We start from the raw sequence: 72,089 nt of genomic DNA, 5'->3' as shown, positions 1-72,089 counted from the left end.
CTGACTATGCATGCCCAAGTCAGCTCCGTAGTATCCTCTTGTTTTCTGTCCCTCCGCCTCATTCGGAAAATCTCTCGGTATTTTTCTGCGGATGCCCTCAAAACCATAGTCATGGCCCTTATCACCTCCCGCCTTGACTATGGGAACAGCTTGTACGTGGGCATACCCGCCTATGAAACCTGCCGTCTTCAGGCCATTCAAAATCAGGCTTCCCGCCTCATTCTTCGCCTTCCCAAATCTTCCCACATCACTCCTGCACTCAAGTCCCTTCATTGGCTTCCTGTGCACCTTAGAACTTTTTTTAAATTGGCTTGTCTGGCCTTTCGCGCTCACACCCACTCAGCTCCCCTCTTTATCGGATCTCTCGTTACTCCTCACGTCCCCAGTCGCACTCTCCGCTCCTCCTCTCTCTCCCTTCTCCACGTCCCCCGCTTCCGTAAATCCAGAATGGGAGGCACCCGATTTTCGGTTCTGGCCCCCCGGTTCTGGAACAGTCTTCCTCTGTCCATCAGCTCCATCCCCATCTATACCCACTTCCGTAAAGCTCTCAAAACTTTTCTGTTCTCCCAGGCCTTCACCTGTTAGTTTTCCCGAGTCCCCTCTGTGAATCTGGTCAAACCCTCAGCGCCAGGAAGCCGCTTGGCCGCAGTGCGCTTAATTAAGTTCTTTTTTTCATTTCATTTCATTTTCATTCATTTCATTTCATGTTCAACGTAATAAAATATTTTCAGTATTCATAAATATTGTTTGTAATTGATTTATCAGCTGATGTTGATGTCTATGTAATATTGTGTTTCCACTGGGACCCCAACCGTAATAAAGTAATGTAAGCAGATCCTAATACTAGTAGGCATAGATATGTCGTAGTAGGCACACTAATGGCTTTAGTTGTAGCATTTGTTATAGTGCTTATAGGGTTATTTTCAGATACAGATAGCTCAGTAGAATCTAAGTCTACTGTTTCCCCTACCACGCCACATTCTCCTGATAGTAACTTGCAGCTGTGGGGGCATGAAGAAATTACACAGAGATGTATCAAGAGGAGATTATACATCAAACTTTTATTTTAGATTGCTTTATGAGTTTATAGAGACAATGAATGCTAGAAGTTGCTATGTTTGTACTCAGTTGGCCGCTTCTGCTTCAGAGGGAATTACCTGACATATGATATTTCTAGTAGTCTCCTTTATGGAGAAGGCCGTTTTTAATATAATTTTTTCAAATTATGATGTAGTTCTTCCACAAGTTCCTCTTATTAAACATCTCAATAAGAATCCTTATTTTAAAGGTGCCAAGATTGCAGGCAAATATGTTGTATCTCTTAACTCACTAGAGACTGCCTATGCACACATACATAATTTGATTTGCTTGATGTCAGATATGGAAAATACATTTTTGGATATGGTGGATGATAGCTGGACAGATCTAAAGTCTCAAACTGAAACCCAAAAATCACAAGTGTAGCAGTGATGAAATTGAACATCAGGAAAAAGGAAATTAACTTGCCCTAGTTTTAGATTGGAAACATAACGGAAAGTTGTGTATGCATATTTATCAGATTTATATAGATCTGGTATTTCCGGGGGGAAAGAGAACATGAACATACTTTTGAAGCAAGAGGGGACAAAGTCTAGTTTCCTGGACCAGGATCCTGTGATTCCTGGAGTCTATTTTATTTGTGGACTAAATGCAGAGTTGAACAGGAACTCCAGTGTGTGGATTGAGCCTGTCTGTCTCCAAGGAGATTCTGACTTGGGGAGCAGCTCCCAGCTCTGTGCCCAGCAGCCTCTGCCTGCTGATTGGCCCTCTAGTTCCCAAGCAACCCTAAACCCTCCTCTCACACCTGCTCAGGTCCCTTAAGGTTTGTGGAGGGAACCCCAAGACAGCCTCCTACCTTTTTGTGAGCCATAGCTTCTCTGTGCCCCAACGTCACAGTGAGCAATAGACCAAAAGGTGGTAAGAAGACAGGCTTTGTACTGTTTCTTCTTGAAGCTTTAAAAGTGCTTTATCCTCTTCCTGTGAGAGCTTACATTTGCCTCTTGGTTTGTGGGCTTTGTACTTTAAAACTGCTGTTTTACCTGCCCGTGACTGCTTAAATTTCTCTCATAGTTTCCACTATATTGTGCTAAGGCCTCTTTGCAGGCAATCTGCCTCCAGCTCCGTTTTGTCTGAGCACGGAATAAGGGCAAAATACACCTCAGAGGCTAAGCAGAATGTGCTTTGGGACTGCTTGAATCTGCTTTTAGGGTTTAAAATGTGTTTGGAAAGTGTATGTATCACTCGTTTTTGGCTAGAAGAGTGAGTTGTTTTTAGTGGCATAGATTTGACCCTTACCTGCAGAGATTTGAACAGGAACTCCAGAGTGTAGATTGAGCCTATCTGTCTCCAAGGAGATTCTGACTTGTGGAGCAGCATCCAGCCCCCGGCACCCAGCCCAGCAGCCTGGGCTTAAGTCACATGCACCTTATATTGTTCCTACTGGTTATTACATCTGTGCTTTGATTGGTTCCCATATCTAGAGTTTCTATTGAACATAGGGCTTAGGATTAGGGTTTGATTGGCTGAAAGGTCTGGGATTTTGATTGGTACTGGGGCTAGGCTTTCCATTGGACTTAGGTTTGGCCTCTGATGGGCTGCTAGGGCTAGGGCTGTGATTGGTTGTAAATGTGTGGTCTCCTATTGGTCCTAGGGCACAGGGCTAGTGTTCTGATTGGTTCGGGCTAGGTTTCCCATTCGCTATTTAAGCCTAGGGCTCAGGTGTTTCAGCCCGGGCATCAAGGCCAAGGGCAGAGAGGACAAGGGCAGTTGCCTGTTTGGGCCTGCTCAGGACAGGTTAGGCCTAGGACAAGAAATGCTGCCCATTTTTCCATTCAACAGCAACAACCGTAACCCATCCACATCGGCAAACAAATTAATACACTCACAGCAAATGCACTCTACTCATTTACTACAAACAAGCCCTAACCACTTTTCATTGTCTCAGCAACAACTAAAAAATCCCACAAACCACACCTATACACCCTTCTACCTCAGCTACCACACAATGGCAACATCACTGTCACACAACACACCACTCAGTCCTATACCAGTAACAAATCCACAGACCACCATCACAATACAAAGCCATACTATAGATAACTTTAATCAAACACTTAACAATAATACACACTCCCTGTTCATACAAAGCACAAGCTCTACCCTCTATTTACTCCTAACAGACCCCTTTCTGTGACCAGCAAATCTATACTCAGCCCTCCATCATTTCATTCACTGCACCCTCCTCCTTTTTTTACCAAAATCCAACAACCAAACAATCCTTACACGCCACTCCACACACAAATTAACTCTTCCAGCTATCAAATCTAACACAAACACTCATAACTCTGGTCCATCCCCTCTCACACACCATGTATACTATTTTCCCAAACACATCACCATTCCCTTTACCATTCAACTTCCACTCACCAACACTACTTTACATACAAATCCTTCTCAGAAAACCAATACACCATTATCTCCTCTCACTTCTCCACAAAAACAAAATATAACACACACACCAGTGCAACAAAATCTAACACACTGGTTCATTATACATTCCATTGCAAACAAAAAACACGCACCGTTCCACCCTCCTTACTACGCAAACAATACACATCTTAAACCATCTTTACTGCCAAGCTTTCTCTCTTCTACCACACCTAACATAAATGCACCAACACAACTCTCATTCAACTGCCTCTCATCCATTGCACAATTTTGAGCCTTACAACATGACCCACATGCTGCCCCACCACCCCTAACTCATACACCTTCCACCCTAAACAGACGCAAACAAAATAAATAACATGCCACTCTTCACAACTTCGCATTTCCATGTCAATTATACAGCAAGGCTACTCTACAAAAACAGCAAAACACACAAGGTGATGGACAGAATGTTGCACATTGGCAAAACATTCACCACCAGTCACAGATCTGGGTTAAATTCATCGTTAATTTGCTCCCCACGCCACCCCAGTTCGGACATGGCCATATGCAAATCAGTCTTGACCCTGTGCCTTATGGGAACAGTCCAGCCCGAACTGCCAAGCCATGTCTTCCCTGGACCCGAATCAAGCATCCTAGGACCGGTTTCTGGCTATCAGCCGTCATCAGCCAGGATAGGTTGACACCAGTGGCATAGTGAACATGAAACCCACGTCTGGGCATACCCTTCACACATAGGGCGAACAGCAAAACACACAAGGTGATGGACAGAATGTTTCACATTGGCAAACATTCATCCCCAGTCACAGATCTGGGTTAAATCCATCGTTATTTTGCTCTCCAAGCCACCCCAGTTCAGACATGGCCATATGAAAATCAGTCTTGACCCTGTGCCTCATGGGAACAGTCCAGCCCGAACTGCCAAGCCATGTCTTCCCTGGACCGGAATCAAGCATCCTAGGACCGGTTTCTGGCTATCAGCCGTCATCAGCCAGGATAGCTTGACTCAAGTGGCGTAGAATGTTGATGGATTAAACCCAGATCAGTTGACTGGTGGTGAGTGTTTGATTTGCTCAAACGCTCTGTCCATCATCATCTTTGTATCGCTTTGTTCGCCCTAAGTTGGCAGAGTATGCCCAGACGTGGGTTCTTTGCTCACTCTGCCACTTGATTCAAGATAACCTGGCTGATGAGGGTTATGAACCTGAAACCAGTCCCAGGATGCTTGTTTCCGGTCCAGGGAAGACATGGCTTGGCAGTTCGGGCTGGACTGTTCCCATGAGGCACAGGGTCAGACTGATTTGCATACGGCCATGTCTGAACTGGGGTGGTGGAGTGAGCTAAAGAATGGTGATAGATCAGTTGACTGGGGGTGAGTGTTTGATTTGCTCAAACGCTCCGTCCATCATCCCCTTTGGTATTGCTTTACTCTACAAAAACAACACAGCTCACCTCCTCGCTCTCAACCACCATCTCCACCACCTACACCCTCAGACCCATCATAATACCTTCTAAGCTTACTGACTGAGAAATACGATATAGAAAAGCAACACTAAATACCAGCACTAATGACTGATTTGTATTGGTCCTTCTTGTGTAAAACATTGTTTAAAAATCATTGATGTCACTACTCTAAACCTTTCCTCTATTTTCCGTATCACATTTTAATACTTTTTCTACACTACTATCCCTTCCTGCACATTCCCTTCTCGGGGGGCAATTTTGCTTACTGTCTAAAGATTTTAACTATTTCTCTATTTGTAAATTATAAGCAATCGTTTGACAATGCAATGAATTAAAATTGCTTGCTAGTCTTTTGTCTGTTGCGGTTTATCTGTCTGTTGTATTGAGTATTGAATGCTATGAGCTGACTTAATACAGTATGCTCTATTTTTTCCTAAATTAATGATTATGGACTGATTTTTCTGTATTTCATTTAAGGTCTAGGACCATTGTTTTTCATATCGAATTACGCCCAGGTCCATGGTCAATTGGGTTACCCCATTATTATAATGGTCAAGTGGACAAATAAGCAAGATAAAGCTTCATTACTAGGAGAATTCTGCAACGCATCTTCCTACACCTGGGATTTCCCCACAAGGTCCATGCTACTATCTCTCTTGTACTGTCTAAACTTGATTACGCCAATGGCCTCTACCACGGATCATCTTTATCAACTATGGAAAGACTACAACGGATTCAGAACTCTGCTACCAGACTACTACTACATGTAAAGCCAGAAACCCACATCTCCCCTGCCTTGAGGTCCCTTAATTGGTTCTCGGTTGCCAGAAGATCCACTTTCAAGCTGCTTTGCATCACCCACAAAGCAGTACATGGAACAGGGCTGCTTTTCAGCAGGAATAAAAAAAACAAATACATTCAACAAAGGAACCCCCACATCTGGGGCTGCATTACAGATGCCATGCATTTCCCTTCATTGCACTGGGCGCACCTTTTAAAAGGTGCACCCAGCGCAATGAAGGGATATGCACCATATTACAATTAATGCTCTGTCCCCAGGCAGCTGTGAACTCACGCTGCCCTGGGGCCAGTGCATTCATTTGAAAACCGGAGCGGCTGCTTGCAGCAACTCTCTGTTTCAACAGTGCAGGTGGCAACCTGCCTGTACCTTTAAAGGGAATAAGAGATCCCGATGCAGGCAGGTGCAGTCAGTGACTGCACTCTCCTGAAGGGAATATCTATACCTTTCCCCTCTCCAGAGGGCTGCTGTCGGGGGTGCAATGACAGTGCCCCACCTTTTAGATGGCACACTCTCAGTGCACCTCTTGAGAACTTCTTTGCCTCTGCATCCATGTCTATAATATGACCTGGACACAGAGGCATAGGGAATTCCCCATTTGCATGGGGCACACCCCCATGCAAATGAGAGAATGCCCCCTGAAGAAAGCGTTGGCGCTTTATGTGTGCCAGTGCTATCGGTATTACAGCAGGGGCTGCACAAGAGACTGCAGCCCCTTCTGTAATACCGGGGCACTTACTGTAATACGGCCCCTGATTGGCACCTCGCCTCAAAATCCTACCATACACAAAAAAATACATAGGCGGCAATCATTCTCTGTTCAAGCAGCAAAACATTGGAATTCATTACCCCCAACCATAAGATCCACAGGTAAGTATTTTATCTTCAGAAGACTTCTTAAGGGTTGGCTCTTCCCTACATAACTCAAACACAAATGCAGAGCATTTCCCTGAGCATATAAGTATATAATTTGAATATATATATATATATATATATATATGTATCTAGATATGTGTATTTTTTTGTATGAATATGCCTAATAATTATGTTTATAAATATATAGCTATTCTTTAGGTCTACATAACAAATGTACATATTATCTATGGTTATATTATTCTATGCTTAACATGTATATAGGTACTGCATAGTTTTCATGTAAGTTATTTGTTTAGATACCTAGGGTTCTCCATTTCTCTGTCACAATATGTAAATTTTATCATAACTATTTACCCACAATTGCTTCACTATTAAATTATTGAAAAGAAACAAAAACACACACATAAATTACCTTACAGAACAGCAACACTTGAAAATGTGAGTTTATTAAATATAACTTAATCTTGATATATTATCTTCTTTACACATGCATACCTTCCATGTACCTATGTATCTATATATTTATTACTTTACCCCAACTGTTACAAAAAAAACTTAAAACACCTTTGTGTCTCTCCAATACACCACCCTATGTTTCACCCTATATCACCCTCACTATATCCTCTACCTCTACTCCCTGACTCATCCTAAACCTCATTCTACTACTATGATCTCCAAAATAACCCTTTGTACAATCTTCCCTCCTCTGTCCCTTCTTGCATCCCCCGAAACCTCATTTTACTACTAGATCTCCAAAACAGCCCTTTCTAAATTCTTCTCTCGTATATCCCTCCTTAGACTCATCTGAGACCTTGTTTTACCACTAGGACCTCCCTAATCCATTTGTAGAGACTCTTCCCCCCTCCAACACTCCTTTACTCATCCCAAACATCCTCTTACTATGATGATCTCACAATAAACACTTTCTAAACTCTTCACTCTTCTTTCACTCCATTATCCTTTTCAATCCAACGAACAGACTCACATAATAACCACTCAAATTAATTCATATTTCCCTATACTAATTCACCAGTAATCCTTTTTGGGTTCTGGAGTAGCGTGCTACCTGCCAAAAAGTGCTTCATCAGGGGTAGTAAGTATATAAATACAATTACAATATTTCAAATTGCCACATTGATGGCATGGTACCTGTTATCTTGGCATAGTTTTCCTGCAGATTTATCAAGTTGAATATTATAATGATCCTGTATGGGAAGAGAAATCCAGAACAAAATGAGGTGTAAGTGCAGCAAAAGTAGTAGGATATATTTTTGGTGGTATAATCCCGTCTGCAGGAGTTATTGTAAATGATTTGAAAATTAGAAAGCTATCTACAATAGTGGACAAATTGGCTACTAGTGCTGCAAATGTCCTGTTACCTGTAAATACTGAGAAGATTATGATAAGGTCTATGGTTATGCAGAACCGACTTGCGTTAGAACTTTTGCTCGCAAAAGAGAGAGGACTCTGCCAGATGTTTAAAGTTCAGCAATGCTGTACTTATATTCTGGATGAAAGTAAGAACCTGTAGAAATATAATAAGAATGTATCTGGGTTGATGAAGGATTCGAAAGAGTTGAAAGTGACAGGTCTTTGAGAAGCTATTGGACATGGGTTAGCTTTCATAGGGAGATGGTTTGGAAGCTTTAGAAGTTGGATTTTGGGCACCATTTCAAAACTCGTACAAAGCTCACTCTATTGAGAGAAAGCACCTCTGTGCACAACAAGAAGGACCCGTAGGTCTAGTTCATTTAAACATCAAAGTGTAGTGAAGATTAAACGAGGAATTGTTCATTAAGTATTTACTGTTTATTCAACAGTTGTTGAAATTGCTGCTTCATAATTCAATCAACGTAAGATATCCAAAATTAAATTTCCATCATCAGATAAGTCATTTTGAAGCAGATTATCACAAATCCCGATGCATTTCGGGCCACGCCCTTCTTCAGGGGATTACTCTACAAAAACAATCCAAAAAGCACAATTAATCATGTATCCGTATGTCATTGCAAGGAAACTAACATAAAAAAGTGCTCACATACAAACAATGCGCTTGAAAGAAGAGTGCAAGAGTAAAGATAAACGCCAATTTGAGGGTGTGCACGGAGGTTGAAAAAATAATAATTGTCAAACGTAGAGAAAGGTTAGAAAGTTGTCACAACGTGTGGAAAAAAGAATCACCGTGTGTTAATAAAAGTGGTAGAAAAGAGTAAAGAGGAGTTAGCAGTAGAAAGATCAGGTCAAAACTAACGGAACCCAAGTGGAAGAATTTAGACGGGGAAGGGAGTAGTCCCAAGGCGGGTACTTACTTCAAGACGAGGTAGAAAAACTATGCGGAGTTCCGCGGAGTCAGTGTTCAGTCAGCGGAGCCGCTGAGCCGAAGTGAAATAAAGACGTCTGGGAGCAAAGAGATGAAAAGAGGACTGTGCATCGAACATAGAAAGAGACGAAACCGCTCACTAGAAGGGTGAATGGAAGAGGCCATGTTGGAAAGGAGGGTGTCATACAGAGGAAGATATCTAATTGTGGAAAACGTAGCTGAAAAGAGTAATACAGAAAAACGAGTCAGAGAGAAGAAAACATTAAAGTATGACAATGCATTACAGGTAGCATAGAAATTCCATGCGATCGTTAAGTCCATGAGGTACCATAGTGGACATAAGGCGGATCCAAAAGTTCTCTCTTTTGAGAAGGGTATTCTTATTGTTCCCAGTGACTTTGACTTGCTCAAGTATTTGAAATTTCAATTGAGCCACACTGTGTCTGTTTTCCAGAAAATGAGAGGCCACACTGGATATCAAGTTTTGTGTGCGAATGTTGCTTTTGTGTTCAAGTATACGCACACGGATTTTTCTCTCAGTGTGTCCAATGTAACATTTGCCACAGGGGCATTTCAACATGTAAATGACGTTGCTACTGTTACAAGTGGCATTCACTCTGAGTTTTATGACGTGTCCTTTCATTGGGTGGGTGGTTTTGTTCCCAGGGATACAGTTACTACAATTGCTGCAGTTGTAACAAGGTTTGAGACCCGTGTAGACAATAGGAATTGCGGTAGATGAGGATTGACTCAATATTTCTTTCACATTGCGACCTCTGGTGAAAGCGAACATCGGGGTTTGGCTGAATAGACCATGAAATTCAGGTTCCATAGTTATTATGGGCCAATGTTTCCGGATGATGTATTGGAACTGTTTGGACATCTTGGAGTATTTAGAAACCACAAACATGCGGTCCGAAGGTTCTTTAGGTTTGGGTTTGAGTAATTCAGGCCTCATGCATTTGTTAGTCCTCTCCATTGCCAGATCCAGAATGGGTGTAGGATACCCATGTGCTCTCAGTCTTTCCAATGTGATTGTGAGTTGTTTCTTGCTTTCTGATTCACTGGAAACAATTCGCTTTACTCTTAACAACTGGGCATAAGGTAAATTGTTCTTCAGATTGGGTCGGTGAAAACTGTTATAATGTAAAGTGGAATTCCTATCCGTAGGTTTCCTGTAGATTGTAGTGAACCACTCATTAGGTTGTCTGTGTATTTCAACATCCAAATAATGGATGCAATTGTCACTGTATTCCCAAGTGAATTGGATACGTTCATTGACTTTGTTCCATGATTCCAAAAAGCTAGTTAGGGTGTCTGTTGAACCTTCCCATAACAAAAAAACGTCATCAATGTACCGCAGGTACAGTCTCCCATGTTGTAGCCAGGTGTTTTGGCATAAGATATGTGACTCTTCAAACACTTTCATGTAGATGTTAGCGTAGCAAGGAGCTGCCGAATTACCCATGGCAGTGCCATTAAGCTGTAGTATCCACTTATCTAACACCGTGAAGTAACTATGATACAGAGTGTACATAGTGAGTTGCATGAGGAAAACTTTCAAGTCAGGATCCAGATCGGATGTGATCAGAGTTTGTTCAATTGCTTCCATTCCGCCATCATGAGGGATGGAGGTATACAGTGAACACACGTCCACTGTACACATGATCAATTCAGTGTTCTTGAGATCATTCATGATAGGTTCCAGTTTAGACAAAAAGTCAGTGGTGTCACATACATGTGACTGGGTCTTGAGCACAAATGGTTGCAAGTACCTATCTAGAAATTTGCCGGTGTTCTCAGGGATGCTTCCTCTTGTGGATACGATCGGCCGAAAGGGGGGTTTAGTGGGATGTTTATGCATCTTAGGAAGCATATACATGACAGGAGGTCTGGGATTGATCGGAGTCAGAAATCTTCTGGTCTTGTCATTGATAGTACCATTTTCAAAGGCCAAGTTGATGATTTGGACCAGATTTTTGGAAAACTCCAAGGTTGGGTCTCCAGGTAATGTGTCATAAGTGTTAGTATCATTGATATGAGCCTCAATCTGTTGTTCATAAAAAGTAGTGTCCATGATCACCAGCGCACCGCCTTTATCCGCATTTTGACAGGCAATGGTGGGATTGTCAGCTAGCTTTTTGAGGATGTTTCTCTCCTTTTTGGACAAATTCCCATATTTCATGGTAGATTGAAACGGTAAACGTAAGATCTCCTGTTTAATCAAATTTTCAAAAGAGTCAATGATCTTGTGCTTTGAGGTGCCAAAAACGTACTGTGAGGGCGAAGTCCTCTGAGCATATCTTCTTCCAACGAGGGTGTGGGACAGATGTTCTGAAAGTAATGTCTCAGACGGATGTTCCGTACTAACTTGAAGGCACTGACTTCAAGCTCCAACGTGTTGGTACGAGTGGTAGGCACAAATGATTGTCCCTTTTGTAGTGTGTTGATTTATTCGGTCGATAAAACCATAGAGGAGATGTTGATAACGAGATTTTCATCCGGGTTTATCGTCTCCGGTTGGGCTTCTTTACTTTTGTTGCTGGTGGAGTTTTTTCGGTTTCCTCGGCGGGTTTTTCCCCCCCGGGTTCTTTTTGTTGGGCTGGGCCCGATTCTAAAAAATGAACCGCAGGATCAGCGGATGTGCTTGGTGTTTCTGCTTCGGTGTTAGGTGTATCGCGGGTTGGTCTTTGTCGATTCTCATCTTCGGAAGATGAAGTCTCATTACCGGAGAAAGGATTATAAGCTTTGTTGGAGCGTCGGTGGGCGTACACCTCTGCCCAGGTGTACACCTCGCCGAGCTTATAATCTATGGTGTCTCTCTTGAATTTGCGTAGTTTCCTTTCCTGTGTCTCCTTGGTGTGTTTGTCAATCTGGATGTTCACATCCTCCAACATTTGGGTAAGTTCTTCAGCTGACATGGCATCGTCCAGCTCTTTTTTTATGCAAGTGATTTCCTGGGATAGTTCTTCCAAAGTCTTGGATAGTTCTTCCACGATCAAAAGGATCAGATCGAGAGAACACTTGTTGAGGATGGAGTACCATCGCTCAACAAATTTTGCATTATTTTTACAAAGTAATGGTTTTAAAGGGACTCGGAGGCCCCGGGGGATCCGTTGAGCCCGATGGTACTGAATCAAGGTACTAGCATGTAGTTTCTGATTGGATTGTTTTTTTAACAAGTAGAGTAATTGTCTGATGTTACTCTCCACGCTGCGAGAATTCCCTGTGGAGGTGATGTCGTCTTGGATGAGGCCGTATATTTTATCAGAATCTTCTACTGTGAAGGCAAATGTACTCGCCTTTTGGTCGGTCATGCCAGAGACCGAATCGAAATTCATTTTCAGAGCGTGCTGAGATCCGGGGACAGAAATCAGAGAGAACTAGAGTGAAGGGGGAGCTCGCACAGCTTAAGTTTTTAAAGGTGATCTGTTTTGTACATGTGTAGTGTGCTACGAGAGGAAACACTGTCTGGCCAAGCAGTGTGAAATCCAGGGAACTCGTACAAAGCTCACTCTATTGAGAGAAAGCACCTCTGTGCACAACAAGAAGGACCCGTAGGTCTAGTTAATTTAAACATCAAAGTGTAATGAAGATTAAACGAGGAATTGTTCATTAAGTATTTACTGTTTATTCAACAGTTGTTGAAATTGCTGCTTCATAATTCAATCAATGTAAGATATCCAAAATTAAATTTCCATCATCAGATAAGTCATTTTGAAGCAGATTATCACAAATCCCGATGCATTTCGGGCCACGGCCTTCTTCAGGGGATTACTCTACAAAAACAATCCAAAAAGCACAATTAATCATGTATCCGTATGTCATTGCAAGGAAACTAACATAAAAAAGTGCTCACATACAAACAATGCGCTTGAAAGAAGAGTGCAAGAGTAAAGATAAACGCCAATTTGAGGGTGTGCACGGAGGTTGAAAAAATAATAATTGTCAAACGTAGAGAAAGGTTAGAAAGTTGTCACACCGTGTGGAAAAAAGAATCACCGTGTGTTAATGCACGTGAAATACAAGTGGTAGAAAAGAGTAAAGAGGAGTTAGCAGTAGAAAGATCAGGTCAAAACTAACGGAACCCAAGTGGAAGAATTTAGACGGGGAAGGGAGTAGTCCCAAGGCGGGTACTTACTTCAAGACGAGGTAGAAAAACTACGCGGAGTTCCGCAGAGTCAGTGTTCAGTCAGCGGAGCCGCTGAGCCGAAGTGAAATAAAGACGTGTGGGAGCAAAGAGATGAAAAGAGGACTGTGCATCGAACATAGAAAGAGACGAAACCGCTCACTAGAAGGGTGAATGGAAGAGGCCATGTTGGAAAGGAGGGTGTCATACAGAGGAAGATATCTAATTGTGGAAAACGTAGCTGAAAAGAGTAATACAGAAAAACGAGTCAGAGAGAAGAAAACATTAAAGTATGACAATGCATTACAGGTAGCATAGAAATTCCATGCGATCGTTAAGTCCATGAGGTACCATAGTGGACATAAGGCGGATCCAAAAGTTCTCTCTTTTGAGAAGGGTATTCTTATTGTTCCCAGTGACTTTGACTTGCTCAAGTATTTGAAATTTCAATTGAGCCACACTGTGTCTGTTTTCCAGAAAATGAGAGGCCACACTGGATTTCAAGTTTTGTGTGCAAATGTTGCTTTTGTGTTCAAGTATACGCACACGGATTTTTCTCTCAGTGTGTCCAATGTAACATTTGCCACAGGGGCATTTCAACATGTAAATGACGTTGCTACTGTTACAAGTGGCATTCACTCTGAGTTTTATGACGTGTCCTTTCATTGGGTGGGTGGTTTTGTTCCCAGGGATACAGTTACTACAATTGCTGCAGTTGTAACAAGGTTTGAGACCCGTGTAGACAATAGGAATTGCGGTAGATGAGGATTGACTCAATATTTCTTTCACATTGCGACCTCTGGTGAAAGCGAACATCGGGGGTTGGCTGAATAGACCATGAAAGTCAGGTTCCATAGTTAGTATGGGCCAATGTTTCCGGATGATGAATTGGAACTGTTTGGACATCTTGGAGTATTTAGAAACCCCATCCATGCGGTCCGAAGGTTCTTTAGGTTTGGGTTTGAGTAATTCAGACCTCATGCATTTGTTAGTCCTCTCCATTGCCAGATCCAGAATGGGTGTAGGATACACACGTGCTCTCAGTCTTTCCAATGTGATTGTGAGTTGTTTCTTGCTTTCTGATTCATTGGAAACAATTCGCTTTACTCTTAACAACTGGGCATAAGGTAAATTGTTCTTCAGATTGGGTCGGTGAAAACTGTTATAATGTAAAGTGGAATTCCTATCCGTAGGTTTCCTGTAGATTGTAGTGAACCACTCATTAGGTTGTCCGTGTATTTCAACATCCAAATAATGGATGCAATTGTCACTGTATTCCCAAGTGAATTGGATACGTTCATTGACTTTGTTCCATGATTCCAAAAAGCTAGTTAGGGTGTCTGTTGAACCTTCCCATAACAAAAAAACGTCATCAATGTACCGCAGGTACAGTCTCCCATGTTGTAGCCAGGTGTTTTGGCATAAGATATGTGACTCTTCAAACACTTTCATGTAGATGTTAGCGTAGCAAGGAGCTGCCGAATTACCCATGGCAGTGCCATTAAGCTGTAGTATCCACTTATCTAACACCGTGAAGTAACTATGTTACAGAGTGTACATAGTGAGTTTCAAAACCCCTTTTAATAATTGCCATTTGCGCAATATTCTTATATATGATCTTTAACTGATATCAGCATGCACAAGTGAGGCAGGCAGTAAAGAGAAAGAGAACAGATGTAGAGTTAGAAGAATTTCAGAGCAGTTATTATGATGATATGAGTCTAGACGAAAGATGCTCAAGACCACTTGGTTTTGATTGGTCTAATCTGTTCATGTTCTAAATTGCAATCTGTGATGGTTTGATCACCATCAGAGGGGCTATGGGAGTAGCATAATTTTGGCTCCATTCATACTATGTTTGGTTAGGCCACATACATATTTTTTTACATTTTTCCTTATGTACTCGTGTGATGTAATAATACTAAAGAGAGATGTGTACTGAAGGTATGAAGTGCATCTTTTGTGTGTTTTGACATATGTGTGTATGCATATTAACTTTTTTCTTTTCAGAAACATCTGGATTGCTGATATTAATCTTCTATAGGTTCAGATTGTAAAGTGGTGCGCTAAAATACATTTAATGTGGTGCATTCTCCAATCTGCTCCCCCAGCCCCCGGAGGTCACAAGCTCCCGTCAGCCCCCCTCCGAGCCAGGGACACGGTCCCCGCACACAGGAGTCTGTTTAAAGCGCTGCAAATGATTTGTGTTCTGATGGTTCTAGTGATGGAGCTTGCAAAGGAAATAAACCCAACAGTAAATCCAGAAATGGTAGTGATATCTGTTAAATAATTAAAGATCGTGGAGGCCAGATCAATGCCAAGTTGCTATTGGTTCACAGCCCTGGTTCACCCCTATGCTGACCCCTCGCCTAGGACCCTGCCAGCACTTCCTTGCCTTCATTCACTCATGCATAGAGAGTGAAATGGGCTGGTTCCTCCCTCTGCATTTGGGGGCAATCTTGGAGTGGGCAAATTGACATTATCCCACAGATCTGGTTCAGGAACTCTCCTCTTAACTTCGCCCATGTGCTACTGATAAACCATTACCATCGGACAACAGATCAAGTACAGCAACAGCGCGGGCAGCTGCAACGTTTCTTCCTATCTACTTAAAGGACACTTTGAGTGCCCTGGCCGCCTCTCCCTCATTTACAGCTGTGCAGCAAGTAGTGCCAGCTGCACTGTTTAGGCCTTTTTACTGTTGCACAGCAAGTAGTGCCAGCTGCACCGTTTAGGCCATTAACAGCTGCGCAGCAAGTAGTGCCAGCTGCACCGCTTAGGCCACTCTATCTGTGGGGTCAGCTCTGATTGAGTTAGCAGTGAGATGCACTACTTCGCCCCATTCCCTCACAGCTGCGCAGCACTTAGTGCTAGCTGACATTCTGGATACAGGGCGTCAGGCCCTATTACGATTTTGTGGTGCTAGGACATGTTTTTTCATGTAGTATGAAATGTTTTTCAAGTAGTATGATTCACGCACCCTGTTCTGAGTCCCTCTAAAGGTGGTTTCTTGATGATGAGGTTGTCCTGCATATTTTGGTGATGCTAGTGAGATTTTGTTCCACCCTGTGCTTTATGCCCCTAATGTTAGTGATGCTCCGGAGATTAGGGTCCAATATTAATCTGTTGCGATTATGGGCGTACGATGCAGTTGGTGCCAAATGTGTTTTTTGCTACAGGCTGATGCTAAGTACAGGGATCACCAGTGGATACTGGGTGTTCGTTTATGATCTGTTTTACTTTAACTAAATTTGCTTTGGGATGGTTCTGACAGTGATCCAGTTGGCCCTGTCATGTGTAAACAATTCCCGTTGTAAATATCATCTAGTGCCAGGTGGCATCATGTATACCTAGATGAAGGGCCCAACAAATACCAGCGGAATCCCAGAGACTTCCAAGCCCCCCATCCTTTTCTGCTAACGATCTGTTCCTAATCACCGCACCTCCCGGATGGCACATTAGCTCAGTTATCTTCACCCGACGTCTGGAATATGTGGCCCCTTTATGTCCTTTTACTTCTCCTCATGACTGCTTTCCTAGTAACACCCTTCTCTTATCCCCCAACCCTCTTCCTCTTCATTGTCCCAAAATGGCCACCACTCCAGTTAAGGCTGGAACTAACTGCTACAAAATCATTTATCCTCCCAACCAGACGAAAGCTTCAGCAAAACGATTGAAGCATAACGCTATTAAACGTTTCCCTGATTCCCTTTTTGTTGATCAATTTTACAATGGTCGGTTTGGGAGGCTCAAAACAATCTCATTTTCTTCACTCACGACACCCCCTCTTGGTCCACCATCTTATATAATTCCCTTAACGTCACCTCCTCCTCCTCTATCCCTCATGGGAAACAACTAAAAATGTCCCCATCTGCGTGTTTCAACGGCTCCCTTACTATCTCACTCTATAACAATGGTACTGTCATGATCCAAGGCAAAGAAACCCGTCTCTCTCTCTTTGACCACCTCTTCCCCTCCCTACTCCGCTCTTCTGCGAACGGGTGATCCCCTGACTCTTCATCTAGATCCACCCACTACTCCCTTTCTCCTCCCTTGACCCCCCCCAAACTCTAATAGGCTGCACCGCTGAGGAGCACAGGTCGGCCATCAACCCTCCCCCTCTCCTGTGCCCTCCTCTCACATGCCTCCCCCCCACAGTACACCCCCCTTCCTCACTTCAGCCTTACCTCTAGCTAATTCACTCCTCGTCCAATCTGCACCGTCCCGGTACTCCAATGTCATCTCCTCCCACCTATTCCTACCTGCCACCCCCCTTTTTAGTCCACCTCTCCTCCAACCTTCTCCCCCAGTTAACTTTCCTTACACTCCCCTTATTCCTCCCTCTCCCCCTTTCTCTACCCCCCCTCCACTCGCTATTTACCCCGATTTCTCCACAAACCCATTGCATCTCTCTCCTTCCCCTCACTCCAACCGGCATTGCTATACTACCCCCTCTCCCCCCTTGGCAACCCTTTCCATTTCCCTCCCTCGGGCCCAGCAGAACCATTTCCTTTCTTCAACTTCTCTTTCTCTCAACCCCCTCACTCTGCCAGATGCCCGTTCCCTCACAGCCACCTCTCCTAGCTGACAGGACCTCTCCAACCTCCTCCCTCCTTTCCGCCCTAACCTCCTACTTCCCTATGATTCCACACAGTCCTCCCCTCCCCTTCCACCCCACTGCCTTGAGCCGCACCCATCTCCCCCTAAATTTGTCCTCAATTCCTTTGCTTCTTGCCACGCCAACAAAGACAACCCGACCTGCACCTCTGAGACACCAACTCCCGCTCTCAACCTCCACTTTTCCCCACCTATTAACCCTAGACCTTAACTCTCCTCTTGTCCTGTCTACCCCCAATTTCACCCCCTGCTGTTTCCATTGAGCCACACAACCTTCCGTGCTCTGCCCTACTCTCTCTGGAAAATAAGCTAGGCTCTCTTATCAACTCCATCTCCCAGCTTGTAGCTACCATTTCACTTTTAAGCTCCAAGATCTCCACTTTTCCTTATACCTCTACTCCTTTGGAAAACTCTCACCTTCCCACGAGATGCACCTCACCCCCCACCCCAGTATAGCCAAGCATAACCAGTCGTCTGCAACCATCGTTAATCCACACAAGCCCTTGAACGCCACCCTTCCTCAACTTGCATCTCCTAGTAACCCAACTATCTACATTATTCCGACCAATCCTGGACCTTGTTATTTCTAAAGCAGGCATGCTTTCTATCGGTACCCCTATTCGTGTAGACTGGTCTGACCACCTCCTCATCCCATTCTCTCTTCACCTTGCACACTCTATAACTCTTGGCCAACCTAAGAGGGATACCGCCTGGTTCTGTGACACTAAAAATATTGACACTGTTTCCCTCTGTGATTCAGCTTTGCTGTAAATTCCAAGTCTAAACCCGAACCTAGATGTTGACAAACTCACCTCCCAATGCCTCACAGTCCTTGCCGTCAAAATCAATAACGTTCTCCTCTCCAAAGCAAAAAGAAATGACCCATTCCCTCAGCACCTTGGTTCAACAAATCCCTTTATGAGGAAAGGAAGCACCTAAGACGCCTGGAGAAACAATGGAGGCAAGCACCCTCCACCGATAATTTGACCACGATTCTTCAGCAAGATCCAAGTACCACAAGCACATCTTCCTTGGGAAAGCGTCGCACTTCAGAACCCTCCTTGATTCAGCCAAAAATAGACCCAAAAAACTATTTGATCTCATCAAGAATACTAACTACTCTCCCCAAACCTCCAAGCTGGAGGATTCTACAAAGAAAGCAGTGGATTTCTATGTATTCTTCGACGTAAAAGTGAAATCACTGGTGGATCAGGTTGCTCATCCTATCCCTTCAGAGGAGCGCAAACCACTAACCATTTGGCAGAACTTTGTCCCCATCTCTGAAGATGCTCTCCTCAATTGCATCCACGAAACAAAGCCCTCCAACCATTCGCTTGACCCCATCCCTAGTGCCATTGCCATTGACTTCTATACCCATTCACTTCCCTATCGGAGCACTCTGGTCAACCTGTCCCTCTGTCAAGGCTCCCTTCCTGTCCCCTTCCAAACTGGGCAGGTCACCCCTCTGCTTAATAAACCCACTGCTGATGCGAATGACCTCAACAACTTCTGCCCCATCACTATCCTACCCTTTCTTGCGAAGATCACAGAAAGATGAGTAGCGAAACAACTCTCTCATCATCTCAAGGACAATAATCTTCTTGACAGTTTTCAGTCCGGCTTCATCCAAAACTGCAGCACTGAAACAGCCCTGCTGCAAGTAATTGATGACACGCTGCAGATTCAGGAGGGTCTTGTCTTCTTATTCTCCTTGACCTTTCTGCAGCTTTTGACACTGTCAATCACAGCACTCTCCTCAACACTCTTCAACAGAGAATGGGCATGGAGGGCACTGTGCCTAAATGGCTTGTTTCCTTCCTCTCTAATAGATCCCAAATGATCAAAATAGTGAACAGTCTTTCACCTCCTTCGGTGGTAGGTCAAGGTGTTCCTCAAGGCTCTATACTTGCACCCACACTGTTCAATCTCTATTTAGAACCACTGGGAGATCTCCTAAGTAAATCCAGGGTCCACTATCATCTCTACGCAGACGACACTCAAATCTACCTCAAGGTTGCCTCCACTCACGATCTCTCCATCCTAAGCGCTACTCTGGACTCCATTCAAAATTGGATGTCAACACATCAACTGATTCTGAATCCCTCCAAAACTGAATTCCTTCTCCTCTCCTTCTCACTCTCTCCTCCCTCGGTTCAATCATGGATGGATCAGATGAATCTACTTAGCAATAAACCCATCATTGTCGACAGCGCAAAATCCCTGGGTGTCAAACTCGACAAAAAACTCAATCTAATCTCCCACATCAACTCCATTTGATACCAACTGCGTCTTCTTTGGGGAATTTATCGCTTCTTCCCGGAGCAAGACCTTAAAACCCTGGTCCAATCGCTGGTCCTCTCCAGACTGGACTACTACAATTTTCTTCTCACTGGCCTCCCCAAATCCCACCTGTCCCCCCTTAAATCTGTTCTCCATTCAGCAGCTTGCTTCATTTATGGGGCCAAAAGAAGCGACCCCATCACACCCATGCTATCCACCATCCGCTGGCTTCCCATCGAGGCACGATCTATCTACAAGACTGCCTGTATCACCCACAAAGCCTTGCACTCCTCCTCTCCTTGCTACCTGGCGAATAAACTGAAACTCTCTGGAGGCTCTAGACCATCACAGAATGCCAAAAATTTACTGCTTGAACCTCCCACTTTCAAGAAGGAAAGATCGATGGCCCAATCCTTTTCAGGCAACGCAGTGAGAATCTGGAACTCATTTCCGCCTCGGCTCCGGACCACCACCTCGTCCCAGGCCTTCAAAACTGACCTGAAAGTTCTCCTCCTTCAAAGACACTTCCAAATGTAATTCACACTCTCTCTATTATCTGAAGGAAGACCCTCCATTATAGAGAATCCTTTTCTCCATGAATATGGAAGTGCCTTCCCAGTGTGTTCTGCCATATTTTGCAGTATTATCCTTCTACCTGTGTTTGGTACTCGTTTGTAACATGCACACGTCACTTTTCTCTTGTAACACACTGTTTGCTACCTCTAACATTTTGTTTGCTTTAGATACTTGCACAAGTGCCACCACTGTCTACGTAACGTTGTTCTTGTGTATGAGTGTCTGCCATATATTGCAGTACTATACCTCTACTTGTACTTTGTACGCTTTTGTAATGTGCACACATGTCACTTTTTCCCCCTGTAATGCACCGTTTGCCACCTCTTGTATTTTGTTTGCTCACAATTGTCATTTTTGCCTCATGTAACTTAACATTTGCTTTTGTAATCTGTTCACTTTTGATGTTCTCCTCATGTATCAGTTCTGTTCCTATTGTGAAGCGCTCTGACTGACACCTTCGGGTAAAGTCCGCGCTATACAAAAACGCATAATATAAGGAATGAATCCCATGTTTTTAATGCTTTCTTATAAATTATGACCAGTTGTCATTGTTGATAAATAACAATGTATTGGTATATTGTGCCACATGTAAGAGTACTACAGCAAACAAATGATGGACGGAATGCTGACAATGCAAACATTCTCCCCAGTCAAAAGATCTGAGTTAAATCCATCGTTCTTTTGCCCACTATGCCACCCCAGTTTGGACCCAGCCATACGCAAATCAGTCTTGACCCTGTGCCTCATGGGAACAGTCCAGACCGAACTGCCAGGCCAGGTCCTCCCTGGACTGGAAACAAGCATCCTGGGACCGGTTTCAGGGTATGTCACCCTTCTTCAGCCAGGCTAGCTTGAATCCAGTGAGCAAGGGACCCACGTCCAGGCATGCCCATCCCACTTAGGGCAAAAAGTGTTACAGCAAACAAATGATGGACAGATTGCTGACAATGGACACATTCTCCCCCAGTCAAAAGATCTGGGTTAAATCCATCGTTCTTTTGACCACTACGCCACCCCAGTTTGGACCCAGCCATACGCAAATCAGTCTTGACCCTGTGCCTCATGGAAACAGTCCAGACCGAACTGCAAGGCCAGGTCCTCCCTGGACCGGAAACAAGCATCCTGGGACCGGTTTCAGGGTATGCCACCCTTCTTCAGCCAGGCTAGCTTGAATCCAGTGAGCAAGGGACCCATGTCCGGGCATACCCATCCCACATAGGGCAAAAAGTGTTACAGCAAACAAATGATGGACGGAATGCTGAAAATGCAAACATTCTCCCCTAGTCAAAAGATCTGGGTTAAATCCATTGTTCTTTTGCCCACTCTGCCACCCCAGTTTGGACCCAGCCATACGTAAATCAGTCTTGACCCTGTTCCTCATGGGAACAGTCCAGACCGAACTGCCAGGCCAGGTTCTCACTGGACCGGAAACAAGCATCCTAGGACGGTCCAAACGAAGTCACCAGGTGGTTTAAACAGCGGATAAGATTTAGCAGTTCACTTGTAGATCCTTTCCTTAGGGTGAGGAGGGGACGAGATCAGTGGTATTGTAAGAGCAGGGATAAATGTATATACTTTATTTTTACATTATGTTAATTTTAACTTAATATTACAGGAGCCTATTTAAGGCTGAATAATTGCATGTCTATTTGACCCATATATGGTGTAATCACTGTGGGACAGTGGCAATATGCGACAGACTTACGTCGAAGACATTTTGAAATATTCTAATGTATATACATTGTGTTCATGCCATGTCACGAGTCAACCTATTCAAGGCAAGAGAGTTGTTTTTTAATTAAGCTCATGTAGGGCGTAATTGTAATGAATTAACTGGCATATGCCACAGATGAATGTTGATTAATTTATGACGTTATAATGGTGGCATGGCTTGTGAAATGTCCAAACGATTGAAGGTATAAATTGTTTTGAATCTAGGAGTGTGCTCACTCTAGTGCAAATATACAGTTGATTTGTATTTAATGTCAGTAAAACAAGCTCCAATATGGCGCCCAATTCTGCTGGGGATCGCAACAGTTTCCTTTCCCTTTCATTGTATGTAACATGTGATAAAGGTTTCTGCGGCAACAGCGCCCAGTAGCATTGACAAAGGCCAACGCCGAAACGCATTTGTTTGAATGAAACATTTTTGCAATAAAATCCAGAATGGGATTTAAACTAGCGCGAGTGCTGGTCGTCATTTACCACGCGTAAGGAGCTGAATATATATACCAGGTCGACCTATTATTTCAGCCCCAAGGAGCATGAACGAAAATCTTTCAAAATATGTAGATTTTTTTCTGCAACCACATGTGACCTCTTTACCTTCATACAAAGGAGACACTACTGATTTTTTAAATAAGATCAAAGATGTAATTTGGCATCCAAACTATTTGCTAGTGGTTATGGACATTGAATCGTTTTATACAAGCCTTAATCATGTGAATGGCTTAAGTGCAACCAGACATATTTTGGAGAACAGAGATATTAATATGAAAGATCATAATTGTATGCTGTTGGAAATAATTGAACTATGTTTGATGACTAACTATTTTTTATTCCAAAATGAAGTATACCAAGGTGTGGGGTCTGGCGATGGGGGCATGCTTCTCCCCCAGCTACTCTTGCTTGCATGTGGGCTGGTGGGAGAAGCATGTCCTCAAGACCAAGCACCAGCATTGGTATTGTCACAAAGGGGTATATTAGCAAGGCCCATATCGCCGCTTTAGCGGCAATTTTTGCTGCTAAAGCGGCTATATTTTTATCGCCCTATTAGCAAGCTATCGCTAATAAGCGTGGGCGAATTTGGCGAATTCGCAATCCGCGAATTTGCGGATTTGCAAATTCGCAATCCGCAAAATTCACGAATTCGCGCGAATTTGTGGATTTTTTTATTTTAGCGAGTTTGTGGGTGTTCGCGGGGTACTTTGTGTGTTCGCGGGTGTTCGCGAGGCGCTTTGCGTTTTCGCAGGGTTTTTTTTTGCTGGTTAATCACTGCCACCCTCTCGTTTTTTATGCCCATCTGCCCTCTGTACCACTCGTTTCTGTGCCCTTCTGCCCTCTGCCCCACTCATTTTTTGTCCCCTTCTGCCCTCTGTCCCACTTTTGTGCCCTTCTGCCCTCAGCCCCACTTAGAATGGCGCCGGCAAGCTGCCAGCGCCATTCTAAAATAGCTGCAAATAGCTTCAACAGGAAGCACTAATAGATAAAGTAAAGCAGGTGCTGGAGTTGAAGGTCAAATTAAGTTACACAATCATTAATCACCCCAAGTTTGGGGTGATTAATGCAGGAATGGCGTTAGGCAGGAATGGAAAAAATGTGCTAAGCGCATTTAGCAATAAATATCACTATTTCTTGCTAATAGGCCCCATAGTTCATTACTGGCGCTATATATTGATCACATCTGTTTGGTCTGGAATGGTTCAAAGGAGGAGGCTGTTGAGTTTGTAGGAGACATCAACTCTAATGATTTGAATTTGACGTTTACAGCCTCTATAAATAGTTTCAGTTGAGTTTCTAAATCCATTGCTATATATTAATGAAGTTGTATTACATACTAAGCTACACAGAAAAAACACCTCTGGAAACTCTATTTTACATGCGGAAAGCACACATCCACGCCACTTAATCAACAGCATACCCTAGGGAGAATTTATTCGGATTCGTACAATCTGCAGCTCAGATCTTGTCTCCATAGAGTGTCAAAGGGATGCCTTTTGTAGATTCCTTGATCGGGGTTATAAGAAATCACTTTTGACCCTAGCTTTAAATAAAGCCAATAGTCTGTCGAGAGAAACATTGTTACAGCCCAAATCCAACAGTGCTTCTAACAGTGATGGATCAAACAATGAGGTACATACAACAATACGATTGATAACCACCTTCAGTGAACAAGAGAATAAAGTACGTAAATCATATATTCAGAATGTCCAATTTTACTTACTGACAATATTCTAGGTCCAATTTTACCCAGTTTAGAAGGGCTCCTCAATGAGGGATTCCCTAGTGAAACCATTGCCAGAGGGTAAAATGAAAAGTACCTGGCTCACAAAAACAGGCTTTTTTAAGTGAAATTCCTGCCGTGCTTGCACATTCGCTAAGAATGCAATGCACTACAAGACAGCGTTCAGTGAGAAGGAGATTGCTATTCAGGAACATCTTACATGCCGTACTGAATATGCAATCTATAAATTGAAATGTGCCTGTAACTTGGAATACATTGGCAGTACTAAACTCCCAGTGCATGAACGCATCCTCCAACACATAAAGGCCATTGTAAATTATGACCACAATTATCCGGTCGCCAGACATTTTAAATCAGTTCACAACAATAAATTGAATGATCTGGAATATACAGTTTTAGGGTTGGTCCCAAACCTCGGACGGGGAGGTAATCGAGATAAGCTATTGAAGACAATATGAATCACATTTCATTTTAGCTCTCGACCCTAATGGTCTAAATATGAGCGAGGATTTGCACAATTTTTTATGATGATAATAGGATTTTTCTGCTATATTTATGTAAATCTTCTTGTTTCAGTGACTGATGAGTATTGTCCATTCACACATGTCAATAGGATATTGTATTCACTGACAAGTTATCTATTTGTTTCTGTACATAGGTATATGCTCATTAAGATGAATTTTATTATAGGTGTGTTATTTTCTGTGAACTTGATACTGTTTGTTGCACTTACACTTTATGATCATTTAGGCTTAAATGATATAGGTTTTCCCCAAAGCTGCTAGTGAACCAGTATTTTGCACAGCACTCTTTAGCACTTTTTTCACTTTGCACTGATTTTTAATGGATTATTTAACATAATCAGAGTATTGAACACTATTAGGCTATTTTATTTGATTGGATTTTTTTATTCAGATTGGTTTTTAGCAGCTGGTTACAATGAGCTTGGCCTGATGAGTCCTCTTGCACTTGCACTTTATTGTTGAATGATGATTCATTCTAGGATTCATGTTTACATTTTCTGAATAAGATACATAAACTGGACCAATGTTCTAATATGGTATTCATGGACCACTGTAGGATTATTTGGTCTTTCAAGCTGCTATTTGGTTTTATGGGTTATTTGTAGCCCATTTCTCTGATCTGAATTTTGATTTTTGATTTATTATTGCCTTGGTGCTCCGACTCTTACCTAATTCTGCACTATTAAATTCCTACATGCATTATGCTGTCATGATATGATCAACAGAGAGGTAGTATTTCATGTAACAATCACTAGAGGCACTTGCCTCTTTTCGTCGCGAATGCAATATTGATTGTCATCGATGTTGGTTGAAGTATGAGTGGTTAAAATATACAGAACTATAATACTGTTTTCATATTTGTTTCATTATGAATTAGTAGGGATATATATTTTTACTCTCATGATTTTAACACCTCATCAAAGAATTTATTCGTATTTGTTTGGTTGTATCTAATAATTACTAGGAATGTGTTATAGTCTGTTTTCTATATACTTGAATCCTTTGTGCTTGTTTTTACAGGCATTTGTGCACATTTTAATTTTTTATTGAATTCCCTTAGAGGAGACGCTTCATGTGATCAAGCTCCCAGTGAGGAGTGAAACAGTCATGGCAGGCAATATGTGGATTTTCAATTTAATAAAACTACACTGCTACATCCACCAACGCTCCATGGGATTCTGTAAATTCTGTAAATTCTTTTGGAGTACTTGAGGTCCGTGCCTGGAGGTTACGCCAGAGTAAGAGAGTAAGGGGAGGACAGGAGTTCTTGTTTGATATATATATATATATATATATATATATATATATATATATATATATATATATATATATATATATATATATATATATATATATATATATATATATATATATATATATATATATATATCAGACAGGCCAGCAAATAAAATCTATTTTGTCTAAAAGATGGCCAGTCCTCACTACAGACCCTGTACTAAAACCACAACTGGCAGAAGCTCCTATTGTCACCTTTAGGAAAGGTCCCTCACTCAGGTCTCACATTTGCCATGAATTTCCTGAACTTAGAAAAAAGCAGGAATGGATGAAAACAAGATCAGGTTTTATACGCTGCACCTCATGCAGGGCCTGTAAATTTGGCAAAAGTACTAGGCAATATTACACGCCGTTCAGTCCTGACCCAATTCAGATCAGGGGTCAATACAACTGTAAAACTGAATTTGCCATTTATGTTTTAACTTGCACATGTGCACTTAGGTATGTCGGCAGCACACGACAACCTGTACACGTTAGGATCCTCCAGCATCTACGTGCCATCGTTAATAACGACCCGGCTTATCCTGTAGCTAGGCACTTCAAGGCAGTACATAATAACAATCTGGAGTGCCTATCCTATTTTGTTATCTCTGCAATTGAAAAGCCCAGAAGGGGCGGAGATAGGGTCAGGATGCTGAGAAGAATGGAATCTCATTTCATTCTTGAGCTAGACAGTAGATCTCCCAATGGCCTGAATAACATGGAGGATCTACATGTGTTCTTGTAAATCATGCCTTGCTTTGTCCACTTCGTTCTGTATTACTTTGGGTAGTAGGGTTTGTTTGGCTGCCGCCCTCCCCCATGTGATTAATATTTTGTCTCCTTGTTGGGTTTGTGCACGTATCATTTGTACATATGGTTTCACGGTGATTCATTATGGATGTATTTGTATCAATTTTTGGGTACACTTATTATTTGAGGACATAGACAATATGCTTTTTCTGTATTTCCTGATTAATATGCTTTCTCAACAGTCTGATTAATGACTATGATATCCCCTTGATTTTTATACCAAATAGCCCTGGCCTCATAACTATGCTGCTACAGTCGTATGTTTACATATTGCGCTGATTTGCACTTTGATAGATATAGATGCAACATTATAATGTTTACATTTAAGCTTATTTTGCACAAAATCAATAGTATCACTGCTGATTTTTTTATTGCATCTATTACAACATTAATAACTTTTTATACGATGCACTTTGCACTTTATTACGCATTTTTGCACTATCAATACTCAATGCAGGCGGGCCTTGTATATTTTATATACAATTTTTGGTATATGCATTTTAAGCAGTTTAAAAGCTTTTCTTACATTTTTAACTTTTATATCATGGGTTTTTCAATACTGTCAATTGGAAATATGGATTTAAACCAGTTAATGAACTTTATTTCCGACTGTTGTCATTTCAATATGTTTGGAAAACAGACTACGCCATGCATTGCAAGTAGTTTGTCCTCGCTTTCTATTACCACGAGGTGTATGACGAGAAAAAAAGAAAAAAATGCACTTTTTCACTGTTTAGCAGTTAGTATTTAAAACGTAAGCATTTCCAACTCTGATTGTCTGTGAGCAAGGGCGGATGCCCGAAACGCGTCAGATTGCTTGGTTCAGCTTGTAAATAAAATCTGTGCTTTAAACTACTGGATCCGCGTGATTTCCTGGGTCGCTGTGGTCGGAGCCTGGGAGGTTGCACTTGTTCGATATATATATATATATATATATATATATATAAATTCCAAAGTCCGCTCTCGAACGCTGACTGCGGCCCCTCGGGAGGTGGCACCAATGCCGGCCAAGCAAGCCGGTAATTCAATTGCAAAAGTTCCAACCTGTAAGGGGCTCTCAGTCCGCAAAATAACACAACACCGCTGTCGACTTCAAGGGTGTTTATTTAACTAACCACCCTTGAAGTCGACAGCGGTGTTGTGTTATTTTGCGGACTGAGAGCACCTTACAGGTTGGAACTTTTGCTATATATATATATATATATATATATATATCGCTGCACGCTTTCTGTATCCATGTGGTGTCAGAAAAAGAATGGCCGGCACGCTGGTATCCGTTTCAAGAATTTAATCACCAAAAACCCCCCTCACCCCTTACAGACGCGTTTCGCCTTCACAGGCTTTGTCAGTGTAACGTTAGTGTACAATTAAAATCACCATTTTAAAGCCATTGGTTAATTACACACTCCATAAACATAGAAGAGGGACATCTTTACCACAAAATTTTGGTGGCCATCTTGTAATGTGCAAATTGCATTAGTTCAACGGCTGTGCAATGGTGATGACGTGAAAGTGCATTGTGCTCATTAAAAACAAATAACGTTATCAAACATTTCATATTTTTGATCAATTCCATATTCACAGTAAGAAAGAATAGGTAAACAAGTGAGATATTTACATCAACTCATTTCTTGTTTTCGGCTATTCAGCCCTGAATGGGCGATTTTTACACAGTGCAAGACAGAAAAAACTTGTAAGGCATGATTGATCATTGGGAAAGTAGGGATGTTCTCCTGTTCAGTTTCATGATCTACTATAGTTCCCTGATCATTGTGACATACTGCTGATTACAAATGAACCCAGAGTTCTTCGTTATTATTTAAACCCCAAGGAGTAATGGTTTTGAGACTAATAATGTGTTTAGACTCTAAGATACGTAGAGACTTGTCCCTAGTTTGGGGGCCTGATCGATGCAATAGAAACTTAGTTTCTCCCACTTGCTCTGATGATGTTGTGCAAAGTGGCGGGCTACTGGATATGATTTATCGTTGTTAGTGATAGCCCGCATGTGTTCGAGAATTCTAAGTTTCACAGGTTTAATGGTGCTTCCGATATATCGCAGCTTGCAAGGACAGGTGAGACAATACACAGTGTACTCCGAGTTGCAGTTAAGCAACTGCTTTATTTTTACATTGGGTTTATTGTCGCCTGTGCGATTTGGGTATTCAGATATTTTGTCACTGAATCTGCATGCCTTACACTTAAGACACGGAAAGAAACCAACCGATTTCGATATTTTGATGGATTTGGCCAGTGATTTAAAGTGGCTGTGGACCAAATGATCTGCCAAAGATGGACATCTTTTGTAGGTAATTAGAGGTTTCTTTGGCAGATTCTTCTTGAGGACTTTGTCGGCAGTGAGTATGTGCCAGTGTTTTTGAAAGATGTTGACTATTTCGCCTGATTTGGTGTTGAATTCCGTTATCATACGGACCTCATCAGGTGCCTTTATTTTGGGTTTAGGAATCAGGAGATCCCTCCTGTTTGTTTTAGAGGCTTTGTCACTGGCCAATTTGAGGATGTTAATGTTATAACCTCTATGCTCAAATCTACCATTAGCTTCCACTGCTGCATGCTTGTAGTCTTGTTCAAGAGAACAATTTCTCTTTAGGCGTAAAAATTCGCCATATGGTACATTTTTAACAAGACTTTTTGGATGATAAGAATTAGCATGCAAGACCGCATTGCCTGCTGTGGGTTTTCTATACAGGCGGGTGTGAAGGATGTTATTATACACAAATATTTCTAGGTCTAAGTAATTAATGCTACTGGTGCTTATGGTGCTGGTAAATTTTAGATTCAGCGTGTTATTATTTAGTATGGTAATATACTCTTCTGCTGATTGACGATCACCTTGCCAGATTATAAATAGGTCGTCAATGTACCTAGTCCACATGAGTATTTTTTCAGTCCATTTTTGATTGGAGTCACTCCATGCCTCGTGCTTCTCCCACCAGCCCACGAATAAATTCGCGTAGCTGGGGGAGAAGCACGAGCCCATCGAAGCGCCACTTTTCTGATTGTATAAAGTCCCATCAAATAAAAAAAAAATAAAAAAAAAAATATATATATATACACATTTATTTATTTATTCATATTGCTGTGTAGTCATGCAAGCCCTGTCCATAGACGCAGTCCCGTCTGCGCCCGTCCGTGACCATACGCGGCCCAGGGCCCGTCCCCCTGGCCATACCACCTCAGTGTGGGATGGCAACCTATACGAGGCAGGCGTTACTACATCTGCGCAAAGTGCTGCCGCCGGAATGCGAACACACGCTGCACGTGGAGCAATGGCCCCTGAAGTGTGAGGGTTGTGGCTATACTATCATCAGAGACCAAGAGACGAGTAAGGAAGGTAACGAACTTTCTGCTCTACTACTGAACTGTCGATCGTTGAAACGTCATAGCTTGAACATATATGACATGCTGATAGATGACAACCCTGACTTGGTCTTCTTGACAGAAACATGGTTGGATGAGCAATCCCTCCCTGATATTATAGAGGCCCTTCCCTCGGGCTATAACATTCTCCAAATTAATAGAGGGATTCAGAGGGGGGGGATAGCTATTGTCCATAAAATCGAGCTGTCATGTTCTCTTGAACCGACTGCCATTAATAACTGTGAAGCTGGACTATTTTCCATCTCGGTTGGCCCTAATTGCACCATTAAGGGCTACCTTATCTATCGCCCTCCTGGTGTGGCGACCGCATTCATTGAGAGCCTCCTGGAGGCTCTAACGCAATCTGCTTTACGCCATAATAAGTTCATGATTGTAGGAGACCTCAACGTGCATTTGGATGATGTCAACTGCAGAGAGGCTGTATCCCTGATTAATTCGCTTAGAGCTCTTATGTTTGTTTTGGCCGATAACAGAGCCACCCATCAAGCGGGGCATTTGCTGGATCCAATTTTTGTAAATTGGGAAGATATAAGCGTATCTGTCCCGATTAAGATCCTGTGGTCGGATCATTATTTGATCCCTTTTAAACTTAGAAGATTGCCCAACAGGGGGCCTATACAGAAACCCCCCGCTATTAGGCGCAGGGACTGGAGGAAATTCAGTCACGATGTCTTCAGTCAAGCCCTAGGACAGGAACCCCCAAAGCTCAGCGACAACTTGGTTGAGGCGTGCAGGATGTATGATGAATGGGTTGAGGGTGTACTGGATAAAGTTGCCCCCTGGACTCTAAAAGCCATGCCAAATTCTGACATTACACGCACTTTCCCCCTCCTGAGGCGCAGCCGGGAGGTCTTCTATCTATCCCTTGCATTTTAATTGGTGTTTTTACTTGCACTGTATTTATTAGAACTTTGTTTCAACACCTGAGCAAAAGGTGTGCTGAGACCCTCTGACACCCCCTGCGCTTAGTAGCGCTTTGGATTCACTCTCTCTCACCCCCTCCCTGTAGCTCCGGTCCTGCTCTCGGCTGAGTGTTGACGCCGAGGGCAGGGAGCCGGTTTTGGCGGCCATCTTGGGTCGGGTTGGGCTGGTGACGCGACGGACAGCGCTACAAAAGGCGCCTGTGGCAAGGAGCTGGTAATTCTGACATTACACGCACTTTTCTCCTCCTGAGGCGCAGCCGGGAGGTCTTCTATCTATCCCTTGCATTTTAATTGGCGTTTTTACTTGCACTGTATTTGTTAGAACTTTGTTTCAACACCTGAGCAAAAGGTGTGCTGAGACCCTCTGACACCCCCTGCGCTTAGTAGCGCTTTGGATTCACTCTCTCTCACCCCCTCCCTGTAGCTCCGGTCCTGCTCTCGGCTGAGTGTTGACGCCGAGGGCAGGGAGCCGGTTTTGGCGGCCATCTTGGGTCGGGTTGGGCTGGTGATGCGACGGACAGAGCTACAAAAGGCGCCTGTGGCAAGGAGCTGGTAATTCTGACATTACACGCACTTTCCCCCTCCTGAGGCGCAGCCGGGAGGTCTTCTATCTATCCCTTGCATTTTAATTGGCGTTTTTACTTGCACTGTATTTGTTAGAACTTTGTTTCAACACCTGAGCAATGGTGTGCTGAGACCCTCTGACACCCCCTGCTCTTAGTAGCGCTTTGGATTCACTCTCTCTCACCCCCTCCCTGTAGCTCCGGTCCTGCTCTCGGCTGAGTGTTGACGCCGAGGGCAGGGAGCCTGTTTTGGCGGCCATCTTGGGTCGGGTTGGGCTGGTGATGCGACGGACAGCGCTACAAAAGGCGCCTGTGTCAAGGAGCTGGTAATTCTGACATTACACGCACTTTCCCCCTCCTGAGGCGCAGCCGGGAGGTCTTCTATCTATCCCTTGCATTTTAATTGGCGTTTTTACTTGCACTGTATTTGTTAGAACTTTGTTTCAACACCTGAGCAAAAGGTGTGCTGAGACCCTCTGACACCCCCTGCGCTTAGTAGCGCTTTGGATTCACTCTCTCTCACCCCCTCCCTGTAGCTCCAGTCCTGCTCTCTGCAGAGTTTTGACGCCGAGGGCAGGGAGCCGGTTTCGGCGGCCATCTTGGGTCGGGTTGGGCTGGTGACGCGACGGACAGCGCTATAAAAACAGTCAGTGATGGCTCCGCGCAGCGGACGCGATCAGCGGACGCGCCGGACCTGCGCCTGAGTCGTGCCAGAGTCCTGCCCGTCTGCGCCCGTCCGCGCACGACCGGGCTTTGGGCTTAGGGATTCTGGCACACGCTCCTGCTATACTTCAGCGGATCTTCTAGCTCTGAAATCTGACAGGTATACCCTGTCCCCTATCATATGTGCCGCTCTCAAGGAAAATAACATCTTGCATATCCCTAGCCTTAAGAACTCCAGTCTTACACCCCCTCTAAAGCTAGCTACCCTTAATACCAGGTCATTGCAGAAACACCACCTGGAAATTTTCACCCTTCTACAGGACGAGACTATTGATATCCTGACACTCACCGAAACCTGGTTGAGTGATACCTCCTCCCCGGATATCATAGCCGCCCTTCCTAGCGGGTATGATATGATCTGGCACAATCGACCAGAGGGGGCCCGAGGCGGTGGTGTAGCAACGATCTTTAAAAGGCAGTTTACGGTAACCAAAATCCTAATGGAGACCATAAATGCCGTCGACCTACTAGGGATAAAAATCACTATGAACAACTCCTGTCTCATTATTTTAACAGTCTATTGCCCACCCCAAAGTACCTCAATGTTCAACGATCTCTTTTTTCCTATAATATCAGACTTATGCGCACGTTACAAAAACATCTTGGTAACCGGTGACTTTAATGTCCACTGGGATAAAAGGGATCAAGATCCATCAGTCCAGAAACTGAAGACCACTATGACCGCCCTTGGATTGGCACAATTTGTGGAAGCTCCAACCCACATAAAAGGCCATATCTTAGATCTCATCTGGTCCTCTATGCCAAAGGCGGTCATCACAAGCATTACACCCTGTATCTGGTCGGATCACCACCTAATCCTTTATGACATACCGCAAAATAATTCCCAGACTAAACTCCCATTAAAAACTAAAAAAGTGCGCCAATGGAAAAAAGTAAATTCTGATACTCTGATCAAAGTCCTGCCCAAATACAAACAGAAATCCATAATCCCATCAGATGGTACTGACCTTGATTCAAATTATGATATGATAATAACTACCCTTAGGCAATCAATTGATGAGATAGCCCCCGAAAAGACACAAAAAGTAAAGGGTGCAGAGAAAGGAGCCCCTTGGTTTACCCAAAATCTACGAGACCAAAAAAGAAAGCTCCGCTATCTCGAAAGATGTTGGAGGAAATCCAAAAAGGACACCGATAGGGAATCATACAGAACATCGTTTCAAATATATAAAAAGCTTATTGTATCAGCTAAGAAGGATTATTACGAGACACGCATGAATAACGCTACAAACATCCAGAGAGAAACCTTCCAAATCCTGAAAGAGCTAAGTAAGAAGGAGGAAAAGGCAGACATACTGATCGACTGTGATACCTTTCAAGGATATTTCCTTGAAAAAGTAGCGACCATCTTGTCAGATATCAAGAAGGATAATCCAGTCATACACACCAAACCACTGCCTCCTTTAAACTCCTCAACCCCTATCATCACTAGATTTCCCGAAATCGACTCTATTACCCTTAGACAACTAGTAGCATCCACCAAGTCAGGCTCCCCCGCCGATCCCTGCCCGCCCGATATTTTTCGACTAGCAATTCCGATTCTGGAGGATCAGATCCTGGACCTCCTAAACATTTCACTAACTACTGGATCATTACCATCTACCTTTAAAGAGGCACGCGTCAGACCCCTGATAAAAAAGCCTGGGGCAGATCCAACTAGCCTGAAGAATTACAGGCCAATTTCCCAGCTGCCATTTCTATCAAAGTACTAGAACAGCACGTGTTAAAATCTCTGTCATCCCTCCTGGAATCTCACCACCTTCTCCAGGAGCGGCAAGCTGGTTTTCGCGCCCACCATAGCACGGAACTAGTAATGCTGTCTGTACTAGATGAGCTCAGATGCATGGCTGACAGTAAAAAGCCAAGCGCCCTGATATTACTAGATCTTTCAGCGGCGTTTGATACTGTCAGCCATGCACTGCTCCTGGACAGATTAGCCAGGTCCGGGATAGGAGAGCAAGCTCTCAAATGGCTAACAGCTTTCTTATCAGGGAGGACGCAGAGGATCCAGCTAGCAGATCAGGTCTCCGATGTGGGCACCTTAGTGTGTGGAGTCCCGCAGGGGTCTGCGCTTTCTCCGCTTTTATTTAATCTTTACTTACAGCCACTGATAGAGTCCCTGGCAAACATGAACTGTAAAGTTTTTAACTATGCCGATGATACTCAGCTGCTGCTGAGTATCGACAACACAACATCGGCTCAGTCCATGGCCCAAGACATACTACGGTTCACAGTAAATTGGATGTCGTCCAATCTATTGAAAATCAATCCAGACAAAATGGAAGTCCTCGTAGTTTCAACCTCCACTTCCCCTTGGAATGATTTGTTCTGGCCACAAGAACTTGGACCTACCCCAAAACCGTGCCCTAGTGTTAAGAGCCTCGGTATGAAAATTGATCAGGAACTCTCGATGGCCAACCAAGTGTCCGCTGTAGTTGGCTCCTGTACTAACCTGATCAGGCAACTACGTAAGCTTGTCCCCCTACTCTCAAGGAATATGCTTCGAACCATTGTTTCAGCCACAATAGTGTCTAGAATTGACTACGGCAATGCGTTATACCTTGGCCTCCCAAAAAACTCCATCAATCGCCTTCAGGTCATCCTGAATGATGCAGCTCGTCTGATATTTGGAGTCCCGAGGCGGACTCATGCCTCCCCCTTGCTTTATAGGCTACATTGGCTGCCTATAATACAAAGAGCCGAATTCAAGAGTATGTGTATTTGTCACAAAGCAATCCATGGACAGGCGCCAGCCTATATAAAAGATAGGCTTGAAATATATGAACCTAAGCGCGCCTTGCGATCTTCCGGCTCTTTTTTGCTATCCTGCCCACGCTTTAAGATGGCAACAAAAGGAGGCAGATCCTTCTCAGTTCAGGCTCCCATCATCTGGAACAAGCTACCGGAGGCGCGTCGTAGAGAATCCAACCTTCTCCGCTTTAGGAAGTCCCTGAAGACTTTACTCTTCAAAGACGCATTTACATTCCAATAGTCAGGTTACTAGCTTTAGACACTTCTTTACTCTCTTTTTGTTTCTTGTTGCTGTACTTGGTCAGAAGCGCTTTGAGACCTGTCGGTGAGTTGGCGCGATACAAAACCCAGTTACAAATTACAAATTACAAATTACGGAGCACGAGATCCGCTCCGTGGTTTACCGCTGAGCTGCGCGCCGCCAAAACCAAATGTAAGACTCTGGAGCGTAGAGGAGAGTGGAATATGCCCCCTCACTACGTGAAGTCTATAAGAGTGAACTAAGGTCTTATCACAGTCAGATTAGGAAATCTAAAAGAGATTACTATAATAAGAGGATTGACTGTGCAGATAACACATCTAAAGAGCTCTTTATGATTCTGAAGGAACTCTCCGCCCCTCTAGCGAGTTCAGGGGAAGTCCCCCCCTCGACAGAGTCATGCAATGAGATTGCAGACTTCTTTATAGTGAAGGTAGAAAAGATCTACGCATATTTTCAGATTAACTCAGAACCCACAAATTCGCCAGACCCTAACTGTGAAAATCAGGTTATGAAAAAATTTAGGAAGTTTGTGGTCCCCCAAGCAGAGGAGCTAATTAACATCTTATCGGACATTCACTCTGGCTCTCCCTTAGATGCGGTCCCAGCGAGGATTCTTCGCAGTCATATTCCCCAGGTAGCGCAGCACATAGGTAACATGGCCTCTCTTTCCTTCCATGAATGTCTAGTTCCGGACATTTGGAAACTGGCCCAAGTTGTCCCGATAAAAAAGAAAGCCCATATTAGCATAACACAACTAGACAACCTTAGACCAATCTCCCTCCTTCCCTACTGTGCGAAGGTAGTAGAAAAATTGGTTAACCGACAGCTGGTGAGCTTTGTGGAGGAAAATAAGCTCCTCCACTCGTCTCAGTCGGGATTCAGAGCCAAACATTCGACTGAGACCGCCCTCCTTCTATCTACGGAACTGCTGCGGTGTAGGGCGGATGAGGGTCACACGGCCGCACTGGTCCTATTGGACTTAAGTGCGGCGTTTGACACCATATCGCACTCCATATTACTGGACCGTTTGAGTGAGAAGGGAATAACCGGGCCTGCCCATGAGTGGTTGGTTTCCTTCCTTAAGAACAGGAGATTTCAAGTGCATTGTCCACTATGTAAATCCAGTATAAGATGTCTTAGACAAGGGGTTCCACAGGGCTCGATTTTGAGCCCCACGTTATTCAATCTGTACATGGAACCCCTTGCCAAACTGGTGGAGTCATATGGTGTTGCCATAGTCTCTTATGCAGACGATACACAACTGGTGATCAACCTGTCCCGTGATCCAGTTGTGGATGCTGAGAAATTCTCGGCCTGCTTGGTGGCACTTGATGGGTGGATGAAGCAGAACTATCTCCGCCTCAATGGTAATAAGACTGAAGTTCTTATCGTTGGTCCCTGTCCTTCCATCTGGACATCTGCCTGGTGGCCCATAGAACTGGGCTCTGTCCCTGCCCCGGTGGACACAGTCAAAAACCTTGGCATACTTCTTGATTCTAATCTAGCCTACACTAATCATGTTGGTAATGTTGCCGGTAAATGCTATGGCATCTTGAAGGTCCTGAGGAAAATCCTGGACCTACTGCCTCCCAGCACCAGAAAAACAATGGTACATGCCTTGGTCACCTCCCATTTAGACTATGGGAACTCCCTCCTATGTGGACTCAGTAAAAAAGGCCTAATACAGTTGCAACGCGTCCAGAACGCAGCTGCCAGGCTTGTCCTGAACCTCCCTAGGAGGGCCTCTGGGAAACATGCATTGCGTTCCCTGCATTGGCTTCCTATAAAGGAACGAATTAAATTTTAAACTATGTGCATTACCCATCGCATAGCTCACAAAAAAGCACCTTCATATCTCCAGGATTTGCTTCCAATCTATCGTCCTTCACGCCCTCTTAGGTCGATGGGCAGCATGCTATTAGTGGTTCCACGGATCCACAGAGCAAGGATGGGAGGACGGTCCTTTAGACACCTTGCCAGTAAAGACTGGAATGACCTACCCATCGAAATGAGGATGGAACCGTCTGAAACAAGGTTCAGACAGAGGCTGAAAACCCATCTCTTCCCCAAGACATAATCAGTATAGTTTCCCCTGGCTCAAGTGCTCATCCTCCGTGAGCTAAGCTGAAGAGATGTTTAGTGGGAATGTCAGCGCGGGGACGCACTGTTCCTTGTGCAACCAGGCGCTTAACAAATGTCATTAATAATAATAATAATAATTTCCATCCCAGACAGTCACACTTTCCTTTTAAGTTCTACCTCAGTAGCCAATATCTTGGGTCCTGACATTTTGTGCGAATTGACTGTACACCAGATATATTCAACTTCCCTGTGTCACAGAGCAAAGAAAAGAAGGTCCTTGTCCTCTTGTATTGAACAGATGTCAGCCTGTTACCCATAGCCTTAAAATGTCTAAAGAATTGTCAGAGTTGGTTGTTCTGGTGCCTGTTATATTATGGTTAACAAGACCCATGATGTGATGTGCATGTCATCCAGGCCCGGACTGGCCATAGCGGGCACCGGGCGTTTCCCCGGTGGGCCGCTAGGGTGGGGCCGGTTTTGGGCCCCTGGAAGGCCGTTTTTGTTACCGGGGGTCAGCAATGTCAGCCCTCGGTAACAAAATCGGCCGAAACCGGCCGTCGCAAACTGCTCACCTGCACTCCCCCTGACCCCAGGGGGGCCAGCTGAGCAGTTTTCCAGGGCCGGTTTCTGTTCTCAGTCCGGCCCTGATGTCATCCATGAATCTGTGAGGCAGATGAAACAACTGCCTCACATTCCATAGTATACTCTAAAGCTTTAAGCCAAGGCAGGAATTTGACCAATCATTGCAGACCTTACAAAACAAGATGTTTTGGAAGCTAGCAGGTTAATACTCCTAAATTTCCTATGACAAAATTGGGAAAGACCAATGTGTACAGATTCATTCAAGATCAGAGGCATATATAAAATGTGGTTATCCCTCGCTTTTCAGTGGTCCTATCCTGCAAATGGCCAATTGTTTACCTTGATAGATTTGTGTTCCACCACCTTCTCCATACTCATCCACGACGAGAGTCAGTTTGTTTTTATGTTCTCAATCAGTGGCTCACAGCTTGCGTGGCAGAGACTTCCTTAAAGATTTACAGAATCTCCTTCAGTCTTTTCCCAAGATATAAAGAAAGATTTAGACACCATGGCCTTTCCCACCAACTCTATTTTGTTCCAGCACATTGTGATTTTTTTCCTTGCCTCTGTTACTTTGTAGACCACAGCAAGAAGACCTTGTATGCCTCCAGACTGAATTGGCAAAGAAAGGGCATAAAGCTTCAAAGAATAAACTGCAATTTTACCCATCCCATGTGTGTTATCTTGGTCGTGTGATATCTGCTGGAAAGGGCCTTTTACTGAAAGAATGATACAAGATCTTAGGGATCTGAAAAAGCCTAATGCATACTCCTCCTCTGTAGATCCCGTAATAGTAGGGCTCTCTCCACGCCTCCTCTCTCTAGCCGCTGCTGTCCACCTTGTTGAAGCTTCTGAAAACATTGTATTGGGTTCCACCTTGATTGTGGTGGTTCCTTACTGTATTGTTGCCCTCCTTCCTTCTACTAAGACTGAACACATTTCCACTGCCAGGTTATCCTGTTACAAGCTTATGTCATTGCCTATCTCCCAGTGCTTAATTTGCAAAACATTAAGTGACAGGACCCATCTCAGGAGGCTATGGCAGCCTGCATCACCCATTTCCCCTGCCAGTGCTGCCAATAACACTACCAACACAACTACTAACCATCCCACTCCTACAAATGTGAACATTCAGACTATTCCAGGCCTCCCACAGCTATAAGAATGGTGTGGAATATTCTGAATTGTCATTTGTAATGTATATTAAATTATCAAATACTGTGGTGGTGTTCATGTCAAAGTTAGACTGACAGCACCACCATGTGGTGTCCTAATATTAGTGCCAGTGCTGAGAATTATGTGCTGGTGCCGAGCACCAGAAACCACAGGCTCAAATTAAGCACTGCTGCCTCCGATATCACCCCAGTCCATTGTCCCATTCTGAACCTCACATCTCTTATGCCCACTAGTGAAAAGGGAGAATGCCATGATTGTCTTGGAGTAACTGAACATGTAACAAAGCGCTACATTAATCTTACAGATGCACAGATACCTAACTCTTAATTACTGTATTTTGTGGCTGGATTATGTCTTAGAAATGATGAAGGTAGGATGGTTGCAAGGCACAGTGTATGCATATGTACGTATATCAAATTGTTAAAAGACGCTGCTGCTGCATGCCCAATATGAGATCTGCTCAAGTTGCTGAACTTATTGCTCTTACCAAAGCTTCCATCCTTGTTTAGAAAAAGATTGCAACTGTGTTTACATATCTGAAATATGTATTTTGAGTCATGCCTGACTTCGAGCTACTCTGGCTATAAAGGGTTTTCTAATTTTCTCCAGTAACCCGATTAAAAATGGCTTGTATGTTCAGCATTTGTTTAATACTTTAGTTTTACCCCATCAATTGCAGATGTTAAATGTTTTGCCAACCAGAATTCTCATCATGAAGTGTCGGGACAATGCCCTTGCTGACTCCCAGGTAGGAAAGCTACTTTGTGTCGAACCAGTGACACTACTGTGCCTGTTATACACACCTATTTATTTCTTGTACCTTCTGTAAAAGATTTATCTTTGTTGCATTAGCAGACCTCACAAGATACAATACAGTACTGGATGAAACATAATTGTCCAAGGAACCCAGTATGAATGTGAGGAGACAGCTCATGGCATGTGGTTGCAATTAAAGTTCTTCTTTTCCACCTTGCACGGTTGTATCAGGGAGCTGCCCATGTCGGTAGGGATGGGATGGTTCATGATGCCGCAACCCACTTATACATGTCCTTATCTCCTTTTATAGGTCAGAACTATTGCCACTCCTGGATCATCTGCCAGTCACATGGTAATGGTAAGGGAATCAAGCCCACCACCGCTGCTCACCCGCCTCCTTGAGGCAACTTCCAAATGAACTTTATCGACTTGCCAAAAGGTGCCTCCTATTTTTATGTACTAGTGATTGTATGTTTTTAGGGTTGGAAAATGTGTATCCATGTGCAAAAGCAGATTCCATAATGGTAGATAAGCATTTACTTAGGGACTTCATCCCATATTTCAGAACCCCATGTCATCTCTCAAGCAACTGAGCAACACACTTCATTTATGCTGACATGGGTCCACTCTTTCTAGTGCAAACGTCCTGCACCTCCGCAAGATGGCTTACCACCAGTTCCCATCTCCGGAACTGCCCCAGGCTCCAGGTAAGGGCCACCAGCTGAAACTTCTCCGACCATCTCTCGCACAGCTAAATTGGACATCCAAAGTCAGCTGACCAAGCTTGGTCCTGGAAGGAGCCATCCCACCTGCCTGGCTGTTTGTTGCTTCACAGTGATGCACTAATCGCCTCTCACCATTACCACCTCCATCCAATGAGAATGACTCTCTTTTTGATACTGGATTCCTCTGTGGATATGGCCCACTTACTTTGCCACCACCATCAGCCTCCTGGTGGTATCTCATGGCTTTGGAATGGGCAGTTGCGGGAACAGCAAACTGCACTTGTCATTAAATTGGGCCACCATTCTGGGTATGATAGCAACTCCTACTGGCTGTTGCTTGAGAAATATTGGCAAACAATAAATCTTTCTTCTTCCTGCTGGATTTACGCTCACTTGCCCTGTGATGTCTTAGGGGTTTTGCCTTTCAATGGAGTGCCCCTCAGCAAAAATGAAAGTCTCCTTGATCTGTTCTACAATGGGCACTAACTCCCTGCATGGGCAGGCACCTATCCTGAAACAAGGCACAGTATAGAAGATTTTAACAAACCCACCAGCTATTTGTCTGACATTACACGTCTTGCTTATTCGGAACAGGGGACATTTTGTGAACACCAAGAGACTACTAACTAGAGCATATTTGTGGGCTAAAGCAAATGTGACACTTTATTAGAGACTATCGGCCACATGCATCAATCTAGGATTTTGCATTTCCTAAATAGCGAAAATTAAGGAATCGCTATTTAGGAATTGCAAAATCCTATGCATCAAGAAATCCTAATTTTTTTTAGGATTTCTTAAATTTCGGAATTTGCGATTCCTTAATTGCGAATTGCAATTAAGGAATGGCATTACATTGATTCCTATGGGCCTAGAGGCCCATAGGAATCAATGCCGTTTTGCATTTCTTTTTTTAGGAAATCGCAATTTGTTGATGCATTGCAAGGGCGCAGAGGGGGGTCCAAAGGACCCCCCTCCTGCACCCCTGAAATGTATTTTAAAGTGCATGTTTCACACACACATGTCCTAAGGACATGTGTGTCTGTAACATGACACTTTTCAAAATGCATTTTTGTGCTTTTTGAAACAATTTTGCAAATTAACACGAGGGTCAACCTCGTGTTAATTTGCACTTCCTATTTCAAAATTCGCATTTTTGTTTTAAATTATGCATTGCATTTAAGGAATCGCACAAATGCGATTCCTTAAATGCATTCTCATTTTTAGGAAATGCAAAAAAAACCGATTTTTGAAAAAATGTTTCATGCATCCCAAAAACGTATTTAGGAAGCGCAAACGCCGAATTTACCGATTCGCACCGTTTGCACTTCCTAAATAGGTTGATGCATGTGGAGGTATATGTCATGATGCAGCTCCCTATAAACACCTTTATAGCCGCTGTTATCAGAAGGACTATGCACATTTCATCTGTGACGAAGCTTATTCCTGGCTGCCTCGAGACTGCGCTGAGGTCTGCTATACAGCTTAGGTGTCTCTTGCCATCAGAATCTCTGCAGAACAACCCTTCTAACAAAAGCTGAGCTGCCCTGAGGCATCCGAAATAAACAGATTCTTCTCCATTTTCTTTCCCAACTATGGGTTATGACAAGCCATCAAAGAAACTAGAAACAATGCCAAAATATTAGAAGAGGTAGCCTATGCCAATGCCATTTCTTTAACTCAGCTAACTGATCAGCTAGACACCCAGAGAAGCTTGCTTTTGAAGAATAGAATTCCCATGGACATTACCCTGTTGCTAAAGGGTGGGGATTTGTGTCATAGTAGGGTCAAAATGTTGCACTCACATGCCTAACACATGCCAAACACCTTTCTCCGTGTCGATGAACAGAGAGATCACATCAAGAACGGTGTAGGAGAATTGAATGGGATAAAAAGTGGCTTAGACTTGATGCAGCGGCATCTGGTCTTGGATAACTCCATTATCTTGGAAATGGGCAATGTAGATTTTTGAAATAGAAATTGTTTGTATTGATTAAACGGAGCCTACGTAACATTTAGAGAGTGTGTAAAAGTAAAGGTGTGGGCCATTCTTATCTGCTTGATATTGCTCCTGCTGATGATCATAAATGTAAAAATGAAGAATTTAAAACAGATTATGCCATATGCTATTGTGTTTAACTTTTTCACCTCACGATGAAAAAGAGGGTACTGAGTGTACCATGTTATTTAGACTGTTTGTAATAACATTATGATTGGCGTTTTTTTAAGCCTGCTTAAGACACTACCAGCTATGATATTTTGCACATTTGCATCTATTTTAAATGCACTGCCATCTTGGTGTCCACTGTTGGACTTTGGACATTTAGCCTAACTGTAAAAAAAGTAACCGTATGCTCGTTATGAAGTTGGCGCAATGAAGAGAGATTTGCAGCTTTGGTGAAGTCAACCTTTTACCATAGCCATTTGTATCTTTATTTCAAACCCTTCTCACATTCTTTCCATTAGTCGGAAGAGAGTTTCTGTTTGATCACATACCTTGTCCTCTGTTTATTGCATTGAGAAAAACGGTATTCAGGCAGCACAAGCAAATATAGAAATTAACATTATGTGCTCCAGCTAATTGGGACGGTGAAGCACAGGTGAGTTAAAATGGCAGATTGCACTTTGAATCACTTTGATGCTTGCTGGCTATTTTTGCATTAAACATGTGTTAGATTTCCATGAGTTTTCCCCAGTGTCTGTTTTCTTTCACACAGGTTTATCAAGACTTCAGGTTCAAGAACACTGGAATTCATAGGACCTGTCTCTGTGTCAAGTGTTTGTTAATCAGAAAGTGTGTTAACTGTAAACCGAGTGCATGATATGAAACTATGAAGAGAAGTCTTACATTAGTGATAGGTGATAGTGTGTCCAACCCACAAGGAAGATCAGTTATAGAGTAGTAAATTGTATTTCTTGCCAAGAAAACAAAACCTCAGAAACGAACATGTCCTGCTGGTTATGCCAGTAGGACTGAGGCTGCAGGATATGAAACAATAGAGAAAAATCTTCAGGCTCTTGAATCTGTAAGTGGCTTACCTGAAAAGGTTAGGATTCTAGGGCCTTATTTATGAAGGCCTTGCGTCAGTTTTGCGCCGCCGGTGCGTCACTTTTTGTGACGCACCAGCGGTGAAAAAATGCGCCTCGTTGCGCCATATTTAAAAAGTGACGCATCTAGGTAGATGCGTCACTTTTTAAACACCTGCACCACATTATACCTGCGTCAGGTATAATGTATGCAGAGGGGGCGTTCCCCCGCAAAAAGCCTCGTAATAGTGACGCAGTGAAATCTATGAGATTTCACTGCGTCACTTTTAGGACGCTGTTGCGTCAAAATCTTGTGCCTGCCTCACAGCAGGCGTAAGACTGACGCAGGCTCTTTCACATGGTGCTTTCCCCATGTGAAAGGACACATTGCTGGAGTTGCGTCACTTTTGTGACACACTATAGCAATGCGTCACTTTTGTGCTTACAGATACGTCAGAAATACTGACGTATTTGTAACTCCTTGCGACATGATGCGTCATACATTAAATATGACGCATCAGGAATGTCGTAAGGAGTGCGCAGTGAAAAGTCACGCATCGCTGTTTTCACGCAGCGATGCGTCACTTTTCATAAATGAGGCCCCTGGATCTATAGTACAATGGCAATGGAATTACAACTACCCTCCCCCAGTATAAAGCTAAGCTCCATTGAAAGTTCAGATGTGTTTTACAAGACTTGGACTGTGCTATTGAGCACTGTAGGAAGAAAAGCAAAAGGTTCCATCTAAGTCTAATAATGCACAGGTATCAGAAAGTGCATGTGACACAGTTTCTACAAGTGGCATAGAAGGGGAATATGAGCTCCAAGTCATTACAAGTCAGAAGAGAAATGTTTCTTCTGTGATTATAATGACTCTGAGATGCAGAAAAAAACATTGTCCCCAGCATCAACTCTTAATGGGATATTGGCATAAGCCATGACTTTGAATCTGCAAGACGAATGGCTTATTGCCAAGCTAAGTGATGAGACATGATTGCTGCAGATGCAGTATCCCATGCAGGATGCCTTAGACGCGTGTATCGTAAGCCAGAAGTGAAAAGGATGATTCACGGCGTTTGATATTCAGGATGCATTTGCAGCGTCCAGCTTTCCTTGCATCCACTTTAGAATACGAAGGAAATAAGCGCGTTTTTCTATAGAAAAATGGAGCACCTTGAAGGAAATGTGTCCAGTGCTCCTTCCACAAGACTAAAACAACAAGTTCTAGTCAGCATCCCTCAACCTGAGTCTTATACAGGAGGAAGGGATGTGTTAAAAGTCTCGAAAAAAACAGCTGGATGTTTTTAGCGGTAAAACTGTGCTCTTTATAAGGAATCAGAAGCAGTGATCTTAGCACAAGCACCAACGATATTACACCGACATGTTCCACAACACTAACAACCAGTGCTTAATTTGCAGAAAACATAAGTGCTGGGGCCCTCGTCAAGTGGCCACCGCAGTTTGCACCACACAATGCCACTGTACTTAGACAACTACTGACCATCACACTGCTACAAATTGACAATACAGACTGCTGGAGGCCGCCAAAGCTTTAAGAATGGCTTGGGTGGCAGGTATTAGTTATTTTTAATGTATATTGAATTAACAAACAACTGCTCTTCTGCTCATCGTTAAATTGCACAAACAGCGCCACCATGTAGCAGCTGTCATAAGTGCAGGTTCTGGCAATTAAATGCCATTGCTGAGCACCGCAACCCACCGGCTCAAATTAAACACTGCTAACAAAAAAACCTTTTATGGATCATTCAAAGAGTAATCCCATTCTGTCTAAACTTCTGGTTCTAACATCTATGATAATTTATGGCTCAAGAATCCAAAGTGAGCTAAATTATAGATCACAGCAAGGTCTTACCATAGCACAGCTAACAGCTTTCAGTACCTTTGAAGAGCGGTGTCAGTCATCTAGAAGTCCAATAGACACTGTTTTTAATATATGTAGGCTCCCACGTCCGCTCAAAAACAAATTCGAAGGACCTTGTGGACTTCCTATTTAGTTTCGGCATATCATTGCCATGGGCATTTAGTTTCTCCGCTGAACAAGGAAATCGACTATGATAATGTTCATTTTGTTGTTTTAATCACTCCATGCTTTTAAAAAAATGGTCATTAAAATCGTTGATGTTGTCAACATTGATCACAATCCCAGTGCAACAAGTGCCGAAGGATTATTCAATGCAACTGGAATTTCACTCTTCCAGTATCCTGACAAGTCAACTAGTGGTATATGTCAAATCATCAAAATTAGAATATAGTCCTCAAGAAGATGATGACATTTCCTACAAGTATTCATGAGTACCCCCAGTTGCTGTTACCAAGCTGACAGGCTCTCCTCTAAAACTCCCTGTTCTTGAGTATGTGTCAGAAGAATTGGCACACAAGAGAGTCGTTGACGATCATACTTGGTATAGGCATTGTCACAGCCCTGCTCAGAGGGCTGAGGGGTAAGCAGGAGCTACTGGACCCTGCTATGGGGGTTGAGGACTTTTACTCCAAATGTCCAGGGGCCCGAGCTACTATGGATCATGAACAACTGGACCCCTACACCACTTGACTTTCAGTGGTAGCGTGTAGCGAGCAGTCTAAGAATTCTCTGTGGTGGGAGGGGGAGAGAAAGATGCAGGGGATGAGCACAGGCTCACAACTAAAAATACATTCAGTAGCAGCAATACATGATTATCCAGTCAAATGCTTTCTCTTATGACAAAAGTAGTATTTATATACAAACCCAAAGTGAAATATGGCAATGGAATATGCAAACAATAAACATAGCCCCCTGGGGTCAGGGCTCTAGTGTTTGATGGTAGTCTCCGGAGTTCCACTTCCCCCACACTAGTGGTAGTGGTTACTCCCCTTTCACCAAAGGTGACATTCAAGTGACCTCATTAGCAGCCTGAGTCTTAGGAGTCCCACTCCAACTCCATTAGCAAAGTGAAAAGTGTTTCAGTGCCAAAGTGATATCTGGCAGACAAGTTCCACTGAGGTCTTTTTGGCCCATAGCTCACTCTTACCAGCACCAGCAGGGATTGTCTGACAGAAGCCTTGGAGACCGTCTCTCTTGTGGGAGCAGCAGCTACCTCCGGTGAGTTTCACACACAAGGCTCTGCAGTGGCCGCGGCTTGGTGTCCTCTACACATCTCTGATGCAACAATCAGTCTCCCTTGGTCTTTTCGTCAAGGGGTGGGGGATTGTTGGTGGTTCTTCTTTCAGATCCAAAGTCAGGGTTCAGGCCTGCATGGGTCACCAGGGCGGCTCCGCCTCACGATGATACCATTCTCCAGGCTGCGCTCGTCTTCCTCCAGTGGCACCCTCCGGCATTTGGGGTCACCGCACCTTCTCTTCACTTGGGCAATGGCCAGATTGGCACAGCAGCATGTCCTTGTTCATGGTGGCACCCTCTGTCATGCCGGGCCGCAAACTAACACTGCACATGGGCAACAGCTGATTGGCAAGGCAATCTTCATGGCAGTACCCTCTGGTGTATGAGTTTGCCAACTCACACTACGCATGGAAACGAGCCTGATTGGCATGGGAATCTACACAGTGGCCCCTTCTTGCATACAGGGTCACCGACTCACATCATAAACAGGCTTCTGCACAGAAATCTTCAGAGGAGATCCCTCTGCATGCAGTGTTGTTGACTTAGGCCTGCACATGGGTAATGACCCAATCGGTATGGCAAAGTTCACAACTCACTTTACGGCGGCACGCCACTGGTATCCAGGGGTCGCCAACTTAAACCTGCATACAGGTAATAATCCGATTGGTGCAGCAGCTGTCTCCTCACACGTTGCTACAGTGATCCACTCACCAGGATCCCCCACTGGATCTTTATGCCTTCTGCTCTCCATTTCCTCACAGGACTCACTGGTCTTGGCAAGCAGGCAGACACTGGTGCTCCAGGGGCAGATTGTCTTGAATGCCATCATCCAGCCTGAAGACTGGAAGAACTTAGTCTCCAGCCTTGGTTATAAGCAGACGTCTTGAGGAGCATCTTCTCCTCGCACAGCCCACCTGGCTGCTTGACAGTTGACAATTATAGGGTCCTCAAACTCCCCTTCTTATAGTCCATTTCCAGACACCAAGGGCCCGATGTAGGTCGCCCAATACCGGTCGGTAATGGCTGAAAATCGGTAATTTCGGCCGTTACCGACCGGTATCTGGAAAATGAGATGTAGGTGTCAAAAATTTATCGAATCGGAAAATATGAATCGGTAAAAATCCGATTCTGTATTTACCGATTCCATATTTACCGTATCGGTATTTACCTATTCCGTATTTACCGATTCCTTATTTACCGAATCGGTAATTAAGAAACGGTAAAAAAGGCCCATCGAGATGAAGGAAAGCCCAAAAATACCGAATTTCATGAAATTCGGTATTTAAGAGTCGGTATTTACCATGGACTGAAAGCAGGTGGTAACCAGGTGCAGGCTATAAAAAAGGGCCCAAAATGCAACAGTGTTGCAAGAATGGCGGCATTCTATGTGATTGCGAGGCAACAAAGGCTACAGGCAGCAGGAGAGAGGGTCTGGCAAAGGGAGGAGCAGGTCTACAGACAGAGGATCATCATATTCCAACTGACAGAGCCTGAGATACTGCAGAGGTACAGGCTACACCCCAGAACAATCCTGGACTTAACTAGGGACCTCCACCCATACCTGGATCACCCAACACCCAGGGCCCACGCCATCCCACCCCATGTGCAGGTGCTGTGTAGCCTACACCTGCTTGCCTCTGGGAGCTACCAGAGTGTGATTGCTGCAGTTGGTGGTGTATCCCAGAGCTGCCTGTCCCGTTTCTTCAGAAAGTTCCTGGATGCCATGACGCAGAGAATGGAACATTACATCCGGTTCCCTGACACACCTGCGTAACTTGCAAAAACAAAAACTGACTTCTATGGACTGGCACACTTCCCACATGTGATAGGCTGCATAGATGGCACCTACAATCCACTATGCCCACCTGCAGCCACTGAACACATCTACAGAAATCGTAAGTCGACACACTCCATCAATGTGCAGGTGATATGCAATGCTGCCAACATCATCACTGACATAGTGGCCAAATATCCAGGGAGCACGCACGACTCCTACATATTCCAGAACAGCGGAATATACACACGTCTTGTTGCTGGAGATTTTGGTGATGGATATCTCCTAGGTAAATAAGTGTAACACACCCTGATATGAATGGCAGATGTATGTGTCATGTGTATGTGACTCATGGACCTCTCATTCTCTCCTAGACGATAGTGCATAGGCCCTGCGTTCCTTTGTGCTCACACCATACCTCAATCCAACTAACAGAGCCGAAAGGCGTTACAATGTGGCACACAGGTCAACTCGCAACATAGTGGAGCGCACATTTGGACTCCTCAAGAGCAGGTTCCGCTGCCTCCACAAGAGTGGAGGAGCACAACAGTACACCCCCATCATGTGTTGCAAGATTATAGTGAGCTGTGCCATGTTGCACAATCTTGCCACCAAAGAAGGCACTGAGGTGGAGGTGACACATCACGAGGACATTGATGATGACCAAGAACATGTAGACCCCCAAGCAGCAGGAGCAGCAGCGACAGATGGAAGATTGAGACGGACAGAGATTACACGTCGATATTTCTAGGTAATGTATGACACACAGACAGGAATAGTGTTTGACAATTGTAGTTTAATATTCACTACATCTGAGACATAATAGGAAAGCCATTGTCCTTAAATGTCCATCTGCACAACTGCGTGTGCTCAGTTGACGTGACTGTGAGCAGTCCTGTGCATTCCTGCCAATGTTCAATGCTTACGCCCACGCACTACATTCCGGGATTGACGTGACAGGGATTCCAAATCTTGACTGGGGCCTGACTCAGCATTGCTGCGCCTGCCGCTCCTGCGCACCTCTGGTACAGGTGTGCTGGAGCCACTCCTGCTGGTGGACCCCTCTGTCTCCTCCACACCCGTGTCACCAGCATTGGCTTGAGTTGTGAGCATCTGCTCCATCGCAGAGGTCACTCTTCCCATGCCCCTTGTCAAGTCTGTGCAGCAGTGCACAATTGCATCCTGCATGGAAATTGAGCGGCGGCACAGTAGGGATGTGGATGTAGCAAATCTGTTTAGTGCCTTGGACTGCTGCCGCATATACTGCTGCTCCCTGCGATGCTCAAGTTGATCCCTGTCCAACTTATCAGACAGTACACCCATGTAGGTAGAGTTGTCCGACATCCCCTTGGAAATTGCCTCCAAACTACTGGCAATGTGGCCTATTCCCTTGTCAATGTTTGACATTTTGTTGTTCATGCTGCGCACCTGCCTATGCACGGCCATCAGTGCCTTGGCCTGCACGCGCTGTACTTTGACCATTGTGGCCTCCAGGCCACAGAATACGCTCCCACCTTCCTGCCCATCGCCAGCCTCACGTGCCCTCCTGCCAAGGACACTGGTGCACGCAGCGCCAGCAGTGATCTGTGATCTGGCCTTGTCAGCCACAGGTGCAAATGTCTGATCTGCAACATCATCATCCTCCTCATCAGAGGTTTGCAGGATCCTCTGAGGGGGCACATCAGCCCTACTTATCCTTCCCTGCATGGTCGACCTGGAAGTTGGTTTGGGTGTAAGTGGTGTGCTTTCCACCTCAGGAGAGCCAAACAATAGAGGTGATAGCGGGACAGGTGTTGAGGCTCGCTCTGGTGTTGAGGCTTCCTGGGTTGTGTTGTTGCCTCCTTCTACAGCGCTATGACCTGTGCTTTGTTTCTCCTTCTCACTTCTCTTAGTTGCTGGTGCCCTCTCCTCCCTTGGTGGTGCTGAACTGCGTGAGGACTCTCCTGTGGAATGAAATTGACATAGGGTCAATGTTGTTGTTCACCTGTGTGTACTTCTTAAATAAATACTTTACACACCTTTGCCCAGTGTACATTGTGTGTTTGGAGATGTGTGTGGCATGCCTTGCTGAGTCTTGTGTATGCATTGCATGTATGTACTCTTGACTACGTCTCCAATGATGCATTGCTGGCCCCAAGTATGAGCTGTTCTGCAGTGTCATGACTCTACACAGTGGGGTACAGGTTAAGGGTAGTGGTTGTGGATTATGGTACATGCATCTTACCTTGTTTCTTTGATGCTCTGGCTGTACTGTCCAGGTCTCCAATCCCATGGATGCATTCTGGCTCCAGGGTTGTTTCAACAAGCTCCTCCATCTCAGAAAGTTTTGGTGCTTTGCTCCTACCACCTCCTGTCACACCAGCATCCTTTTTTTGGGCAGCAATATTCTTTTTGGTTATGATGCGCAGGTCATACCATCGCTTTTTAATGTCCTCGATATCCCGGTGCGTCACACCAATGGCATTGACTTTGCCCTGTATGCCAAGCCATATGTTCCTCTTCACAGACTCTGCAACATGCAGAGACTGTCTTCCAAATATTTGGTTGTAGTGACTTACTATTTCTTCTACAGCCACCTGCAGTTCTGCTGGGCTGAACTTTATCTTTCTTTTGCCCTCCCCACCATCCTTTTGCCCTTCCTGCGACTCCATTCTGTAGCACTGCTTGGCTCTGGATGCTCAGCTCCTCTCACCTCAGCTCAATTGTTTGTTCAGTTGCTGTGCACCTGCATAGGTGTGGCCACTCCCAGGTACTGGGGAGGGGTGCTTCATTCTGATTGGTTGGAAACTCTGGGCCTTGGTTGTGGGGTGTGTAGGGTGTTTCTGATTGGTTGGCAGGCTCACATGTCGAACTTCAAACTGCCGTTTCGGTATTTTCCGAATCGGTATTTTCCGAATCGGTAAATTCCGAATCGATAAAATCTGATTCGGTAAATCCCATTCATTCCTATGGGCCTCCTGGCCCATAGGTATGAATGGGTTTTACCAAATCGGAATTTACCGATTCGGAATTTACCGATTCGGAATATACCGAATTCAGATACCGAGTCATTCCAAATCGGTAAATTCTACCGATTTTTTACCTACTTACCATTTTCCGATTCTGAATTACTGATTCGGTATGAGTCGGTATTTAAGAATCGGAAAATACAAATTACCTACATCTGGCCCCAAATGTGATTTAGGGTCCGGGTCTTTGAAGTTTGTATAGGGGATCTGCTTCATTTTGAAGTGCCTTCTCATCTGCCCTGCTCATCCTTCGGAAAGCAGTTTGTCAGAGCAGGAGCAACTTCAAACCTGACAGCCACACAACACAGGCCATGGGAATGACTAGAAGTTCACACCTGAATGTCAGCCACAGCGATGTGTGGATCAAAAGGTTACCACAGGCCCTTATCCCTATTCTTTATGATTCTCTTATCAGTCCTTCTTGAGATGTGTCCAGACCCCTTTTCTCTGAATCAAAGAGCACCATTGGAAGTGTACTTGAGAGCCTAGCTCTCCTTCCTCCAGTGTGTGTGTTTCACCCAGCTCACAGGAATGAAGGAATCGACAATTCTGTCTCGGGGGATTCCTCTATCTCCTCATGCTCCTCCATTCATCTGTGGTTCTTCCAAAATGGAACCCAGAATCTTCTATGTAGTGTACCATTCACAGGCACACATACACCCAACCCATGCATACACCACACACACTGCACAACACTACGTGCTAACTCTATGTAGGCCAATGGTGTCTTAAGCACACAACAGCAGAACTTTACATGAGTGAATCTGTAAGCCTCACTCCAGTGTAACCAGTAAATAAGGCCTGTTCACTTCTACTAATCACTACACTACATGCTTCCACCACCTTGCTCGTGCTACTTAACTCCTCACAAAAATAGTAGCCGTTCATCACTATGAGGGTAGCGCTTAGGGGGCCCCCCTGGTCTAAAAAGTCCATAATCCATGAAACAGGCCTATATCATGGCATACACAAATGATTTGTGTTTGGCCAGATATCCCTACATCATTGCAGTTGGGGGCACTCAGAACAGGGATACATGTCCATCACCACACAAGGGACTTTTCTGGACCAACAGACGCCCCTCCCATATCAAAACACCCTCAACCAATTCCTACCCAGAGAAGTTGGGTGGTCAGATTGGTAAAATCAGCGGGAAAGTGAATCAGCATTTGTGTAGCTTAATCTGGCTCTGTGCTCCACTATAAACCCAAGCCTTTGCTAAGAAATAGACCATCTCAACAACTTGAGATTCACTCCCTTCGAAGCCATCAACCATTTCAATGGCTTCTGAACTGTTTGCACTATAAACTTAGTGCCAAACAAGTAAGGGTGGAACTTATGCAAGGACCACATTATGGCAAAGAACTCTCTCTCATTAGCTGCCCAGTTCTGTTCTCTGAGTAGTAATCTCCTACTTATAAAGGCTACTGGATGTTCCCTACCTTTGTCATTCAATGAGTTAACACCACCCCAACTCCCTTGTCTTAGACAGGGCTGTGTCCTATCTGCTATGTCACTCAGGTCCCTCCTTCTAGTCTAGGCAGTTCCTCTCCCTTCTCGATAGGGAGTTAGCATTATTATGGCTCAGGTGCAGATATCCTCTCCAACATACTTGGACCCAGTGTTTGATAACTCAGTTTACTAAGTATCTTACTACCTGTGATGGAGTTGTCCTTCAGGCAGCCACTCAGCTTCCTTCTCAGAGTGCTCGCTCCTTCTCCAGTTTCTGGGAGGGGGCGCACTTCCTGCACTCTATTTCTGTGCTGGCAGCTGGAGCACCCCCTTGGCAGACACGTATCCTTCAGTCATGCTTTTTCGTGGTCCCCAACAATCTTCTGCAGTTGTCAGACAGATGGGAGCAACTGTGCCAGGAGAATGCTTGGGCTGATCTACTGTTGGAGATACAGCCACGCATAGGCTGCTCTTCTGATAGCAACACAGTCACACAAATGCCGATCTACTGTTGACCACACCGCCCCATAAACTTTGGATTGTAAATGAAGAGCGCAGCCTTAATTGGACCTGGACAATCACAGTCTGAGTCTTCGTAGTTCCGGCCTAGAAATGCTGTGGAAAGACTGTAGGCCCACAGACACCAGGGTCCACAGATAGCTCTCCTGACTCTTTTTCCTCTGGATGTCCCACAGACACCAGGAACAAACAAATCCTCCCTCTTCCCCGATGGACACTCCTCCTGAGGGATTGGAAGTCTCCTTATCTCTTTCAGCATGCAGACTTCCAGACACATTGGGTCAGGCTTACACTCTTTCAGCAAGTGGTCTGTCTTGGGTGATGATGTACCCTCACCTCTTGGAAGCTGGCTGTCCGGCTGACACCAGCTCTTGTTGCACAGCTGTACTCTGTGGAGAACTGACTTCCTTGACCATAGAAGGCTTGGGACTAGAACAAAAAGTGGGTTGTTTGGATCTACTTTTATACAATCAGAGCAGACATGAGATATGGATCCAATGTCTGCATCCTTAGAATTGCTTTGGGTTGGTTCTAAATGCCTGCCTAGGCGGGTCTTTAGACACACCTTTTGTGTCGAGTGATATCTCTCACAGCAGGACAGTCTCCAAATGAGGCACAAAACATGTGAGGTTTTGCCACATAGCTGTCATCATCCAACTGAAAGTTTGATCAGAGGCAGAAAAAAGCCTGGGTCTCACCTAGAGGGGCACCTTCACTTTGTACACCGGAGTCTGTAGTCTCACCCTTCACCCCTACTATCACTAAATAGCAGTTTTCAGGAAGACTAATCTGCAGCTCTTTGCATGCAAAGGGCTTGATTGAATTTCTATATGAGCCTTATCTCCAGGGTTGGGCGGAATTTGCGTAGTCGTGCTACGCAAAGCTCACCGAAATGGCAAAAAATCTCCGTCAGCACTCAGAATTCCGCGAACATGCGGAATTGCTTGTTCCACCTTTTCGCAATGCTTTTTTCCTGTTCGCGAATGCTGTTTGCGTGCTATGGGGAAATATCTTGCGAACACGTATCTTGGAACTGCGAACAAGCAAAAAATTCAGTGGATTTCAGAATTTTTGGCAATTCCGCATTCTCTGCGGAACGCGAAATTACCCAAATTCCTCAAAGTCCGTGAGCGGAGCAGAATTTACTGTCCATGCCTACTTATCTCCACTCCCATCATGTCTGTATCTAAGTATCCTCCCTCCAGCTTCAGGAATGTCAGAAATAATCCCCCAGAGTCTGGGAAAACAATTTCATCCCCATATTGTGCAACATATTAGGCCTGGGCTTCCATCATTACTCTGGTGAACACACACACATACATGTACGATGCACACTACACTGTTCAATGTACAACTGGGATATCGGTGTTGGGTGGGCCAGTAGGCCTCCACTCTAGTGATGCAGATAAGAAAACACAGTATGCTGCCACCTGCCCTCTGTGTGCTAACCCCATGAAATGGACCGTAGTCGACTACCTGTCAATGATGGCAAGCTTGGTGCGTCCTCCCAGGTCACAGGACAAATCAAAGACCTTACTCATGTCAAGGGACAGGCCCAGGCCCTTGCATACATACTAGATTAGCGTGACACCAGGATACCAGATACCTGCAGTACGGCACTCAGGGCAGTGGAACATGACTGTACACCAATAAAGGACAATTCAATCCCAACAATAAGAAAAAAAAATTGAACTTAAGCTTTTCTTATACCCTACTTCTGTCCTTTTACTTGATAACAAAGTAAGATGATGGGCTTATTGTGCGAAATATTATCTATATTTTTCAAGATCATTAAGAATTTAACCCCTTCGTTGCTAGGCCTTTTCCTGTGCTATGCCTTTTTTTGGCTATTTGGGTAGTTTGCGCTTAGGCCCCTGTAACTTTTTGACCACATAAGGTATCCAGGCCAAATTTGTGTCCTTTTCTTCCAACATCACAGGGATTCTAAAGGTACCCAGGGTTTGTGGATTTCCCTGGAGGGGCCCAGAAATTAGCCAAAATACAGCAAAACTTTGGGTTTCTTTGGAAAAGGGGAAAAAAGGGCTACAGATGAAAGCGTCTGTTTTTTTCCCAGCAAATGATATCAACAAAGGGGTTGTGGTGCTGAAATCAACATTTTCCCAGATTTCAGGGACAAGCAGACTTTTGTCGGAAAACCAAAAATGTTTACTTAGTTTTGGCATTTTCTTGGGACATGGTCTATTTTTGCTATTTTTTGGGCTTTCAACCTCCTTCCAGTTAATGGTAAAAATGGGTATGAAAGCAATTATGGATCCTGGAAAGCTATACATTTCTGAAAAGTAGACAGAATTTTGAATTAAACAAGGGGTCATTTATGTGAATCCTTTAAGATTTTCATATAGAAACTAACAGTTGAAAATAGAAATAATTGAAAATTAGTTAAAAAAACAACAGCCATTTGTGCCAATGTTTTCACCTGTGACTTCTACTAACTATGAAAGCAATAGACTGTTACATCCGCTGGACCGTTCTGGTTGTGGGGATATATAGGACTTGTAGATTCGCCAAGAACCTGAGGAACCCAGAGCCAATAACTAAGCAGCGTCTTGCAATGTTTTTTTTATAGTGTACCGGGTATATAGCAGTTCATTTGGAAAAATATAAACAGGGAAAAATCGGTATGAAAGTCACCTATGTATTTCTGAAAGGGGAATAAAATATAGACTTTAGAAACAGTAGCTAATTGTACATCTCCGAAATTGTGGGTACCCATACCAGCATGTTAATTAGAAGTCATTTTTCAAAGTGACTTCTTTTCTACACATTGTCTTACATTTGGAAGGCAGAAATGCATTGAAAGTCAACAGGTAATAACAGTTGCTCCACAATTTTGTGTTCCCCAAGGTCTCCCAATACAAATGATACCTCACTTGTGTGGGTAGGTGTAGTGGCCGCGGCAGAAAACGGCATAAAACGCAACGTGGACACACCACATTCTACAGTGAAAACTGACCTTTTTTTTGCAAAGTGACTAGCTGTTGATTTTCAATCCTAGCTCTGCCGGCACCTAGGGTAACCTAGAAAACCTATGCATTTTTTAAAACTAGACACCCTGGGGAATCGAGGATGGGGTGACTTGTCTAGCTCTCACTAGGTTCTATTACCCAGAATCCCTTGCAAACCTCAAACTTTGTAAAACAAAACACATTTTCCTCACATTTGTGTGGTGGAAATTTCTGGAATCTGCGTTGAGCCACAAAATTCTACCAACCACGCATTCCCCTAAAGTCTTCTGAGAAAAATGGTACCTCACTTGTGTGGATAGGCCTAGTGCCCGCGGCAGGAAACAGCCCAAAATGCAAAGTGGATACACCACATTTCCACAGTGAAAACAGACCCTTTTTTTGCATAGTGCCTAGCTGTAGATTTTGAACCCTAGCTCTGCCGGCACCTAGGGAAACCTAGCAAACCTATATATTTCTTTAAACTAGACACCCAGGGGAATCCAGGATGGGGTGACCTGTCTGGCTCTCACCAGGATCTGTTACCCAGAATCCCTTGCAAACCTCAACATTTGTCACAAAAACCACATTTTTCTCACATTTCTGTGGTGGAAAGTTCTGGAATCTGCGTGGATCCACAAAATTCCACCCGCCCCGAATTCCCCAATGTCTTCTGAGGAAAACGGAACTTCACTTGTGTGGGTAGACCTAGTGCCAGCGACAGGAAACGGCCCAAAACGCAACCTGGACACACCACATTTTCACAGTGAAAACGGACCCTTTTTTTGCAAAGTGCCTAGCTGTAGATTTTTAACCCTATCTCTGCCAGCACCTAGGGAAACCTAGCAAACCTATACATGTTTGAAAACTAGACACCCAGGGTATCCAGGATGGGGTGACTTATCTGGCTCTCACCAGGTTCTGTTATCCAGAATCCCATGCAAACCTTAAACTTTGTTAAAAAAAAACACATTTTCATCACATTTCTGTGAAGACTCCACTCTGTGCAACAGTAGGGAAGGTGTTGGATTTAAAATACAACACCCTCTGCCCCCTACCAAGTCGTTGTAAAGGCTTACATTGTAATGGCATGTGATGTGTAAACATCGTTGTAAACGATGTTTACCATGTATACCTAGCAGTGGACACAAAACAGCGCAGCATTCGCAATCTAGGTGTCCGCCAGGGTTGGATTGGGATTAAAAATCGGCCCGGGCACACATAAAAAATTGGCCCACATTTGCATAATGCCTTCTCTCAAATCACTGCTTTCAGCGTAATTTTACATAAAAAGGGGCGGGGGAGGGGGGCGGTAAAAAAAATGCATGCATCAGTTTACACTAGTGAAAGACACCTTAAAACAAGTGAGTAAGGCCACTTTGCTCAGACCCCCTGCCCCGCTCTGTATGCCTACATTATGGGAGGCTCAGCAAAAGAAAAGGGGTGACATCTCCACCTGTTGCTGATATACACGGAGATAATGAGTGCCCATCCCCCTCCAGAAAGGCCACTCAGACACCCGCTTGCGGTATAGTCGAACAACAGAGACGCCGCCCAAATCGGCCCCCAGGCTGCTCAAAAGCAGCCCTCAGCTGGAACTCGGACCCCGGCCCCTCGGGCATTGCCCGAATGCCCCCGTTACCAATCCAACGCTGGTGTCCACCTACAGTCAGTGTCAGAATTTTCAGGGCTTTGTGCAAGGAATATTTTATGGTTCCCGATTAGAACAAATCTGAATTTTATTAACTATTTTCTGCTAATTCAAGTCTACATGATGCCAAAAAATATTGAATTATACTTTATCTTTCATATAAAAACAGCTGGAAGACTTTCCTGGGACCCAAATATTCCTAAAAATGACACTGGGTAGAGAAAGTCAGAGGTAGAGATTGACAGAGAGAGGTTCTGATAGATAGAGTAGAAGAAATATAATTTTACCAGGAGCTCCTTTGAAAAGCGGGGGCCCTTTGCCCATGCCTTATAATATCTCAGCAAACAGTAGGCGCTATACAAATGGTGCGGTATTTACAGTCTGTATGTGTTATTACTAAAAGTGTGCATTGTTTGTCTACATCTGCGCACAGTAAGCGCATGATACAAATAGCTTTGTCATTGCCGCCATACTTCTTTCAAGCTTCGTTTATATCTAATTTATCAAAGGAAGACACCCTACCTAGGTTTTGTTTTCAGTTTTTACATATCACATACTCAGCCCAAAGGCATCGGAGCGCTTTACATGAGCACCAGATTACATTACACAACGTCAGTATTTTATTTTTTTACGCACAAGGATCTGATTTAGATTTTGGCGGGGAAGTTACTCCGTCACAACCTCGACGGATATCCTGTCCGCCGAAATATAAATCTCATAGCGTATTATGGGATTTATATTTTGTCGGACGTGATATCCCTCACCGTTCTGATGGAGTAACTCATCCGTCGAAATCTAATCAAGCCCTAAGTGATTTGCCCAGAATCACAGAATGATGAGCCAAAGCCCAGATTCGAACCTGGTTCATAGTTCCAAAATTGGCAGCACTGCCCGTTAGGCCGCATCTCCTCTCACAGCATTGTTTGCGTTGTGCGCACAAACTGTTCAAACTGCTGTGTTTGTATCATGCGCTTACTGTGGGCAGATGTAGACCAACAATGCACATTTTTAGTTATTACATATACCGACTGTTAACACCGCACGATTTGTCTAGTGTTTACTGTAGGTAGTGACATTTTAAGGCATGGGCAAAGAGGGCAATTGTCCAGGACCCCTATTTTTCAAATGGCCTTGTGTAATGTAATCTGGTGCTCTTGTAAAGTGCTCTGATGCCCTTGCGCTGACTTTGCGCTATATAAAAAATGAAAGAAAAATCCAGGTGTGTCTCTGCCTTCCCTAACAGTCAGAGCTGCCGACTTTGGAACTGGGGAACCAGGTTTGAGTCTCGGTATTGGCTCATCATCCTGTGATTCTGGGCAAATCGCGTAATCTCCCCGTGCCTAACAAAAAATGAATGCGTCCTTGTGTAACGTAACTGGTGCTCATGTAAAGCACTCCAATACCATTGGGTCGAGTTTGCACTATATAAAACTGCAAAAATAAATAAATAAATACTAAAAAGAGCTTGAAGGAAGTATGGCGGCTAAGACAAAGCTCTTGGGTACACCTGGGCTAGCTGCGCATGCGTGCTCTGAAGAGCGCAGCCCATGCGCCAGCAGCCGAGCGCGCAACGCGGAGTACGCGCCCAGCTCTCTAAAACTAACAATAATTAAAAGAGGGATAAGGAGCAGGATCCACTGCTTAGCTGAACAAGAACGCTTTGTTATGTGTCTTGGTGATATCCAGGAAAGGATTTATATTTGTAATAATTGGTTTTAGGGGTTTTCCTTGGGTACCCAGGCACAATCCCAGAAGCATTAGAGTCTAAGAGCGGTGAGTCTTACAGCGCCTTGATCACAATTCAATTTACTAGGAGATTATGTTTAAAGCCAGCAGATCCTCGGTAAGAGAGAGCAGGCCTGAAGTGATGATAAAAACCAGCAGCGCCAGGATTTAGAGTCAAATGCTGAATACCGCCAAACGTGCTGCTTCAGCTAATCCCCAATCTGAGAAACCTTGCGCTCAGCTCCACAGCTTCCTCCAAGGGTGACCTGAATAGGAAATCACCGGGAGAGCAGCTCAGACTCCTCTTACCTGTACTCCTCGGGATATTCTTACAGTTTCAGCAAATTCAGGAACAAAAACCAGTGTCGAAAAAATATCAAGGCGCACAACGTCATTACGGAAAAGTTAACTTTCTGTAACAACTTGTTACAAAGTCCAGGAGTGCTGGCGAAAAGTCGGCTATTTTAGCTCTTAAAGTTGGCAGGTGATATTCATTAACGACAGAAGTTTCGATATTCGATTTGAAAGTGTTTGTCTTCAGTGAGTCGGAATCCTAGGACCATGTCTCACCAAGACTCCGGCAGTGCAGCCTTACAGGAACCTCTTCAGCTCTGCGTTGCTTGGAGTAGATGGTTTAATGCTGCACCAGATTTACTTTGCTTCGAGTGGCAGTGAAGACATTGCCCAAATGCCCACACAGATGATACAAAATGTGCAGCTTTTGCATCATGCAAGCAACGAATACCATTGCACCATGTTACCATGGGCCAGATGTACGAAGCATTTTACCTTTCGCAAACGAACAGCCGGTAAAATGCATTTTGTCATGTACAGAAGGAAAATTGCGACTTGGTAACTTGGTTCTGAATCGTATTTTGCTTTTGATATTCAGAATTAGGAAGCGGCGTGTTTAGGGCGTCCCTTCCTAATACCGAATTGCACTGGTATGTATGGATGTTTTGCGACCGGGAATGTGTCGCAAAGCATTTGCAGTTACCACCAACTTAAAGGGACCCCTTTCTCTTTGTATATGTGGGGGCGAATATTTTTTAAGAGCAGCCAGTGATCCCACGGACCACTGGCTACTCTAAAAAAAAAAAAGTTAGCTTTTCATTTTTATTTTTGAAACGCATCCTGTTTTCCTATAAGGAACACAAGCTGCATTTCCCCCAAAATATTGCTTTAACAAAGCAATCACAGACATGGTGGTCTGCTGACCTCAGCAGGTCACCATCACTGTGATTGTAGCCATTCCCAATGGGTCGCAAATTGCGACCTACCTCATGAATATTAGGGCCAGATGTACAAAATCAGATGTTTGCAATTTCCCAATATCAAATTTTAGCGATTCGCTATCAGGAAATTGAAAACAGCAATTTACAACAGTATGTTTGATACTGTTAGCGATTCGTAGTGGGTCGCAAGTGGGCCTGCCTCATCAATATTCATGATGCAGGTCGCAATCTGCGACCCATTGTGAATGGTTACAATCACAGGGATGGTGGCCTGCTGGTGTCCAAAGACCACCATATCTGTGATTGCTTTTTATATAAAGCAAAAAAACATTTCCTTAAAGGAAAACATAATGTATTTCAAAAATAAAAATTAAAAAACACCTTTTCATTTTTTAAGAGCAGGCAGTGGTCCATGGGATCAATGCCTGATGTTAAAACATTTTGGTGTTCACATTCACATTCACATAAGGGAAGGGGTCCTTTAGGGACCCCTTCAAATTTGCAAATGGGTTACCATCAACTTGAAGTTGGTGGTAACTGTGAATGTTTTGCAACTCATTCCCAGTTGCAAAACATTCATACATACCAGTGCTATTCGGTATTAGGAAGGGATGCCCTAAACACACCCCTTCTAATCCGGAATCGCGAAGGCAAAATGCGATTTGGTATCAACATTTTGCCTTCTGTACATTGCAAAATGCATTTCACTGGTCGCAAATCAGTGTGATGGGCTGTTTGCGACCAGTAAAATGCTTTGTACATCTGGCCCTTAATGAGGTAAGTCAATTGCGACCCCTTTAGGATTCTCTAAATGTGTCAATGACACATTAGAAAATAGGTATTTGCGAATCACAATAATTTGCTACTAGGAAATCGCAAAATTAGAAAGGTAAGAAAGCTGTTTGTGTGTGAGGCAATCATCTGGACACTTCAAAATACGAGAATGTGGGAGACAAGAACAGGGGGCCAGAAAAGCCAGAGGATTGGAAGGAGGAAGTAAAATATTACATTTACAGAGGAGGAGGAGGTAGAAATCCTCTTCAGTGCATTCTAAATTATACCCAGCTAAAAAGCAACCCTATGGAATGCATTCCTGGGCACAATCAATGCATTTGCAGCACCCAGAGCTGTGGAGGAATTGACAAATGCTGGCATGATAAGAAGAGGCGCACTCAAGAAAAGCTTGAGTAGAACCACAAATCAGCCCTGTCTGCAATTGTAGATGTGGGATCCAGGAACCGTTTATTACCACTGAAGAGCAGGGGGCAGCGGTAATAGCAGCAGAGTTGGTCCAAGACCTGGGTGCTGTGGACTTTGAGACTTGGTCAACATTCATTACATTGCAGCACATGCCATATGTAACAACAAGCCCACACGAGTAAATGCCATTGCTGCTCCATGCAAAAATGCCTAGTCTCCCTCATGCAAGACCTATGTGGTAACACAGTTGTTCAAAGTGTCAAAGCATGAAGAGTCCACTTATAAAACAGTATAACCGAGCCGCCCAATAATCAATACAATTTTGATAACAACAGTGGTCCTTAAAAAGAACTGTAGGAACATTTAGATAAAATATAGCCTTCAATGAGTCCTATATTCATTGGTGTCCAGCCGGACACGAATTTAATCAGTTAGGTATATTTAACAAATAATCAGAAAGCAAACAAACAATGCAGTGGGACACAATCCTGCATCCGATACACAAGAAAATCACACAAAAGGAGAAAAATATAAAGCAAAGATAAAGTTTTTCAGGCAAAAAGTGGGCGGGAGCTTAGGTCAATGGTAATACATAAACAAGCTATCCCCGATAGTTAACACACTGGTAGGACATATGCTACGGAGAACACCCGGCCCAGTGGAAACCTGATGAAGAGGGCCTCCGGGATATCTCGTGGCAGGGGAACTCCCGCGAGAGGGGCGTCCTAGTGAGAAGGATGTCTTTCAACTACTTCCTCCTTTGCTAAGAGAAGCCAAGCTGCGTACACTAAAGAAACCAGGACTGAGTGGTAGAAAACAACATCCATCAAATTTACCATCTTGTCATCTGTTTGTCGCCACCACAAGAGCGAGGCTGAAAGGCCAGAAGGGCACATCCACGGAGCACCAGGACGTAGTGCCCATGTGAACTAGTAGTTCCAGCTGCAAGTTTCCACCGTCGTCATCTATCAAGCAGCTGAAGAGACTTTTGTAAAGTTGTCACAATGGTATATTTTGTGTTTATTTTCTCCCGCAGGTTCGGATTTGGTTCCTTTAAGTTTTATTGAAGTTTGGGAGGAATGTAGTGTCCTGCTGGACACGTTCTAGTCTTTTGGTAAATGCAGCCCACACTGTACACCCACCCACCACCGGCGTCACAAGTCAGGTGACCCGGTGAATAAAGGAGGCCGAGCGCACCCACTCGTGGCCCATTAACCAACCCACTATCCTGGTGTCTGCGTCCACTTCATTCACACAATGCGGGCCTAGGGCCCAACACTACACTCTCTGTCAGCTCTCTAACACACAAGTGCTAAATAAGCCCCCACATGTGTAGAAGAGACCCTCCAGTGCTTAACTAATGCCAACATGTTGACTTTACTAGGGGTTGTGATATATTTCACTCTGCTGGTGGAAATGGTGGAATTTTGGCAGGTCTGCGTTATGCGTGTAAGGCAGAGTTCTGACTAACTTCCACTAAGACAGCGGTGTGGATGAGTTTTCATTGTGCATGGCTTGAAAACGGTAATTCAGTGAGTGGAAGCAAGATTTGGCATCCCTTAGTGCAATTTTTGGTCACTTGTGGGGCACCTGACGAGATTTCTCCAACACAGGCAGTCGTGGGCAGTTGCGACCATCAGAAAGTTGCCGATCTAGTACAAAATGGACTTGAGCAGGAGAAAATCAACTTGAGAAGCTGCAACTTCTGGCGAGCCTGGTGGTGCGATTCGTGCGGATTTTTCAGCACAGAATGAGCTCCCGGCGCAAAATGACAATGCAAGCAGCGCGATATGACTATTTCTGGCAGTTTGGAGAATTTTGCGTAATCTTGCGAGATTTTTTGTTACACCCCAGAATTCCATGGAGTGAAACTCGACAAGTTCTGCCCAGGCCTAGCCTTTACCTATTTGTTGAGGTCTAGTCCCTTGGTATATGGCTTATCTTGTACAATAAGAGAAAATAACTATTATGGAAAGTACATTACAAACAAGGTTTCCGAGAGAGGGTACCTGGGTGGGGATGGAACATATACCTTCTGTGCCAAATATCAAATCCATGCTTTCATGGGGGTTGTTTTGCAAAAATGAAAACTGAAAGTCTCTGCTCTCCCTAACCTGACTTCTGTCAATCACGCTGTGCCTGGATGTTCTGTGGTCTCGACAAGGACGGTGATGTTTGTTTCTGATGTTGACAAGCTTGGCTCCAAGCATGTTGTTGAGAGCTTGTAAAAGCAGGCAACTAATGGTAAACATTTTGCTGCATTATAGGAGCTTATCCTTTGAGTCATTGCAAAAAAAGTTTAGCATGGATTGTCAGGTAGCTTCAAAGTATTTCAAAACCAACATGAATCACTATTCAAAAGGACTTTTGTTGTGGCATTTGGCCTGTGCTGTAGGTCAATTCTAATTTACTTATTTAAATACATTTAAACTTGGCAATGTGTTTTTTAAAAACACTCATTTGAGATTATTGTGTAATTATCCAATTTTTCATAGAACTCATTTTATTAGTTCACCGACTTTTTTCTTTATTTAAGGGCCAGATTCACAAGGGCCAAGATTAAAAATAGGAAATCTTCCCCATTAGCATCACTCATACCATTAAAGCGAAGTTCATACTTTCAGGCATTCGCAAAGGGTCCAAGGCATACTCTGTTAAATAGAGGATAATCGTAGATTAGTTAGAAAGTTATTCATAGCTGATTACAAATTCAGCAAGGTTAAATTGGAAGCAAACATGCATTAGCCTGTTTAACTTTTTGTCTCCACAAAACACATATTTTCCCCATAACAAAACCCCATCCTTGCGCCCACCATTTACATCTGCATTTATTGCCGTCAGTACCCTGGTTACAGGCAGGATTGTTTTTATGCAGGAGGGGTGCACAAAAACAATCCTTAAAGGCATGTTCCTCTGCCGATGTGTGTGGCAAATGCAGCACACATCGAAAGAGGAACTGACGAGGAGAAATTAAGATATTTCGCCCATTTCGGCGCAAACCCAGGTTAACTGACTCTAGTAAATATGGGTTTGAGTCACAACTCATGGGTGGATGCACAGGGACACCCATGCTCCACCCATGAAATGCCTCCCCAATGCAAAGTAAAGAAGGACAGGGATATTCACTGCCTTGTGTTGCTTCTTCTACTAAGTCGCGCCAATTGGGCATTGCTTGGCTTAGTTATCTCAGAAATCCATTTTTACGTCAGGGCTGTGCCTAAAAAGGCGACACAAGCCTGATACAAAATGTTAGTAAATCTGGGCCTTCATGCGTCTCTGGTTATACGGCATATTTACAACAAGGGGTGGTGAGGGACAGAGTCTCTGAATTAAACAGAAAGCTCTCACCCAGTCAAAAGATCAGGGCTAGATCCAACACCGTTTTTTAGCTCACTGCACCATCCCAGTTTCAGAACCTGGCTGTATGCAAATTAGTCTGTTCCTGTCCCAGTGCATGATGGGAACAGGGCAAACCAAACTACAAAAGCCAATTCTTACACTGGGAAGGAAACAAGCTCCCGGGGACCGGTTTCTGGCATTACAGCCGTCTTCGGCCCGGTTTGCTTGAATCCTGATGGTGCAATGAGCAAGGGTCTCACATCTGAGAATACCCTTCCACGCTTAGGGTGGACAAAAATATTTACAACAAGGGGTGGTGAGGGACAGAGTCTCTGAATTAAACAGAAAGCTCTCACCCAGTCAAAAGATCAGGGCTAGATCCAACACCGTTTTTTAGCTCACTGCACCATCCCAGTTTCAGAACCTGGCTATATGCAAATTAGTCTGTTCCTGTCCCAGTGCATGATGGGAACAGGGCAAACCAAACTACAAAAGCCAATTCTTACACTGGGAAGGAAACAAGCTCCCGGGGACCGGTTTCTGGCATTACAGCCGTCTTCGGCCCGGTTTGCTTGAATCCTGATGGTGCAATGAGCAAGGGTCTCACATCTGAGAATACCCTTCCACGCTTAGGGTGGACAAAAATATTTACAACAAGGGGTGGTGAGGGACAGAGTCTCTGAATTAAACAGAAAGCTCTCACCCAGTCAAAAGATCAGGGCTAGATCCAACACCGTTTTTTAGCTCACTGCACCATCCCAGTTTCAGAACCTGGCTGTATGCAAATTAGTCTGTTCCTGTCCCAGTGCATGATGGGAACAGGGCAAACCAAACTACAAAAGCCAATTCTTACACTGGGAAGCAAACAATCTCCCGGGGACCGGTTTCTGGCATTACAGCCGTCTTCGGCCCGGTTTGCTTGAATCCTGATGGTGCAATGAGCAAGGGTCTCACATCTGAGAATACCCTTCCACGCTTAGGGTGGACAAAAATATTTACAACAAGGGGTGGTGAGGGACAGAGTCTCTGAATTAAACAGAAAGCTCTCACCCAGTCAAAAGATCAGGGCTAGATCCAACACCGTTTTTTAGCTCACTGCACCATCCCAGTTTCAGAACCTGGCTGTATGCAAATTAGTCTGTTCCTGTCCCAGTGCATGATGGGAACAGGGCAAACCAAACTACAAAAGCCAATTCTTACACTGGGAAGGAAACAAGCTCCCGGGGACCGGTTTCTGGCATTACAGCCGTCTTCGGCCCGGTTTGCTTGAATCCTGATGGTGCAATGAGCAAGGGTCTCACATCTGAGAATACCCTTCCACGCTTAGGGTGGACAAAAATATTTACAACAAGGGGTGGTGAGGGACAGAGTCTCTGAATTAAACAGAAAGCTCTCACCCAGTCAAAAGATCAGGGCTAGATCCAACACCGTTTTTTAGCTCACTGCACCATCCCAGTTTCAGAACCTGGCTGTATGCAAATTAGTCTGTTCCTGTCCCAGTGCATGATGGGAACAGGGCAAACCAAACTACAAAAGCCAATTCTTACACTGGGAAGGAAACAAGCTCCCGGGGACCGGTTTCTGGCATTACAGCCGTCTTCGGCCCGGTTTGCTTGAATCCTGATGGTGCAATGAGCAAGGGTCTCACATCTGAGAATACCCTTCCACGCTTAGGGTGGACAAAAATATTTACAACAAGGGGTGGTGAGGGACAGAGTCTCTGAATTAAACAGAAAGCTCTCACCCAGTCAAAAGATCAGGGCTAGATCCAACACCGTTTTTTAGCTCACTGCACCATCCCAGTTTCAGAACCTGGCTGTATGCAAATTAGTCTGTTCCTGTCCCAGTGCATGATGGGAACAGGGCAAACCAAACTACAAAAGCCAATTCTTACACTGGGAAGGAAACAAGCTCCCGGGGACCGGTTTCCGGCATTACAGCCGTCTTCGGCCCGGTTTGCTTGAATCCTGATGGTGCAATGAGCAAGGGTCTCACATCTGAGAATACCCTTCCACGCTTAGGGTGGACAAAAATATTTACAACAAGGGGTGGTGAGGGACAGAGTCTCTGAATTAAACAGAAAGCTCTCACCCAGTCAAAAGATCAGGGCTAGATCCAACACCGTTTTTTAGCTCACTGCACCATCCCAGTTTCAGAACCTGGCTGTATGCAAATTAGTCTGTTCCTGTCCCAGTGCATGATGGGAACAGGGCAAAGCAGGCAACTAATGGTAAACATTTTGCTGCATTATAGGAGCTTATCCTTTGAGTCATTGCAAAAAAAGTTTAGCATGGATTGTCAGGTAGCTTCAAAGTATTTCAAAACCAACATGAATCACTATTCAAAAGGACTTTTGTTGTGGCATTTGGCCTGTGCTGTAGGTCAATTCCAATTTACTTATTTAAATACATTTAAACTTGGCAATGTGTTTTTTAAAAACACTCATTTGAGAATATTGTGTAATTATCCAATTTTTCATAGAACTCATTTTATTAGTTCACCGACTTTTTTCTTTATTTAAGGGCCAGATTCACAAGGGCCAAGATTAAAAATAGGAAATCTTCCCCATTAGCATCACTCATACCATTAAAGCGAAGTTCATACTTTCAGGCATTCGCAAAGGGTCCAAGGCATACTCTGTTAAATAGAGGATAATCGTAGATTAGTTAGAAAGTTATTCATAGCTGATTACAAATTCAGCAAGGTTAAATTGGAAGCAAACATGCATTAGCCTGTTTAACTTTTTGTCTCCACAAAACACATATTTTCCCCATAACAAAACCCCATCCTTGCGCCCACCATTTACATCTGCATTTATTGCCGTCAGTACCCTGGTTACAGGCAGGATTGTTTTTATGCAGGAGGGGTGCACAAAAACAATCCTTAAAGGCATGTTCCTCTGCCGATGTGTGTGGCAAATGCAGCACACATCGAAAGAGGAACTGACGAGGAGAAATTAAGATATTTCGCCCATTTCGGCGCAAACCCAGGTTAACTGACTCTAGTAAATATGGGTTTGAGTCACAACTCATGGGTGGATGCACAGGGACACCCATGCTCCACCCATGAAATGCCTCCCCAATGCAAAGTAAAGAAGGACAGGGATATTCACTGCCTTGTGTTGCTTCTTCTACTAAGTCGCGCCAATTGGGCATTGCTTGGCTTAGTTATCTCAGAAATCCATTTTTACGTCAGGGCTGTGCCTAAAAAGGCGACACAAGCCTGATACAAAATGTTAGTAAATCTGGGCCTTCATGCGTCTCTGGTTATACGGCAGCATGAGCACGTAGTTTAAAATAGAAACAATGGGCCATATTATCAAGAACGGTGTTAAAATTATCGCCGCTTTAGCAGCAGGAGCCTGCCGCTAAAGCGGCGATAATGGCCTTGATAATATGCCCCTGTGAATTCCCATAGAAGCCTATGTTCACACCAGAACCTGGGCTTCTATGGGAATTCACAAGGGCATATTATCAAGCCCATTATCGCCGCTTTAGCAGCAGGAGCCTACCGCTAAAGCGGTGATCATTTTAACACTGTTCTTGATAATATGCCCCTCTGTGCGCAGCTTGTGTAGAGACAGCATCAGTATATTGAACAACCCAGTGGTGGTTGCTGTTATCTTTCTCACACTGAATATATTGTGTTATATAAATACATTTTGAAGTAGCATATGCCATGGAAAATTTGAGGCAGAGGGCCAGCAAACAGCCCGATTGCCTGTACTTCTGATGGCCCTCTCTGCAGTAACTATAACCAGGGGCATTACTAAACTTTAAAGGCCCCCCCGCACTGTACTGCAGGGGGGGCATATTTGATCACCCTACCTACTCCCAAGCTATAAGCAGGTTTTCAGTGGCACAAATAACTTCAAAGAGATCAACAAGTTCTGCAGCCAGGGAGACATTAAGGCATATCAAAAATGTCTTGGAGTTATAGAACAGGTAAAGTACTGACAAAAGCTGGTCAAGTTTCTCACGAGAAGTAGTTGATGGGTATCAGCAATACAGCCTCCACTCACACGCCCACAGTGTACTAAGTAGCTAGCAGCATTGCAAAGGAGTGCAAGATTTCCTTATCCAGGTTATGCAGAGGTAGCATCAATGTTAGGGGCATATTTACAAGCTCATATCGCCACCATGTGGTCGCTTTTCATTGAGTTGTGGTGGCGATAGGGGCTTTGCCTTATTTACAAGGCAGCATTAAGCCACTTAACGTGGCTTAAAGCCATGTAAATAAGGCACCCTTTCACGCTATACTTAGCATGAAAAAGGTGGGTATTGGGTGTTGCGGTAAGTGTTCCGTCGCAACACCTATTTATTTTGACGTTGCCACATATTTAAAGAGTTTATTATCAACAAAACAAAGGCTCCTTTGGACACTTAATAAAGTAATCTCAATGTATATGGGCACAATGCCAATATATTGGGCTATAGTGATATTGGGAGAGAAAGAAGCTAATACACCTCTGATTTGTTTTTGAATCAAAAATATTTATATAATCCTTGAAATGAAATACTGTTACAAAGTAAAACATTTAAATATATAGTTCTGAGTGAGAGGTGTCCCAGTGAAAAACGGAACCTAGAAAATTTGTGACATATATGTGAAATATATGCAAGGTTTCCTATGCTTCATATAAACGACCATTAACATATATATGTACAGTGGACAGCGCTACATACAGTGATCAGTACTGGTAAACAATGGTTTGTTTATGCAACTTGTCGAAGGCGTTTCGACCCTGTGTGCAGTGTAGGGTCTCTTCAGGACCTATGATCGTAGGGACACCTATGAAAAGATGAGGGATAATGCTCATGTGGAGGGTGTGGCACCGTGCAAAGGATAAAAAAAGGATACTCACATGGGTCCCAGCCGGGAGCCCAAGTGTGAGGTGAGTGGTGAGCCGGCTATTACGTGAATGCTCACAATGTAAGGCTCCACGTGTGTGGAGGATGGCACGATCAACGCGCTGTCAAGACGGGTCGAGTTCCGATTCTGAGCCCATGAATGGAAGCAGGCTACTTCCTTCTGTCGTCAATCACGACGAGGCCATACTTTTATCATATGGAGGGTGAGAAGATTCTCACTTCGGTGTCTCTTATGGAGAATGAATCACCTGCAGCCTGTGGCAATCCTTCCAAGTAGCAAGACAGAGTGTGTCTGTCTGCTCAGACACCGTCTTGACAGCTCTTTGATTGTGCCATCCTCGCCACACGTGGAGCCTTACATTGTGCGCATTCACGTAATAGCCGGCTCACCACTCAACTCACACTTGGGCTCCCGGCTGGGACCCATGTGAGTATCCTTTTCTTATCCTTTGTACTGTGCCACACCCCCCACACGAGCATTATCCCTCATCTTCTCATAGGTGTCCCTACGATCATAGGTCCTGAAGAGACCCTACAGTGCACACAGGGTCAAAACGCTGTTGACACGTTGCATTAACAAACCATTGTTCACCAGTACTGATCACTGTATCTAGCGCTGTCCACTGTACATATATATGTTAATGGTCGTTTATATGAAGCATTGGAAACCTTGTATATGTTTCACATATATGCCACTTATTTTCTAGGTTCCGTTTTTCACTGGGACACTTCTCACTTAGAACTATATGTTGAAATGTATTACTTTGTAACAGTATTTCATTTCAAGGATTATATAAATATTTTTTATTAAAAAACAAATCAGAGGTGTATTTGCTTCCTTCTTTCTCCAATATCACTATAACCCAATATATTGCCATTGTGCCCATATACATTGAGATTATTCATTAAGGGCCAGATGTAGGAACCCTAATACCGGTCGGTAACGGCCGAAAATACCGAATTTCGGTTGTTACCGACCGGTATTAGGCATTTGGGATGTAGATAGCTACATTTCAGATTCGGTAATTTACCGAATCGGTATTTAAGAATTTGGTAAATTACCGAATTCTTAAATACCGATTCGGTAAATTACCGAATCTGAAATGTAGGAAGCACTCAAG

This window comes from Lissotriton vulgaris, chromosome 5 (assembly GCF_964263255.1).
Source record: "Lissotriton vulgaris chromosome 5, aLisVul1.2, whole genome shotgun sequence".
Taxonomy (NCBI): domain Eukaryota; kingdom Metazoa; phylum Chordata; class Amphibia; order Caudata; family Salamandridae; genus Lissotriton; species Lissotriton vulgaris.
Note: the sequence above shows the minus strand (reverse complement) of the source record.